The 72,089-nt window shown below is 45.7% G+C and overlaps 11 non-coding genes across 11 annotated transcripts; 5 read left to right on the top strand and 6 right to left on the bottom strand.

Moving 5' to 3' along the window:
• Positions 1-26,063: 26,063 nt before the first annotated feature.
• On the bottom strand, positions 26,064-26,136 carry TRNAT-CGU (transfer RNA threonine (anticodon CGU)). Its single transcript has one exon. It is a non-coding gene; the product is annotated as a tRNA-Thr (tRNA).
• Positions 26,137-26,973: 837 nt separating this feature from the next.
• TRNAT-CGU (transfer RNA threonine (anticodon CGU)) lies at positions 26,974-27,046 on the bottom strand. The gene has a single exon. It is a non-coding gene; the product is annotated as a tRNA-Thr (tRNA).
• An 836-nt stretch (positions 27,047-27,882) lies between these two features.
• On the bottom strand, positions 27,883-27,955 carry TRNAT-CGU (transfer RNA threonine (anticodon CGU)). Its single transcript has one exon. It is a non-coding gene; the product is annotated as a tRNA-Thr (tRNA).
• Positions 27,956-28,792: 837 nt separating this feature from the next.
• TRNAT-CGU (transfer RNA threonine (anticodon CGU)) lies at positions 28,793-28,865 on the bottom strand. The gene has a single exon. It is a non-coding gene; the product is annotated as a tRNA-Thr (tRNA).
• An 836-nt stretch (positions 28,866-29,701) lies between these two features.
• TRNAT-CGU (transfer RNA threonine (anticodon CGU)) lies at positions 29,702-29,774 on the bottom strand. The gene has a single exon. It is a non-coding gene; the product is annotated as a tRNA-Thr (tRNA).
• An 837-nt stretch (positions 29,775-30,611) lies between these two features.
• Positions 30,612-30,684, bottom strand: TRNAT-CGU (transfer RNA threonine (anticodon CGU)). The gene has a single exon. It is a non-coding gene; the product is annotated as a tRNA-Thr (tRNA).
• Positions 30,685-31,111: 427 nt separating this feature from the next.
• Positions 31,112-31,184, top strand: TRNAT-CGU (transfer RNA threonine (anticodon CGU)). The gene has a single exon. It is a non-coding gene; the product is annotated as a tRNA-Thr (tRNA).
• A 381-nt stretch (positions 31,185-31,565) lies between these two features.
• TRNAT-CGU (transfer RNA threonine (anticodon CGU)) lies at positions 31,566-31,638 on the top strand. Its single transcript has one exon. It is a non-coding gene; the product is annotated as a tRNA-Thr (tRNA).
• Positions 31,639-32,021: 383 nt separating this feature from the next.
• On the top strand, positions 32,022-32,094 carry TRNAT-CGU (transfer RNA threonine (anticodon CGU)). The gene has a single exon. It is a non-coding gene; the product is annotated as a tRNA-Thr (tRNA).
• Positions 32,095-32,476: 382 nt separating this feature from the next.
• Positions 32,477-32,549, top strand: TRNAT-CGU (transfer RNA threonine (anticodon CGU)). The gene has a single exon. It is a non-coding gene; the product is annotated as a tRNA-Thr (tRNA).
• A 382-nt stretch (positions 32,550-32,931) lies between these two features.
• On the top strand, positions 32,932-33,004 carry TRNAT-CGU (transfer RNA threonine (anticodon CGU)). The gene has a single exon. It is a non-coding gene; the product is annotated as a tRNA-Thr (tRNA).
• Positions 33,005-72,089: the final 39,085 nt, after the last annotated feature.

The following is a 72,089-nucleotide window of genomic DNA, read 5'->3' as shown; positions in this document are numbered from 1 at the left end:
GAAAGACAGCAGCCCATTCACCCGGATTATTACAGCCTCTGCCGTGTCCGGTGTGCCCTTTCGACCGCGTTGGAATCAATCTATATGGTCCCCTTCCTTACACTGCCGCCGGAAATCGATGGATCATTGTCGCCGTCGACCATCTGACGAGGTGTGGTGAAACAGCTCCACTACCTACGACTGGTGCACAGGACGTAGCCAATTTTGTTTTGCGACGCTTCGTACTGCGTCACGGTGCACCACGTGAGCTACTGAGTGATCAAGGGCGTGTCTTTTTATCCCAAGTTATAACACAACTCCTTCGGGCATGCCACACGGTGCACCGCACCTCTACAGCCTACCACCCGCAAACCAATGGTCTAACTGAGCGCTTCAACCGAACGCTGAGAGACATGCTCGCCATGTATATATATTCCGACCAATCGAACTGGGATGTCATTCTACCATTTGTGACCTATGCGTACAACACCGCGACGCAGTCAACCACGGACTTACCGCCTTTCTGTCTTCTATATGGGCGCGAGCCATGCTCCACACTTGACACCATTATGCCGTATCGTCCCAACGTCTCAGACTTGAACCCTCTTTCTGAAATTGTGCACCACGCTGAAGAGTTTTGTCAGTTGGCCTGATCATTCACCTCGGACAAGCAAGCACTCGGAAAAGACCGCCACGACGGCGACGAGCAAGTCGAGACTTTTTCCGTGGGCTCGCTCGTCTGGCTCCGACTGCCCTTCCTCTCCCCAGGTCTGTCCTCTAAGTTCGCCCCCAAGTTTCACAGTCCTTATCGCGTCGTCGAATATTGATCTCCTGTCACGTACGTGATCGAGCTGGTCACGCCATCTACAGACAGACGATACCTTAGTCGTGAGACAGTCCACGTGAGTCGTCTCAAGCTCTATCACGACCCACCCCTACTCTCGTCACTTTGACTTGCAAGGATGACTAGTCTTCGTCACCGGGGTATTGTAGAGAGGAAGAATATTATGTGCCGCAGTGGGTCATGCCTTTAGCGAGAGAAGCCGAGCGCGAGCTGTTCCCCCAAGCGCTGTGATTTCTGCGTCGGTTGCTGCCGCCCGCTTTCCGCATCAATATGCCGGCTGTGCAAGTACTACTAACGCCAATAAACTGTGTTTCAACGGGAACGACGAGTCCAGTGTACTTACTAGACCGCACTGTGTGGTACCTTCCAGAGGCAAAAAGCCTGTTGCAATGTACATTGTTTACTGGGGAAGTACTCGTTAAGTGTATGACTGTGAGGGATAAGGTTCGGGTAATCACGGCAACTTAAATAATCGTTGTCGAGACTGACGAAGACATTTGCAACTTGAGTTATAAGGCTTTAATGCCACAAAAAAAACGATAATGAAGCTTGGCGTGTTACATGGCAACAGCGAAGAACTGCCTTAGGTACGAGCACGACATACGTTCTCGAAAGACAAGGTCTGACGCTTAGCGTAGTCCCCCACTGCACTACACAAGTTTTGAAACACTTCACCGTGTGACGTCGAAGGCAGATGAGTCGATGCGTTGCGTTGCGTCTTACGCCGACATCAGCGATGACTCAGGCATGGTCGGAGCGGAGCGTGAGGCAGAGTCGATGTGTGGCAAGCACGTCCCGGACAGCCAATAGTAGGCCCAGGTCTGGAATACGCCCGGATCCGAGTACAACGGACCGGCGCCGGCTGCTGGATCACACGGTAGAAGGGAGCCAGGCTCGTGCGGACCACAGGCACAGGTAGGCTTCGGGACCACGACCCGACGAGCGCTTCAGCCTGCCACTGTTTCGTTCGGATCCTTCTTCTCGAACGCCCCGTCGTCCTCTTCCTCTTCTCTCTCCCCATGGCTTGGCTTGACTTTGACGACACGATTCCGCCTTTTCCTTGTCTCATCGTCATCTTCGTCGGCGTACGGCACAGCACAAACTCACAAACATCGCGCACCAGATGAACCTACCGCGCATATCATGACAAAAGTCCCCCCTTTCAAAAGTTTTTTTTTCAACAAAAAACTGTCCAAAGTGCGCGGGAGACAAGACTTACGACAAACAAATGTACAGAACTGTTGCACCAAGAGAATAGTCTGTATGTGAGAGTCCCTAGGCATATGGTACATTATTACATTAATGTTGTATAGCTAGCACCTACACCTGTAGCCTGCTCATATAATCAGCACCTACGTTCTCTGATCCTTTGATATGCTCAACGCGAAAGGTGTACTCTTGCAATGCGAGACTCCAGCGCAAGATCCGGCTGTTCAAATGCTTGGCTAGTGACTTCTGGTTGACGTTCTTCGTAGCGCTTGAGCATGTTTATGTGAAACATTTTCGTGGTGTGCCCAAGGTCCAACCAATAGTCGTGGTCATTCTTTTTTCCTGTAACCGGAAATGGCCCCTTCCAGTGCATAAGAAGCTTGTTTTCCCTGGTTGGGAGCAATATAAGAGCCCGGTCACCAACTTTGAGCTGTCGGGTTTTGGAGGTTCGGTCATAATACTTCTTTTGCGAGTGTTGAGCTCGGGAGAGATTCTCTTGAGCCAGCTTCAAGGTGCGTTCAAGACGTTCTCTCAGATCAAGCACGTATCCGTAAGTAGTCTTGATATCTTCCTCTAGGTCTTCCCCTGTCCAGAGTTCCTTCAGTATATCCAGGGGTCCTCGGACGTGCCGGCCGTAGATCAGTTCAAACGGCGAGAAGCCCATACTGGCCTGAGGTACTTCTCGATAGGCGAATAACAGAGGCGCAAGAAATCGGTCCCATGACTTCGGCTTCTCTTGGCACAACTTGCGCAACATCTGTTTCAAAGTGCCGTTGAACCTTTCGACCAAGCCATTGCATATCGGGTGGTAAGGCGTCGAGCCCAAATGTCGAATAGCAAGCAGAGCATTCACCTCTTCCATCAGGCCTGACGTGAAGCAGGATGCTTGATCACAGAAGATCTCCCGTGGAAATCCTATTCGAGAGAACATCTCTAGTAGTCCATCTGCTACTGTTGCCGAATCAATTGCGGGCAAAGCCACCGCGTCCGGGTACCGAGTGGCGAAATCCACAAGGGTAAGAATGTACCGATTACCCTTCTTTGAAATCGGCGTCAGAGGTCCAATGATATCAACGGCCACACGTTCGAATGGCGTGTCAATCAAAGGCATTCGTCCAAGAGGCGCCTTGCCTACTTTGCCTTTGGGATATGTCCTTTGGCATGCGTCGCATGATTTTACGAATCTTCGTACCTCCTCCTGTACACCGGGCCAATAAAACGACTCCAAAACTCGGTCCTTCGTCTTCTTGATACCCTGGTGACCAGATATCGGTGATTCATGTGCCAAGTGCAACACATGGACACGCAACGCCTTTGGAACCACCGCTTGTTGAACTGATTTACCCGGAGTCAAGTGGTAAACGTGGTACAAGATTCCTTTCTCGAACATAAATGAGTGGTATGTGGCTCCTTTGCCGCGGATGAGGGTGTCGACTTTCGCCCTACAAACATCCAGCGACCGGTCTTCCTCTTGTTTTTGGCGAAATGACTCCTGTGTCACCTCTAAGTTTCCAAATTTAGCAGTCGTGAGCTTCCGGCGATGTCCTTTGCTTGAAACACCAACCATGACTGTGCTATTCGTCCCGCATCCATCCTTGGATTTCTCTTCAGAATTCAATGCCTGATTAGTTTCCGACTTCAGGCTCACTGACTCCTTCCACGTTGAGTCGGGGTCATTAGCGTCACGGGCGCCGGGAACATTTCCTACGATGACATCGTAAAGTGGCGACGTCATGCATTTGACTATCGCATTTCCGGTGAAATAGGGCGATAGAATCCGTACTTCTGCTTCCGGTACCTCGATGCAACTACCATCGGCCAATAAAATAGTGGCGGTAGTACCCGTCAGCGCATCATCGGGAACGAGGGAACGTCGCACGACCAGGGTGTTGCTTCCAGTATCCCTCAAGACTGATACAGTATGTCCAAACACTTCTCCCTGTAACACCGGCAAGTTTCGTGTAGCTGTTGCGGTGCGCGTTCGGAGTGCACTAGCAACATATTCATCTTGTGATGAATCATAGGCACATCGGGGCGTCTCGGACTTCTGGTCAGTAGACACGATGCAAGATGTCATTTTCTTTGACCCGCCGTTGCTTGGGCATGCTCTTGCATCGTGGCCGGGCTTCCGACAGTGCCCACAGAAGACTCGTTGGGGTTTCGTGCGGCAATCAGATGCTCTGTGGCCGGGTCGATCACAGACGAAACATCTAAGAGGAGGCTGGGTATAAGTAAATCCTTCTTGCTCCTTGGGAATGTTGTTTGCAGACTTGGTACGAAATACCAACAAGTTTGTTTGCCGCTGGGCTTCCAAGAAGGTATCAGCTGCTTCTGCCATTTCTTTTACCGTCCTGCATTTCTTCTCCCTTAGAAAAAGTGCCAGGCGATCGTGGCAGTTATTCAGAAACTGCTCAGCTACAATGAGGTTGCGCACGGATGCAAAGTCCTCGTCCGTTTCCGACATTTCCAGCCATCTATCGAAGTAACTCTGTAATCTCGTGGCGTACTGTTTACCAGTTTCGCCGTCTTCAGGCTTGCTTTGCCGAAACTTTTCGCGATAGCCTTCGGCTGTGAAACAAAACCTCTGGAGCAAGGCCATTTTCGTACTCTGGTAATCCATTGAGTCTTCTGGCGACAGACGACCGAAGACTTTCAATGCTTCCCCACTGAGGCATAAACTAAGCGCTGTCGCCCACTTCTCCTCAGGCCACTCTTGACCAACTGCTACGCGTTCGAACCTCTTGAGATACGCATCGAGATCGTCACGCCCCTCGTCAAACACTGGAATCAGGTTGTGAGGATTGATCAAGCACGGGCGGCTTTGACTCCTCTCAGGTTCGCGGTCCCGCGCTGTTGGCTCTCGGCTACCTTCAACCTCAGCTAGTCGAATTCGCAGTTGAAGAATTCTCTCTTCTATCTCCAAACGTTTCTTCGCCGCCTGCCTTTCCGCGGAACGCTCTTCACGCGCTTGCACAGATTCCTCATGAGCCCGCTCTAACCGCGCGTCTACCCACGTCTTTAGCTCGGCTCCTTGAAGCCCCATGCGTTCCGCTAGCGTTATAAGCTCTTGCTCACTCATCTTCCCTACAGATTTCAACCCAGTGCAAACGGCTTCGTCCTGTCGCGGACGCCAATTGTGAGGGATAAGGTTCGTGTAATCACGGCAACTTAAATAATCGTTGTCGAGACTGACGAAGACATTTGCAACTTGAGTTATAAGGCTTTAATGCCACAAAAAAACGATAATGAAGCTTGGCGTGTTACATGGCAACAGCGAAGAACTGCCTTAGGTACGAGCACGACATACGTTCTCGAAAGACAAGGTCTGACGCTTAGCGTAGTCCCCCTCTGCACTACACAAGGTTTGAAACACTTCACCGTGTGACGTCGAAGGCAGATGAGTCGATGCGTTGCGTTGCGTCTTACGCCGACATCAGCGATGACTCAGGCATGGTCGGAGCGGAGCGTGAGGCAGAGTCGATGTGTGGCAAGCACGTCCCGGACAGCCAATAGTAGGCCCAGGTCTGGAATACGCCCGGATCCGAGTACAACGGACCGGCGCCGGCTGCTGGATCACACGGTAGAAGGGAGCCAGGCTCGTGCGGACCACAGGCACAGGTAGGCTTCGGGACCACGACCCGACGAGCGCTTCAGCCTGCCACTGTTTCGTTCGGATCCTTCTTCTCGAACGCCCCGTCGTCCTCTTCCTCTTCTCGCTCCCCATGGCTTGGCTTGACTTTGACGACACGATTCCGCCTTTTCCTTGTCTCATCGTCATCTTCGTCGGCGTACGGCACAGCACAAACTCACAAACATCGCGCACCAGATGAACCTACCGCGCATATCATGACAATGACCAACCCATTATAGAACGTAATTTTGGGCAACATCAAGGGCGCGGCATTGCCGGATACGTTACCTATGAATGAGTCAGAACCACACTATGACCGTTGCCTAGTGGAAACAAGGCATGCACCATGCACAGACTCTAGCCAAGGGAATGCTGTCAATGGTGAGCATAATGTATCTGGCAATTTGCACGCAACCTAAGCAAGATCAAATGCGCAGGAACCGTATGAACCATCGCATGAAGTCTTCAAAAAGTGGCCCCAATCTGAAGAAGTCCTCGTGGGAAAAGCAGGAGAAACAAAGAAAAGCATACTTCTTTACATGTGATGACTCTGCCTGCTTTACAAGTGGGAAGTGAGGCGCTTAAAAATGTCCACTGGATGACGAAACTTCGCGAAAGTGTTTCAAGGCTGTTGGCAAAAAAATTGTGTCGAATGATCAAGAAACAGCGTTTTTCATTCGATACCGAACCTTATTTCGCAAGCACAACTTGCCAGATGAAACATATTTGGAGCAACTTGTTGCACCACGACAGTTGCGTGAGGTAGTGCTGAAACTAGCCCATCAAGGCATCTTAGCCGGCCATCAAGGTATCACGAAGAGAGTAAGCAGGGTCACTGGAAACTTCTACTGGCCGGGTGACCAATCTTACACAAAACGCTTCGTGAACTATTGCGACATCTGGATGGATAGATAGATGGATGGATGGATGGATGGATGGATGGATGGATGGATGGATGGATGGATGGATGGATGGATGGATGGATGGATGGATGGATGGATGGATGGATGGATGGATGGATGGATGGATGGATGGATGGATGGATGGATGGATGGATGGATGGGTGGATGGATGGATGGATGGATGGATGGATGGATGGATGGATGGATGGATGGATGGATGGATGGATATGGCTGTACCCTTTAGATCGGGCGGTGGCTAGAGCCACCAAGCCGTTACACTTAATGAACCAAAAACTATATTTATTTTTTTAAATAGTGAGGTTGAGGATTCGTACTTTGCAGCGAAGGGTTCAATTTTCACTCGTGCCTTGACTGTAGCCCCCAATAAGATAACCTCCTTCTAGTTAATTCTAACCGCTTAAAGTCTATTTTGCCCTCACTGTTTCTATACCCCAGTGCTTTGAGAAACTCTGCGCCGTCAACCTGAACTACAGGGTGAAGCCCTTTACAGAACATTATCAAGTGTCCGGCAGTTTCTTCTTCCTCTCCACACGCACTGCATGCCGTGTCTACACCTTCGTATTTGGTCCGATATGTCTTTGTTCACAATACTCCCGTCCTGGCCTCAAACAGTAGAGAACTACCCCGAGTATTATCATAGATCCTTTCTTTGGCTATTTCCTGCTTAGAAGTTTGATAGATCTCTAGTGCGGACTTCTTAATCATGCCGATTCTCTACACATCGGTTTCAGCTTCCTTCACCTTCTTCTTAACCGATAATTCTTTTTGGTTTGGCCCCCTGCTGTTTTCCAAGTATTTACCAGTCAATTTTCTGGTTCGCTTCCGCCATTTTGTATCAACATTCTTCATGTCCAAGTAGCTGAATACCTTCCTAGCCCAACGCTCCTCCCCCATTTCTCTCAATCGCTTCTCAAATTTTATCTTGCTGCTAGTTTCCCTGCCCTCAAATGATGTCCATCCCATGTCACCTTGTACTCCCTGATTTGGTGTATACCCGTGAGCCCCTAAGGCAAGCCTACCTATTCCACGTTGCCTAATTTCTAATCTTGCTTGAACTTCTGATCTCATGCACAAGACCGCATTGCCGAACGTGAGACCAGGAACCATGACCCCTTTCCATATTCCTCTCGCAACATCATACCTATTGTAATTGCACAGTGCCCTGTTTTTCATTACTGCTGCATTCCTGTTACCTCTAGTGAACACGTATATTTCGTGTTCCCTTAGATACTCGGCCCCATTGCTTATCCATACGCCCAGATATTTGTATTTATCTGTTATCTGTAGCATGACCTCCTGTATTCTAAGCTCACTACCTTCATTATCATTAAAAATTATGATTGCTGATTTTTTCTTATTGAATCTGAAATCTAATCTATCTCCCTCAGTACCACAGATGTCCATCAATCTCTGCAAATCTTCCTTGTTGTCGGCCATTAGCACTATATCATCTGCGTACATCAATTCTGGTAGTGCCTGTTCAATGAGTTTTTCTTGTTTGACGAAAGAGAGGTTGACACCCAGTCCACTTCCCTCTAATTTGGCCTCTAATCCTTGTAGGTACATCATGAATAACAAGGGTGACAGAGGACACCCCTGCCTAAACCCCCGTTTCACCTCTGTGGGCTTAGATACCTGTTTTTCCCACTTTATAACTACCTTGTTACTTTTATAGATCTCCATTAAAAATAGTGACTACATCTTCCACGCCTAGTGTGTCCAGTATTCCCCACAGTTCCTCTCAAACCACGCTATCGTACGCTCCCTTGATATCCAAAAATGCTAGCCACAGGGGCCTCTGTTTCTTTTCTGCTATTTTGATGCACTGTGTCAGTGAGCACAGATTGTCTTCCAACCTCCTGTGTTTCCGAAACCCATTCAGCAGTTCCCCCAGCACACCCTCACCCTCTATTAATGCCTGCAGTCTCTCCTTTAAAATCTGCATCACCAGCCTGTAGACTACTGATGTCACTGTTATAAGACGGTAGTTGTTTATGTCAGCTTTGTCCCTCTTTCCTTTATAGATCATGCTCATCCTGCTAAGTTTCCATCCATCGGGAACTTCTCCATCGATTATTATTTTGCTCACTGCCTCTCTCAAAGCCTGCTTAGACTTCGAACCTAATGTCTTAATCAGAATAATTGGAATGCCATCTGGGCCTGTTGATGTATACTAGGAACCCTTTTCTCAGCCCTTTCCCACTCTTGTTGTGAAAATGGAGCCATTGCGCTACTTGACTCATCCTTGTCTATTGTGGTGCATAAAGCACTTCTGAGTTGAAATTTTTCTGTCACCCTTGTTCTTATATATTCAATAGCTTCGTCCCCTTCTAGCCTAGCACCTTGAGCTGTAGTCATAAACCTCTGCTCTACGCTCGTCTCAGTTCTTAGGGAATTGAGAAGGTTTCAAAATTTCGCAGCTGCCTTTCTATCTCCTTTATGTGCTTCTGCGAGCCACTGGGCTCCCTTTCTTTTAATCTTTTCATTGATCAGAAGGGATGCATCCCTTCTACAGCTTAGAAAGATTTCCCATTTTCTTTCAACATAATCTGTCGGTTCACCCCACTGCCTAGCATGTCTGTGTTTCCTAGAGGCTTCCTGACGTTTTGCTATGGCTCTCTTAACTTCCTTATCGCACCAACGTTTGGGTTTGTGTCTTTTCCGGGGTGACTTGTCACGTGCCTTAGCAAGCTCTAACTGAAACAGTCTAATTAGATTCGTGTATGTCCACACTGTTTTATTATCCTCAGTGATTACTTTCTCAATTTGTTTAGTGGCTATTTCAATTCACCTTTCTGAATAAAAATTTCCCTGTAGTTGCTCATCTTGTGTCCTTTCCACTTTCACTGCTCTTCCAAAACTGAGCTTGATACGTTTGTGATCACTACCCAGACTTCTGGAGCCACCTTCATCTATGGGCATTCCCCTGAGCTTATCATACATTTTATGTGACATCAGTGCGTAATATATTGTCAACTGTAGCCTTCCTACCTCCCAAGTTATTTGCCCTTCACACTTCTCGGTACTGTTGCAAATGATCAATGGCAGCCTTTCACACATATTCATGATCATTTTGCCTGTCGGGTCGGTATACCCATCTATGTCTTCTATGTGTGCATTCATATCTCCTAGTATAATTATCTCGTACTCTCCTCCTAACTCCTGAATATCATTTGATATACACTCTACCATTGCCTGGTTTTCCTCTCTGGCCTTTGCTCCCGTCCACAAGTACACGAAACCAAGGAGTGTCATTTGCCCTGCCACTTTTCCTTTTAGCAATAAATGTTCCTTGCACTCCTGCTTGACCCTTTGTCAGTCTGTACTTTTATGAATGAATGCCCCAATACCACCCCTTTTCTGCTGCCTTCTGTTCTGTTACAATATTCCCACGCGTAGTCCGCATTGTTAGGGGTTTGTTCCATGTCCCTGAGATGTGTTTCTACAAAACCATATACCATCGGCCTCTCCTCCCTTAGCTGTTCTTCTATCTCTTCCCACTTTAGCCTGTTCCTATCGCCCTGCATGTTAATATACCCTATGTCTGAATTGGCTCGGCGCTCGTGGATACGTTTATTTCTGCCCCGGACTCTACATATCTTAGATACTGGTGCCACTTTGGAATCGTATCTGTCCATACCACCTGTCAAAGAGTCTCCCTGGTTGTTTTCCTCGTTACTAGCTATCCTGCACTCCGAAGGGCCCGCTTGCTCCCCAAAAAAAGCTACTGCGCGTCCTGCAAGTCGCCAACCCACCTCATGACCTAACCGCCCATCAAAGTGAATTCTATCTTGTTGAAAACTACCCCGCCTATGCACCTCTCTGTTTATTTCTACCACCTCAAATACTTTCTCTCGATTCATCCACCATGTCTCTTGGTTTGCGTTGTTAACCGCTACGGATGGCACCACGCCACCTGGTGGGACGCGCTACCTTGGGCACCCCGCCTATCATCGAGACACCATGTACAAGAGTTGGCATTGATATTATCGGCCTATTGTCACCAACATCTGAAAAGGGCAATCGCTACGTGCTGATAGTGATAGACTTTGCGACGCGATACCCCGACGGGGTAGCACTTCCCTCCATTGAATTGAGGCAGGTTGCGGAAGGTCTCCTGAAAATATGCTCTCGCGTTGGCATACCTAAAGAGATCATAACTAAAGAGATCAAGGAATTCAGCCGACTGCTTTCATTCAAACAACTGCCTACTACGCCTTACCACCCGATGGCCAATGGTTTGATTGAACGTTCTAATGGGACATTACTACGCATGATAGGGCGCACGTGCCAAAAGCGCCCGAAAACCTGGGACCGTTACATTGGTCCGTTACTGTTTGCCTACCGAGAGTTCCCCCAATGTAGCGCTGGATTCTCTCTGTTTGAATTATTATACGGGAGATACGTGCGAGGGCCAATCTCTGTTCTCAAGGAGCTCTGGACGAACGCTCACCTCTATGACGTGACCAAGACGACATACACACATATTATGGAGCTGCGGCAACATTTAGAACGCACCTGTGCGCTCGCACACGAAAAAATTATGAAGGCGAAAAAGCTGCAGAAAGGGTACTACGACAAGAAAGCGAGACAGCACGAACTTGTCCCTGGTGACCAGGCGCTGGTGTTGATAGCAGCCGATGCTAACAAGCTGGTGCTTTCCAGGAAGGGCCCCTTCCCTGTTATCGAGAAACGCAGCGAACTGAATTACATCGCAAATCTGGGCCACAAGGTCATGCTCTTTCATATCAACATGATAAAGAAGTATGAGGAGTGCAAGCCACTAAGCCAACGAACGGTTGCAGGCGTTACCACGACGCTGCCAAGTGACACAGACGACGTTCAGTACGACGAAGTGCCCCACATCACACTAGAACAGACACAGGACTGGACGAATGTTACCATAGCATCAAAGCTCAACGCTGATGCACGAAAGCAAGCCACAGCGGTTCTTAAAGAATTCAGAGACGTTTTCTCAGATGTACCTGGGAAGACTGACTTTATTAAATGTGAGTGGAAGCTTGCATCAGAGGCTCTCACACAGGTACGACAGTACCCACTACCTTTTGCTGTCAAAGGTGCCGTCGAGGAAACATTCAAGGACATACTACAGTTAAGTGTCATTGAAAGGTCAACGTCAGCCTGCCACTCACCCATAGTGGTCGTGAAGAAGAAAGACGGCACCATGCGTTTGTGTATTGACTACCGGTAACTGAACAAGGTCATACTTCCGGATTGTGCGCCGATCCCTCACACAGATACGATGTTCGCTAAGCTTACGGAATGCAACTACTTCTCGCACTTTGATTTTACTAAAGGATACTGGCAGGCACCTTTGGCCAGTCAGTCGAAAGAGTTCACGGCCTTCTCATGTGAATCTGGCTTGTACCATCTCAACTTTATGCCTTTCGGCATCAAGACTGCGCTGGCAGTATCTAATCGGTTAATGCGAGTCGTCACCGATGAGATTCCCAACGTGCTATATTACTTTGACGATGTGCTCGTCGCTGCTGAAACTTGGGAAGAACACTTGGTAACCCTAAATAGATTGTTTGAACGCGTCAAAGCGGCTCGTCTCACTTTAAAACCGGCAAAATGTGAGGTCGGCTGTCCGAGTACCACTTTTTTGGGCTGCATTGTTGGGCAAGGTATGCTGCAAGCGAGTAATAGCATTACTGAAAAGATCCAAGCAGCTGTGCCGCCAAGCACCAAGAAGAAATTGAAAGCCTTTTTCGGCCTTTCAGGTTATTACCGTGACTTTTTGCCCGGTTACGGTGAGTTGACATTTTATCTCACGTACTTACAAAGAAAGGCACCCCAATAAGTCCTTATGGGGTGAAGAACATGAGTGCGTTTCGGCAAGTGCAGAATCTATTGCCCGCGCAGCCTGCACTGCAATCACCCGACTTGCATAGGTCATTTGTTCTGTGCACGGATGAGTCTTCGTGGAGCTTATGAGCAGTATTGCTCCAGGAACACCAAGGCCGTGTGCACCCAGTTTCCTACACGAGCCGTAAATTACTACCCCGCGAAGCAGCCTACTCCACAATTGAAATAGAAGGCCTTGACGTAGTCTGGGCTGTTTGCAAATACCACATTTTTCTCTATGGCAAGCCATTCACGTTGCAATGTGAACACCAGTGATTGACTTATATTCAGTCAGCTAGGAGCCTAAATAATGGAGTCCTGTGGTGGATTCTTCTTCTTATGAAATATCACTTTCACTTGGAACACATTCATGGTGTGGACAACGTTGGTGCCGTCTATATGAGTCGTGCGGCTTTTACCGAGCAGTGGCTTATTGCCGTTGTACACATATTTGTTATCGTGTTTCAATCATAGTGCAATTAGTTTTTTTTACAACTCTAGAAACTTAAAGTGTGTTGAACCTTTGTTATATTCGTGAACTGTGTGTTACGTGTGTGTTACGTGTGTACAACGTTCTGGAAGTTGGGGGAGTGTGGTAAGAGTGCTTCCCACAACCAAAATCGAAACTGGAAGTAAAAGCAACAGCGGAAAAAACAACCGATGACGACGAAGGTGTGCGCGGGGGCAGACGATCGTGAGCACGTGAGCGTCGGAACAGCGAAGGGCACAGAAAGAACGCGGCCAGCTGGCAAGAGCACTAGGCGTTGGGCCTCTAGGAACTAAACGGTCGAGCCGTTGTCACCAACCCAATCGGAACGAGCGTGGCGGGTTCCTGAGGCGAGTGGCGGTTCCGGGACGGGCCTGACATGCTGTTCCTGTGGCGGACGAGCGTGCGGGCCACAGCAAGCGGCTGATCCTGTCCAGACTCGGGTCCGGCACAACCAGTCACCGAGATCGTGGCAACGGTGCCACGTTGGCGCCGGTCCGGCACAACCGCCAATTGAAGGTGCGACCTCAGTGTTGCGTCGGCCACAGCGTGGGGCCGCCTGCTCCAGCACGAGCGGCTGATGGTCTGCTCGTGAGCTCCCGTGCACTTGACATCCTCCCCGAGGCGAGGTTGCATCGTCGACGCCATCGTCTTCAGCGGGAGCGTGAGTGCCACCCGGCGGAAATAGACTTTCCAGTAGTGAGGACGCGTGAGGTACTCGCGTACGCGTAAACCTAAGGACTGTATGACTGAATTATGAAGCCAGTGTGCTGTACAGATAGCTACAGTGTTGTGATCGTTTTGTGTGTGAAGTCTATAAATGTTTTTTCTTGTTCTTGTCTTTGGTTTCTGCGTCTGAGGGCCCGAGAACCACCACAAATAGTAAAAAACAAGAAAAAAAAGAATCTAGAAAAAATAAAAACTACGCAATACAGAAACAGAACATTGTTTGCATAACGTAGAGGTAATAAAAAAGCAGAGCTCATTAGAGAACAAACTAGGCTAGATGATATTTAGCTGACATTAAGAAAGGAAGGTGTACCTGGGCAGATAAAGCAATGTGAAGCAGAGACAAGTGACGAGTTAAAAAGATTGGGTGGCTACGAAAAGATGGGGAAAATAGCTGAGAAAGGTAGAGGATTAACTTGGATGATGAATTGAAAAATTTGCATGAAGAAGGCTGAATAAGGTTGCACAGGCTTGGACCAATTGTTGGTAACTGGGGAAGTCTTAGTGTAACATTGGACATAAAGGCTGATATACAAAAATAGCATGTGTTTTCGAGCAGGTGACCATCGCAAGTTGGTTTCAATAGCAATAGGTTAATCAAGTCACATCGCAATGTTACTGTTTACGTATTGTAGTTTTCTTACTAACTGCTTTTGGACAGGTTTGTAGCAACATAGAGACATATCTGGAACATTTAGCCGAACGATGTACTACAGTGCTCAACTCTCACGTTTATAACGACGGAGCATTATAGACATGAAATCCAAAAAAATCAAGAAATTGAACCTAAATCTGAGAACTGTACAGCCATGTCCACGACTGTGCAGAGCGCATGCGCAGCCAGCGTTGATCTGTGGCCCCTTGCGGCAGTTGCGGGCTCCGAATCTATGGCCCCAGGAGCAGGCGTGGGCTAATAGACATGCTAGGTTGATTTGAACGAAAGTGACATTGTTGAAAGGTGTGCCTGTTTAACCGAAAAAAGATGGTCCGTCGGGGGGCTTTCAGCATTTGGATTCTGGAATACAACGCATTTCGACTGGTAACACACGCGTGACCAGGCATGTTTTACTGTATCTGGCCAAGTATGATATGGTTGGCATTGCAAAACTTCTTCAGCGTCAGCCACTTCAGTTTCAAACTAACGCTCAGCGCATGAAGGAGGTCAAAAAATAAGCGCACCTGCCACCACAATTCGGGTTTTAAACTTTTTACTTACTTGTTAACACAACCAAATGAAGGCATCATTTCTCTAAAAAGCTATGTTCCAAAAGAAGTGAGTGCTCTTTTTTGGGAAGTGGCACCATAATTTGGTCATGGTAAGTAAGTACATGAAATCATAATTTGTGGCAGCAGGTGTGCTTTCTTAATCTGCTTTGTGCACTTTACTTCAGTTTACACCTGGAGTGGCTCGCCCTGAAGACGTTTCGCGATACGAAGCGTTCACAAACCCATATCACTGAGGCCGAATGAAACCTGAAGGTGAGGTATTCCCACTGGTTCCTATCTAAGAAGCCTGCTCACACGACCTGGAAGGCCTCGCTGAGCTTGTAAATGTTCACATTGCAGAAAATTTACGCAAAGTAGTCAACAAAGACCCGAAATTTAGCCATAAACCTTTTTTTTGCTGCCTCACTAATTACTGGCATTGCACCAACGAATTGCCGCAAAAGCCTTGGTTGCAGTCAGGGACCATTGCTTACAAGACAGTGTCTAAGCTCTAGCCACAATAGGGGAGAAACCTTTTTTTTCGTCAGGAGAATCCTATGATGGGTGTTGTCATTTGTCAAGTGCAAAAATGTGTGTCTGTTTGAAGTAGCTAAAAATAGTGGGTCCGTAGCAATGGATGTAGATTAGTGCAATTTCAAGGCAAGACAAGCAGTCTACATGAACTTCGTCAAGTTGAAGCTATCAAATCTTACGCCGTCCACAACGAACAAGAACAAATTATAGTAAACAAACTTTTACCCATCAAACAACTTGCATATTAAACAAATTAGAACATAAGCCTAATTTTGACTGTACAGAGAAAGCATTTAAGGTACAAGTTAAAGAAGTGCTAATGCAGAAAAACATACTTTTTGATGGATCCTAAAAAATACTGATGTTAGCAATGCTGGTAGTCGGGCGATGAAAATTTTGTACTGCTTGTATTTTAATAACTAAAAATTATAATGGTATGTATCACATGTCTCTAATGTTCTAGTCTGACTCCTTCCTGAGTGATTGTTATTTAAGTGTGTTATGTAGTAAGTATGTTACAAGATTTGTATAATCAGTCAGATTCAATGTTACATGATATTTTTGTCAGCTATTCTTTGCTCTGCTGCTTCTTTTGTTCATGAAGGTCTGGATGCCACGAAAGCTGATTTTTATTTTTTTTATGAATGAACTGTGTACAAGGGTGTTGGGCCCTCTGTCAGGCTATATGCCTTTAGCCCCAACATCCTTTTGTTTCTTGTGTCTTGTACAAGAAAACAATAAAACAAATTTTGAAAAAAAACGATTTTTCAAACGCAAGGCCCTGGCTCTGAGTAAGTGCTTGGAACTTGCACAACAAGCACAGTCTATTGCATACTGCAACTAGCAAAAACAACACCCTTTCTGTTCGTTTTTATGACCGAGACACATAAGCCAGGTGTTTCATTCAGGACGATTGTGAGTGATTGAGGTATCTGGCGGCATGTGATAAGTCCGTTTTAATGAAGCAGCTAGACTCGGTTGCCATGAAAGACCCTTTTTAAACTGAGAATTTCCCATGCATCATCCACTTTCTTCAAAGAATCTTTCGATAGGGTACTTGTTCTAAATTGATGTTGAGGAATTATTTTATTCCAACCTGCACGGTGAATTGTTTTCCTGAATAAGAAGTAGCAAAAACGACAGTGGTGTTGTTGCCTTCAGGAATGCCGCGGGCATAGCAGTATAAGCTTTTCTGGCCTTTTCAAGTTTTATGGTAAAGTTACCTTCATTAATTTTAAAATTAAATTTTATATTCAAAGAAAAGGCGTTTGCATAGCTTCTTTTGTCGCTCCTTTGTTGTGCGATTTCTTATGTTTGACAAGAACCGTTATTATGGTGCAACAACATTTTATTTAGAGGGAGGTTTTGAAAAATCTTCGATATGGTGACATTTTTTCATTATTTCAAAGCAGCTAACCACCGTCACATATTTGTCCACTGTCAACAATTCTTCAGCAAGCTTACGCAGACTGTGAAAAGGATTTGTGTATACAAATGTGTTGAAGGCTTGTGCCTTTTTGGAGTTTTTGGCTCGGTGCATTACCTCGCAAAGTCTTCATGGCTGTCGGCTTTCTTTGCTTAGGTGTACAAAATAATTGCTTCCATATGAGTTGACGCATTCCTAAATTGTGAAAAGGGCCATAGCTAAACAATATCTAGAGTAATCATGTATAATGTCGTGCTCACACGTTATGCAAAACACTTTTCGAAACCAATTGGATTGGTTGTTGGTTGTTTGTGGTTTCCTTCGCATGCTTCTTAATGCTGTAGCTGAGTCGCTCCACCAGAATATCAAGAGAGAACACCACAGTACTGGAGAAGAGCAAGAGCGCAGAACATCGAGACCTGACGAATATGCACTCAGCTGCACACTACCTAAAAATTGTTTCAAACAGAGATGATGTGCCAATTCTTTTTCTGTGCCATGAAAATAGTCTGAGCTTCTCCATGTTTATTAGTATATTATCTGTTAAAAGCATCCAAGGGGGGTACCACAAGAGGCACGCCAAGGAATACAGAAAATATGTCAACAGGGTTGTTTATAAATTTCCACTATCCTATGGCAAAAAGCTAACGTTGGTCTGGCAAGAATATACGTGAATGAGTACGCACAGAAACTTGCTGTTTAATAATAAAGATGGGGCACATTTGTTGATGCATTACAACTCTCAAACTTATTAGCTGTGCCTGAATAATATTCAGACTATCGGCAGAAGCAAGGACACAACTGCTCGAGAATGCGTTGATGCATTCTGTATAAAATCACCAGGTTCATTAGGTGTCAGTGATGCTTTATTGTCTTTCTAGTAGGAGAGAGCAAGTTTACAGATTGTGATTAGTTAGTATGCTCTCAATGTGAGCCTAGCTCACTCCACGCGTGTGTGCCTATAATTTTCGATGCAGGATATGATGGATAAACTGTCGAAAGTTTGAGCTCCCTTAAACCCCTTCTCTCAATATTTCATCATGCAAAACAACCCTGTCTGTGTGGCTTGCACAAGAATATGGACCAACTGGAATAACAAACAGTACTTCTAGCCTGACATTCGTGTCTAAGAAATTCGTAAGTACAAATTTAACATAGAGGAGGGACACCGTGTATAAGTGATGCAGACCAGGCAGACATGAGGCTATGACAAGTTACCAATACGCGATGACAAGGAGAATGAATACAGCGATTGTGCGAGCATTCCAAGCTAAAAAAAGGCTAGGAGTGACCAGTGCCTCCTATCGCATAAGGCAATAAAAATAACAAAAGCAACCACTGTCACCTCTGCCACCATCTGTAATGTAAGAACACTGCCAAAGGCCGCATCAATTGTCCTTTTGAACAGGCGTACAGCATGAAGCTCCATAAAAGTAAAGCTAGGGCACATAAACTCTTCACTGTGGTAGTGTCATAGCACATGCTCAAATCTATTGCGGCCAACTTAGAAGAAAATCGCTGCTTTTTTGCCAAGTCGCTTTAGCAAAAGCTGCTTTAGGTCGGGTTTAGGACAACGTTACATCCTATGGATATTTGCTGGTGAATATAAATTCTTCGTTAGACTAGCAACTTCGTAAGGTGGTTTCGATAGACAGAATTGATTACTAATTATTAGTAAACATTATACTGTGAGGAGCCATGAAAAACTTGTAAACAGGGGGTGGATGCTGGAGACGATGTTTTGGCAAGTACAGTTGTCTTTTACAAGGCTGAACAAAATTTCTTCAAATTTTGTTCAACGCAAGAAAAATTACATTATCATTGCGCCTATCCCAAGAAATGAAATTATTTATTGTATAGAGGATCCGAGAAATGTAACTTCATGCTATTTATTATTGCGCGCACACATCAACGTAGACCGACAGCTTGTAACGTGCACAGACTGCTAAGCTTGGACAAATGTGCTAATCTGATAAGGAAGTAAACGTAACATTCTTTTGCTTTAAAAAACAACGCACAGGAAAGCCAGTATTAAGAATAAAGTGGCATTGTACTTTTTCAAGAATGAAAATTTCTTCAATTTTCTCTGTGGTACTTCAATTAGCAAGACCGAACATGTTCACATATTTTAACAAGGGGCACGATTAATTGATTGATATGTAGGGTTTAACGTCCCAAAACCACTATATGATTATGAGAGACGCCGTAGTGGAGGGCTCCGGAAATTTAGACCACCTGGGGTTCTTTAACGTGCACCCAAATCTGAGCACACGGGCCTACAACATTTCCGCCTCCATCGGAAATGCAGCCGCCGCATCCGGGATTCGAACCCGCACCCTGCGGGTCAGCAGCAAGGGGCACGATTACGCGGTCAGAATACCACAAGGGACAAATCACTCTTGTACCTTGCGTAGTCGTGCACTGTGTTAAAATATGTTCAAGTACTGTCACCAACTGGCCTATGGCTTTCAGTCCTTCTATATACAAGCGTTTCTTTGCGGACGTTTCAATATAACACATCTAGTATCATTCAGCGAAGTCGATATAAAAGCATTGTTTTTCTGGTGCACTGCACGTTGCGTGATCACTGCGGAGATAATGGAATACCGCATGCCGCCAACGCGCTCGAGCTCGACCAGCGAAGCGGGATAGTTAGAGCGATGAAATGTGCAGTTATGACTACAACCCAAAGCTTTCTGCTAACTTATCGTGAACTTCACCGGTAGTTTCTGAATGGCGTCGTGGTTAAAAAATTTTGCGACGTTGCGAAAAATGTACGTGCGTTTTCTTCTCGATATTATTATTTCTATCGCACTGATGACACATCCATCATTCGAGTTTTATGAATTTCGCATGGCTAGAGTCTGAGCGTGGCTATGATGAAAACGCTACTTTTTTGCGATGTTAAATGCTTGTGCTCCGAAGTACCAACTCCATGTTCCTCACTGCGCAAGTAATGACGATGGTGTAACATCTTTGCAAACCATCGCTAAGGTTAACATTCGGTCCCGTGCAGTCGCGATGGCGCTAATCGCTAGCGGCTTACTACTGTGGTAAATCCTTCTGGTAGGTTTGGCCCATACTACCTCGAAGTCCCATTCAGTTCATACGAATAATATGGTTTGTACGGTCCTTGGTCACAGGGTAATTATACGCAAGGCAACGTTATTGCACGGTCAAGCAGCTGACACCACCCCCCTCCACACAGCGACAATAAAATGAGGTAGTGAGCATTTAGCAGTTCATGTTGTTTGGCACAATATACATTCATTTTACGATCAAGAGTTCATCTGGTGAATCTACGTTGGGGCGTACGTCCATGCGTCCTAACTTTTATTATGCGAATTCGCGGGCTGGCCATCCTGATCCTGAAGCCGTCTTGGAGCACACGGCTTGCACCTATAGCCCGTGAGCACTGCGAATAAATCAATCGGGAGTCACAAAGTGGCCCAGTTTTCCGCTTTGGCTATCTACCACAAAGCCACGCATCTATATTTTTTTTTCTTTCAGGTTATTTATTAAAGTGTGTAATAAACTGGGCAATAATGACACAAATAAAGCAAACAGTTTAGGACCGTAATACATAGCCTACAACTACTTCAAGCACTCACTTTATTCTAATGGCTATTCACATCAAGGACATTTATGACAACCTAAACTTCAGCTAATCAAAGTGGATGATTGAGCCAGTTGGTGATGAATGATCTGAGTGTACTACGCGGTAGAAAACACGGACGGGAAAAAGACAAGGGCAAGCGCACACCATCAACTGATGGTTTTCTCGTCCCATATTTTATATATATTTATGAAAAATAACGTCTATGCAATATATATATATATATATATATATATATATATATATATATATATATATATATATATATATATATATATTGAAATAACTTGCAGATAGCACATAAGAAAAGGATAGTATTTACTAACGTTTCGGCCGTGGCACGGCCTTCGTCAGAGTAAGTAGGTATGATACAATGCAGCCGCTTTCATAGGCTCACGTGATGAACCCTCGGTATAGCAGCTAGGACAATCAAAGTAAAAAAAATGGTAATCTGTCAGAACCTTGTGTTGACATGACTGACATGTGACGGGTGTATGAATATACAAGTCTCAAATTTCCTTGCGCATCGACACGCGGGGCACAGTATGGTTGGCAGGACATGCAAAAGAGCTCTGAAGTAAGGAAACGACGGTTGACTAATATACATTCTAATATACACTAAAATATTTTAGTAATCTAAGAAGTCGTGTTGTGATAGTGCGAGGCAGGTGAGCTTTCCTACGTTTTCATTGATACCTGAACGAATGGTGTTAAATTTATGGATCAAGAAGGATTCCCTCACTTCCCTATCGTGATTTGTCTTGAATCCGGACTGAATAATAGTGGCCCTAATTTTGTCGAAACCGTGGCCAGGCATAATGACGTGCTTCGACAGCGGTAGATTAGGGAGGCTTACGGCATGTGCACGGTGATTATTAAAACAAATTCTGAAACTTGTCTCTGTTTGACCTATGTACTGAGCTCCGCATGTTGAACACTCGAGAAGATAGATGACGTTTATACTATCACACGTGTAGTTTCCATTTATCTTTAAAGAAAAACTGGACGATGTACTTAAAACTGTTTTAGATGTCGTCATGTGCGCGCACACTTTGCAACGTGGTTTGTTGCAGGGATGACAGCCTTCATGATGTGAACACGTGGTTTTAGATGAGGTTAGTAAATCACGAAGGTTCCGCGACCGCCGGTAGACCACGCGTGGTTGTTCTGTAAAGATTCCTTTGAGCCGCTCGCTCTGTATTAATATGTTGAAATGTTTCTTTAAGATATGGTTCACATTTGGAGCTGAGGCCGCATGTGTCAAAATTAAATTAGTCCGCGAACAGTCTTTGGGTCTTTTGTTAGTACTCAGCAGGTCTGAACGGTCAAGCTCTTCGGCACGTTTGATGGCGTCTGTGATTATGCTGGCCGGATAACTCTGTTTTTCGAGCGCGCTCTGAAGTTGTTCGCAGTGGCGGGAAAATTCGCTGCTATCGGAGCATATTCTTTTAAAACGGACTGCTTGGCTGTAGGGAATACTAGTTTTCTTGTGTTTCACGTGACTACTGCTAAAGTGAAGATATTGCTGCCTATCCGTGGGTTTTCTGTAAAGATTAGTTATCAGCTTCCCGTTACGTAGAGTGACCATGACATCAAGGAAGTTTATGTTCACAGGTGAATATGAGTGCGAAAAAGAAATCGCCGGATGGGCGTTGTTAAGATGTTCTATGAAAGAAAGAAGTTGCGATTCACTATGGTGCCAGATTAAGAAAATGTCGTCAATGAACCGCTTATAGTAAAATGGCTTATATTCACAATTTGCAAGAAATTTGTTTTCAAGGAGTCCCATAAATATGTTTGCGTAGTTTGGTCCAATTTTTGTGCCTATAGATGTACCGCTAACTTGAACATAATGTGTCCCATCAAATTCGAAATTGTTAAGTTTAAGAATGAGCTTAAGCAATGTAGCTAACGTAGATGCAGAAACTGGTTTGTTGGCGTCGCAATCGTTGTACGCGCAGATAACTGCCCCGATGCCATCTCAGTGAGGGATATTAGTATATAGTGACGTGACATCTAACGTAACGAGAAACGAATTTTGAGGAACCTGTAGGTCAAAAATATCTGATAGAAAGTGATTGGTATCTTTAATGTAAGAAGAAAAGCTGGACGGAATGGTGTTGATGAGGCTGTCTACATAACAGGAAAGGTTCTCAGTCACTGTTCCAATACCAGAAATTATCGGTCTACCGGGATTATCTCTCTTATGAATTTTGGGAAGAAGGTAAAACCTGCCAGATATTGGGTTCAACGGTATTAGGGATTTCAGAGTGCCATAGCTCATTTCTTTATTATTGAAGAGCGCAGTCAAAGTATCACGAACAATATCTTTGAACTCGTTTGTTGGGTCATGATCTTGCCGCTTGTAATATGATGCATCACTGAGCTGCCTATGGCCTTCGCTGATATATTTGCTTCTGTCCATTACAACAATGGCGCCTCCTTTATCTGCAGGTTTTATAATTATGTCATTACGACTAGCGAGGGATTCAATTGCTCGTTGCTCTCTGTCAGTAAGGTTGCGGTGCAATGGTGTACGTTCTTTATGTGCCTGCATGACATCGCGTTGTACAGCTCTGATATAAAGGTCCAGACATTTGTCTCTTTGGGAGGGGGGTGTCCAATGCTTGTAAGATGGCAATGATGAGCTATCGGTATTGTGAGCCGAGCACCGATCATAAAAGTACTCACGGAGGCGCATGTTACGTTCGAAATTGTGAAGATCCTTCACCAACTGAAATTCACTATAGCCTCCTGTTGCAGGGCAAAAATTAAGTCCTCGAGATAGCGTCCAGCTTTTCTTCTTACATTAAAGATACCAATCACTTTCTATCAGATATTTTTGACCTACAGGTTCCTCAAAATTCGTTTCTCGTTACGTTAGATGTCGCGTCACTATATACTAATATCCCTCACTCAGATGGCATCGGGGCAGTTACCTGCGCGTACAACGATTGCGACGCCAACAAACCAGTTTCTGCATCTACGTTAGCTACATTGCTTAAGCTCATTCTTGAACTTAACAATTTCGAATTTGATGGGACACATTATGTTCAAGTTAACGGTACATCTATGGGCACAAGAATCGGACCAAACTACGCAAACATATTTATGAGACTCCTTGAAAACAAATTTCTTGCAAATTGTGAATATAAGCCATTTTACTATAAGCGATTCATTGACGACATTTTCTTAATCTGGCACCATAGTGAATCGCAACTTCTTTCTTTCATAGCACATCTTAACAACGCCCATCCGGCGATTTCTTTTTCGCACTCATATTCACCTGTGAACATAAACTTCCTTGATGTCATGGTCACTCTACGTAACGGGAAGCTGATAACTAATCTTTACAGAAAACCCACGGATAGGCAGCAATATCTTCACTTTAGCAGTAGTCACGTGAAACACAAGAAAACTAGTATTCCCTACAGCCAAGCAGTCCGTTTTAAAAGAATATGCTCCGATAGCAGCGAATTTTCCCGCCACTGCGAACAACTTCAGAGCGCGCTCGAAAAACAGAGTTATCCGGCCAGCATAATCACAGACGCCATCAAGCGTTCCGAAGAGCTTGACCGTTCAGACCTGCTGAGTACTAACAAAAGAACCAAAGACTGTTCGCGGACTAATCTAATTTTGACACATGCGGCCTCAGCTCCAAATGTGAGCCATATCTTAAAGAAACATTTCAACATATTAATACAGAGCGAGCGGCTAAAAGGAATCTTTACAGAACAACCACGCGTGGTCTACCGGCGGTCGCGGAACCTTCGTGATTTACTAACCTCATCTAAAACCACGTGTTCACATCATGAAGGCTGTCATCTCTGCAACGAACCACGTTGCAAAGTGTGCGCGCACATGACGACATCTAAAACAGTTTTAAGTACATCGTCCAGTTTTTCTTTAAAGATAAATGGAAACTACACGTGTGATAGTATAAACGTCATCTATCTTCTCGAGTGTTCAACATGCGGAGCTCCGTACATAGGTCAAACAGAGACAAGTTTCAGAATTCGTTTTAATAATCACCGTGCACATGCCGTAAGCCTCCCTAATCTACCGCCGTCGAAGCACGTCAGTATGCCTGGCCACGGTTTCGACAAAATTAGGGCCACTATTATTCAGTCCGGTTTCAAGACAAATCACGATAGGGAAGTGAGGGAATCCTTCTTGATCCATAAATTTAACACCATTCGTTCAGGTATCAATGAAAACGTAGGAAAGCTCACCTGCCTCGCACTATCACAACACGACTTCTTAGATTACTAAAATATTTTAGTGTATATTAGAATGTATATTAGTCAACCGTCGTTTCCTTACTTCAGAGCTCTTTTGCATGTCCTGCCAACCATACTGTGCCCCGCGTGTCGATGCGCAAGGAAATTTGAGACTTGTATATTCATGCACCCTTCACATGTCAGTCATGTCAACACAAGGTTCTGACAGATTACCATTTTTTTACTTTGATTGTCCTAGCTGCTATACCGAGAGTTCATCACGTGAGCCTATAAAAGCGGCTGCATTGTATCATATTTACTTACTCTGACGAAGGCCGTGCCACGGCCGAAACGTTAGTAAATACTATCCTTTTCTTATGTGCTATCTGCAAGTTATTTCAATATAGAAAATACCCGGACCTGTCGTGCCTTCCCTTCAAGTTCTATATATATATATATATATATATATATATAGGGGAAAGAAGTGTATACCTAAGGGCTCGTTTTTCCGTGTTCTAACACAATATTAATGAGATATAACAGACAGTAATGCCAAGGAGTGTACAGGGGAAGTTATTAGAACCAATGGAATGTAAATAAGAAGAAAAGTGGATGAATAATTAGCCAGCCGTGAGCAGGAATCGAACCTACGACCTTCGAATAACGCGTTCGATGTACTTCTCTTGGCACTCCCTTGGTACACTCCTTGGTATTACTGTCTGTTATGTCTCAATAATATATATATATATATAAATATATATATATATATTTATATATATTAGGGAAAGAAGTGTATACCTAAGGGCTCGTTTTTCCATGTTTTAACACAATTTTAATGAGATATAACAGACAGTAATGCCGAGGAATGTACAGGGGAAGTTATTAGAACCAGTGGAATGTAAATAGGAAGAAAGAAAAGTGGATGAAAAAATTACCAACTGTGAGCAGGAATCGAACCTACGACCTTCAAATTACGCGTTCGATGCTCTAACCACTGAGCTATCACAGCGGCCCTCCCTCCATCCACTTTTTTGGGTTTATCTGTGAATTTAGAAGTAGGAGTGACAGTCAGCGCCATCTATAAGCCAAATGGCGAGTGTGGAAACACTCTTATGCGCATGTTTGGCGTCACGTAGCACGTGAACTTATTTTGAGCGGGCAGCTGATTAATTGTCCCTCTTATACAACCTAAACACACCAAGTCTGCCAGTACGAGACCCTCGTTCAATGAAATAAGGGAAAGAAGTGTATACCTAAGGGCTCGTTTTTCCGTGTTTTAACACAATAGTAATGAGATATAACAGACAGTAATGCCAAGGAATGTACAGGGGAAGTTATTAGAACCAGTGGAATGTAAATAGGAAGAAAGAAAAGTGGATGAAAAAATTACCAACTGTGAGCAGGAATCGAACCTACGACCTTCGAATTACGCGTTCGATGCTCTAACCACTGAGCTATCACAGCGGCCCTCCCTCCATCCACTTTTTTGGGTTTATTTGTGAATTTAGAAGTAGGAGTGACAGTCAGCGCCATCTATAAGCCAAATGGCGAGTGTGGAAACACTCTTATGCGCATGTTTGGCGTCACGTAGCACGTGAACTTATTATGAGCGGGCAGCTGATTAATTGTCCCTCTTATACAACCTAAACACACCAAGTCTGCCAGTACGAGACCCTCGTTCAATGAAATAAGGGAAAAAAGTGTATACCTAAGGGCTCGTTTTTCCGTGTTTTAACACAATATTAATGAGATATAACAGACAGTAATGCCAAGGAATGTACAGGGGAAGTTATTAGAACCAGTGGAATGTAAATAGGAAGAAAGAAAAGTGGATGAAAAAATTACCAACTGTGAGCAGGAATCGAGCCTACGACCTTCGAATTATGCGTTCGATGCTCTAACCACTGAGCTATCACAGCGGCCCTCCCTCCATCCACTTTTTTGGGTTTATCTGTGAATTTAGAAGTAGGAGTGACAGTCAGCGCCATCTATAAGCCAAATGGCGAGTGTGGAAACACTCTTATGCGCATGTTTGGCGTCACGTAGCACGTGAACTTATTATGAGCGGGCAGCTGATTAATTGTCCCTCTCATACAACCTAAACACACCAAGTCTGCCAGTACGAGACCCTCGTTCAATGAAATAAGGGAAAGAGGTGTATACCTAAGGGCTCGTTTTTCCGTGTTTTAACACAATATTAATGAGATATAACAGACAGAAATGCCAAGGAATGTACAGGGGAAGTTATTAGAACCAGTGGAATGTAAATAGGAAGAAAGAAAGGTGGATGAAAAAATTACCAACTGTGAGCAGGAATCGAACCTACGACCTTCGAATTACGCGTTCGATGCTCTAACCACTGAGCTATCACAGCGGCCCTCCCTCCATCCACTTTTTGGGTTTATCTGTGAATTTAGAAGTAGGAGTGACAGTCAGCGCCATCTATAAGCCAAATGGCGAGTGTGGAAACACTCTTATGCGCATGTTTGGCGTCACGTAGCACGTGAACTTATTATGAGCGGGTAGCTGATTAATTGTCCCTCTTATACAACCTAAACACACCAAGTCTGTCAGTACGAGACCCTCGTTCAATGAAATAAGGGAAAGAAGTGTATACCTAAGGGCTCGTTTTTCCGTGTTTTAACACAATAATAATGAGATATAACAGACAGTAATGCCAAGGAATGTACAGGGGAAGTTATTAGAACCAGTGGAATGTAAATAGGAAGAAAGAAATGTGGATGAAAAAATTACCAACTGTGAGCAGGAATCGAACCTACAACCTTCGAATTACGCGTTCGATGCTCTAACCACTGAGCTATCACAGCGGCCCTCCCTCCATCCACTTTTTTGGGTTTATCTGTGAATTTCGAATTAGGAGTGACAGTCAGCGCCATCTATAAGCCAAATGGCGAGTGTGGAAACACTCTTATGCGCATGTTTGGCGTCACGTAGCACGTGAACTTATTATGAGCGGGCAGCTGATTAATTGTCCCTCTTATACAACCTAAACACACCAAGTCTGCCAGTACGAGACCCTCGTTCAATGAAATAAGGGAAAGAGGTGTATACCTAAGGGCTCGTTTTTCCGTGTTTTAACACAATATTAATGAGATATAACAGACAGTAATGCCAAGGAATGTACAGGGGAAGTTATTAGAACCAGTGGAATGTAAATAGGAAGAAAGAAAAGTGGATGAAAAAATTACCAACTGTGAGCAGGAATCGAACCTACGACCTTCGAATTACGCGTTCGATGCTCTAACCACTGAGCTATCACAGCGGCCCTCCCTCCATCCACTTTTTTGGGTTTATCTGTGAATTTAGAAGTAGGAGTGACAGTCAGCGCCATCTATAAGCCAAATGGCGAGCGTGGAAACACTCTTATGCGCATGTTTGGCGTCACGTAGCACGTGAACTTATTATGAGCGGGCAGCTGATTAATTGTCCCTCTTATACAACCTGAACACACCAAGTCTGCCAGTACGAGACCCTCGTTCAATGAAATAAGGGAAAGATGTGTATACCTAAGGGCTCGTTTTTCCGTGTTTTAACGCAATATTAATGAGATATAACAAACAGTAATGCCAAGGAATGTACAGGGAAAGTTATTAGAACCAGTGGAATGTAAATAGGAAGAAAGAAAAGTGGATGAAAAAATTACCAACTGTGAGCAGGAATCGAACCTTACACCTTCGAATTACGCGTTCGATGCTCTAACCACTGAGCTATCACAGCGGCCCTCCCTCTATCCACTTTTTTGGGTTTATCTGTGAATTTAGAAGTAGGAGTGACAGTCAGCGCCATCTATAAGCCAAATGGCGAGTATGGAAACACTCTTATGCGCATGCTTGGCGTCACGTAGCACGTGAACTTATTATGAGCGGGCAGCTGATTAATTGTCCCTCTTATACAACCTAAACACACCAAGTCTGCCAGTACGAGACCCTCGTTCAATGAAATAAGGGAAAGAAGTGTATACCTAAGGGCTCGTTTTTCCGTGTTTTAACACAATATTAATGAGATATAACAGACAGTAATGCCAAGGAATGTACAGGGGAAGGTATTAGAACCAGTGGAATGTAAATTGGAAGAAAGAAAAGTGGATGAAAAAATTGCCAACTGTGAGCAGGAATCGAACCTACGACCTTCGAATTACGCGTTCGATGCTCTAACCACTGAGCTATCACAGCGGCCCTCCCTCCATCCACTTTTTGGGTTTATCTGTGAATTTAGAAGTAGGAGTGACAGTCAGCGCCATCTATAAGCCAAATGGCGAGTGTGGAAACACTCTTATGCGCATGTTTGGCGTCACGTAGCACGTGAACTTATTGTGAGCGGGCAGCTGATTAATTGTCCCTCTTATACAACCTAAACACACCAAGTCTGTCAGTACGAGACCCTCGTTCAATGAAATAAGGGAAAGAAGTGTATACCTAAGGGCTCGTTTTTCCGTGTTTTAACACAATAATAATGAGATATAACAGACAGTAATGCCAAGGAATGTACAGGGGAAGTTATTAGAACCAGTGGAATGTAAATAGGAAGAAAGAAATGTGGATGAAAAAATTACCAACTGTGAGCAGGAATCGAACCTACAACCTTCGAATTACGCGTTCGATGCTCTAACCACTGAGCTATCACAGCGGCCCTCCCTCCATCCACTTTTTTGGGTTTATCTGTGAATTTCAAATTAGGAGTGACAGTCAGCGCCATCTATAAGCCAAATGGCGAGTGTGGAAACACTCTTATGCGCATGTTTGGCGTCACGTAGCACGTGAACTTATTATGAGCGGGCAGCTGATTAATTGTCCCTCTTATACAACCTAAACACACCAAGTCTGCCAGTACGAGACCCTCGTTCAATGAAATAAGGGAAAGAGGTGTATACCTAAGGGCTCGTTTTTCCGTGTTTTAACACAATATTAATGAGATATAACAGACAGTAATGCCAAGGAATGTACAGGGGAAGTTATTAGAACCAGTGGAATGTAAATAGGAAGAAAGAAAAGTGGATGAAAAAATTACCAACTGTGAGCAGGAATCGAACCTACGACCTTCGAATTACGCGTTCGATGCTCTAACCACTGAGCTATCACAGCGGCCCTCCCTCCATCCACTTTTTTGGGTTTATCTGTGAATTTAGAAGTAGGAGTGACAGTCAGCGCCATCTATAAGCCAAATGGCGAGCGTGGAAACACTCTTATGCGCATGTTTGGCGTCACGTAGCATGTGAACTTATTATGAGCGGGCAGCTGATTAATTGTCCCTCTTATACAACCTGAACACACCAAGTCTGCCAGTACGAGACCCTCGTTCAATGAAATAAGGGAAAGATGTGTATACCTAAGGGCTCGTTTTTCCGTGTTTTAACGCAATATTAATGAGATATAACAAACAGTAATGCCAAGGAATGTACAGGGGAAGTTATTAGAACCAGTGGAATGTAAATAGGAAGAAAGAAAAGTGGATGAAAAAATTACCAACTGTGAGCAGGAATCGAACCTTACACCTTCGAATTACGCGTTCGATGCTCTAACCACTGAGCTATCACAGCGGCCCTCCCTCTATCCACTTTTTTGGGTTTATCTGTGAATTTAGAAGTAGGAGTGACAGTCAGCGCCATCTATAAGCCAAATGGCGAGTATGGAAACACTCTTATGCGCATGCTTGGCGTCACGTAGCACGTGAACTTATTATGAGCGGGCAGCTGATTAATTGTCCCTCTTATACAACCTAAACACACCAAGTCTGCCAGTACGAGACCCTCGTTCAATGAAATAAGGGAAAGAAGTGTATACCTAAGGGCTCGTTTTTCCGTGTTTTAACACAATATTAATGAGATATAACAGACAGTAATGCCAAGGAATGTACAGGGGAAGGTATTAGAACCAGTGGAATGTAAATTGGAAGAAAGAAAAGTGGATGAAAAAATTACCAACTGTGAGCAGGAATCGAACCTACGACCTTCGAATTACGCGTTCGATGCTCTAACCACTGAGCTATCACAGCGGCCCTCCCTCCATCCACTTTTTTGGGTTTATCTGTGAATTTAGAAGTAGGAGTGACAGTCCTATTTCATTCTTCCTATTTACATTCCACTGGTTCTAATAACTTCCCCTGTACATTCCTTGGCATTACTGTCTGTTATATCTCATTAATATTGTGTTAAAACACGGAAAAACGAGCCCTTAGGTATACACTTCTTTCCCTTATTTCATTGAACGAGGGTCTCGTACTGGCAGACTTGGTGTGTTTAGGTTGTATAAGAGGGACAATTAATCAGCTGCCCGCTCATAATAAGTTCACGTGCTACGTGATGCCAAACATGCGCATAAGAGTGTTTCCACACTCGCCATTTGGCTTATAGATGGCGCTGACTGTCACTCCTACTTCTAAATTCACAGATAAACCCAAAAAAGTGGATGGAGGGAGGGCCGCTGTGATAGCTCAGTGGTTAGAGCATCGAACGCGTAATTCGAAGGTCGTAGGTTCGATTCCTGCTCACAGTTGGTAATTTTTTCATCCACTTTTCTTTCTTCCTATTTACATTCCACTGGTTCTAATAACTTCCCCTGTACATTCCTTGGCATTACTGTCAGTTATATCTCATTAATATTGTGTTAAAACACGGAAAAACGAGCCCTTAGGTATACACTTCTTCCCTTATTTCATTGAACGAGGGTCTCGTACTGGCAGACTTGTTGTGTTTAGGTTGTATAAGAGGGACAATAATTCAGCTGCCCGCTCATAATAAGTTCACGTGCTACGTGACGCCAAACATGCGCATAAGAGTGTTTCCACACTCGCCATTTGGCTTATAGATGGCGCTGACAGTCACTCCTACTTCTAAATTCACAGATAAACCCAAAAAAGTGGATGGAGGGAGGGCCGCTGTGATAGCTCAGTGGTTAGAGCATCGAACGCGTAATTCGAAGGTCGTAGGTTCGATTCCTGCTCACAGTTGGTAATTTTTTCATCCACTTTTCTTTCTTCCTATTTACATTCCACTGGTTCTAATAACTTCCCCTGTACATTCCTTGGCATTACTGTCTGTTATATCTCATAATTATTGTGTTAAAACACAGAAAAACGAGCCCTTAGGTATACACCTCTTTCCCTTATTTCATTGAGCGAGGGTCTCGTACTGGCAGACTTGGTGTGTTTAGGTTGTATAAGAGGGACAATTAATCAGCTGCCCGCTCATAATAAGTTCACGTGCTACGTGACGCCAAACATGCGCATAAGAGTGTTTCCACACTCGCCATTTGGCTTATAGATGGCGCTGACTGTCACTCCTACTTCTAAATTCACAGATAAAACCAAAAAAGTGGATGGAGGGATGGGCCGCTGTGATAGCTCAGTGGTTAGAGCATCGAACGCGTAATTCGAAGGTCGTAGGTTCGATTCCTGCTCACAGTTGGTAATTTTTTCATCCACTTTTCTTTCTTCCTATTTACATTCCACTGGTTCTAATAACTTCCTCTGTACATTCCTTGGCATTACTGTCTGTTATATCTCATTAATATTGTGTTAAAACATGGAAAAATGAGCCCTTAGGTATACACATCTTTCCCTTATTTCATTGAACGAGGGTCTCGTACTGGCAGACTTGGTGTGTTTAGGTTGTATAAGAGGGACGATTAATCAGCTGCCCGCTCATAATAAGTTCACGTGCTACGTGACGCCAAACATGCGCATAAGAGTGTTTCCACACTCGCCATTTGGCTTATAGATGGCGCTGACTGTCACTCCTACTTCTAAATTCACAGATAAACCCAAAAAAGTGGATGGAGGGAGGGCCGCTGTGATAGCTCAGTGGTTAGAGCATCGAACGCGTAATTCGAAGGTCGTAGGTTCGATTCCTGCTCACAGTTGGTAATTTTTTCATCCACTTTTCTTTCTTCCTATTTACATTCCACTGGTTCTAATAACTTCTTCTGTACACTCCTTGGCATTACTGTCTGTTATATCTCATTAATATTGTGTTAAAACACGGAAAAACGAGCCCTTAGGTATACACTTCTTTCCCTTATTTCATTGAAAGAGGGTCTCGTACTGGCAGACTTGGTGTGTTTAGTTTGTATAAGAGAGACAAATAATCAGCTGCCCGCTCATAATAAGTTCCCCTGCTACGTGACGCCAAACATGCGCATAAGAGTGTTTCCACACTCGCCATTTGGCTTATAGATGGCGCTGACTGTCACTCCTACTTCTAAATTCACAGATAAATCCAAAAAAGTGGATGGAGGGAGGGCCGCTGTGATAGCTCAGTGGTTAGAGCATCGAACGCGTAATTCGAAGGTCGTAGGTTCGATTCCTGCTCACAGTTGGTAATTTTTTCATCCACTTTTCTTTCTTCCTATTTACATTCCACTGGTTCTAATAACTTCCCCTGTACATTCCTTGGCATTACTGTCTGTTATATCTCATTAATATATATATATATATATATATGTAGCGTCTCAATGCGCCGCTCGTCAAGGAAGAAGAAGTTGGCATTTGGGCCACGCGGCGGGTGCAACGCGATAATAAAAAAAAATCAGTTCGAAATGAACGCTGTCAGGGCTGGGTCTTTCCCGTGTTAGCTCCGACAGTTGATGGTGACCCGATAAAGAACACACAGCCCCGATCATCCCGCATGGATCCCGCCGGCTCTACCACCAATCCTACCGGTCCTGACGCCCAAAAAAACGCCAGACCTAGCGGTGTTACAGTCGCTGCAATTCAACATGTCAACCTGCCACCATTTTGGCCCAACAGCCCCAGCACATGGTTTCTGCAGGTCGAGGCGCACTTCCGTCTACGGCAAATCACCAGCCAACAGACCAGGTACTGGAATCTGGTGTCCTGCTTACCTCCGGTCGTAGCCGACGACTTAGCTGATATTTTAGCGTCGCCGCACCCGAGCCATCCCTACGACACGTTGAAGGCAGCTATCATTTCCCGCAAGTCTGAGTCCGAACACAGCAGACTCCAACAGCTCATCAAGGCTACAGAGCTCGGTGACCGTCACCCATCACAGCTCCTGCGACGCATGCGCCAGCTCCTTGGCGGCCCCTCCGCCCCTCAAGAGGAGAAGCTGTTACGTGAGTTGTTCCTCCAGCGCTTACCACAGAGCAAGGTCCCGGTCCTCGTAGCTGCAGGAGATGTCCCACTAGACACACTCGCTGAAATGGCGGACCGAGTGGCGGACTACTCGCGGGCACATAGCCTCAACGCCGTTACCACACCGCCACCGGCCACCGCTGCAGACACGGCGCTCGCGAGCATCGAGAACCATTTGGACGCCCTTGTCAGGCGCCTTGATGACTTTGTACCTGCGTATCGTCGACTGTCATCCTAGTTCCAGATACACAGTCGCTCCTCGACGCCACCACGTTCTCCAGAACTTCGGCCACCCGACGCGCCGCGGGACGTTTCATCCTCAACCGTGTGCTGGTACCACCACCGATTCGGTGCCTCTGCTCGCAAATGCACTCGCCCATGCTCCTGGTCGGGAAATGCGACGACCGGCCACTGACGGCGGCAAGTGGTACTGGTCGAAAGTCATGCCGCCTTTTCTATGTTTCTGATAAGATCACTGGCGCTTGCTTCCTAGTCGACACAGGAGCCCAGGTTAGCGTCATCCCGGCCTCGTGTGCAGATCGCCGTCGCAACAAACAGACCTGCCCACTCCAAGCGATCAACAATTCCGCCATTCGCACATACGGCCAACGCTCTCTTACACTTGACCTTGGACTACGCCGTACGTTCCGCTGGATTTTCATCCTCGCTGACGTCTCGCGAGCTGTTCTTGGAGCTGACTTCCTCAGTTTTTTCAACCTTGCTGTGGACATGCATGCTCATAGCCTCATTGATCTCAACACCCGCCTCTTCATCAGCGGTGTACTCTGTACTTCCTCGCCAACGGGACTGCGAGGTCTCACACCTGCTTCGCCGTATGCAAAAATACTCGACGACTTTCCCAGCATCACAAAGCCACACACCAGAGATTCACCGGTGAAGCATTCCATCACTCACCACATTGTGACCACTGGACCTCCCGTTGTTACACGGCCCCGTCGACTATCTGGAGAACGCCTCGCCATCGCCCGCCGTGAGTTTGAGCACATGCTTGAACTCGGCATTGTGTGGCCTTCCTCCAGCAACTGGGCGTCGCCACTCCGCATGGTGCTGAAGAAAGATCCTGGCGACTAGATACCATGTGGGGATTACCGCGCTCTCAATGCCCACACCTTACCAGACCCCTATCCCCTTCCTCACAAACAGGATTTCACATCAAATTTGGCTGGGTGCACAATCTTCTCTAAGATTAACTTAATGAAGGCTTACCATCAGATTCCTGTAGAACACGCCGACATTCCGAAGACGGCCATCACCACCCCATTTGGTCTGTTTAAATATGTGAGGATGCCTTTTGGATTGCGCAACTCTGCACAGACCTTCCAGCTCACTATCAACGAGGTCACGCGAGGTCTCGATTTCGTATTTGCCTACCTTGATGACCTCCTTGTAGCAAGATCATCCGGCCCTGAGCATGAAGCCCACCTGCGCACCCTGTTCCACCGCCTGGATGATTACGTCTTCGTAATTAATCCCAATAAGTGCCTCTTCGGCGTCGCTACAATAGAGTTCCTAGGCCACCTTGTCACTCCAAAGGGTATCCAACACTCGGCAGCAAAGTGAAGGCTATTCAAGACTTTCTACCCCCGACTTCACTGAAGAGACTCCCAGAATTTCTGGGCCTACTAAACTTTCATCGCCGCTTTCTTCCAAAGTGCACCACATTCCTAAAGCCCTTGACCGGCCTATTGGCTAAAAAGAAAGGCCCGGCTGCGCCACTAGAGTGGCCCAAGGACGCTGCATCTGCCTTCGACGCTGCCAAGAAGGCTCTGGCAGACGCTACCATGTTCATACATCCCGTCCCTGATGCCCCAATTCGCCTCATCACCGATGCATCAAGCATGGCAGTTGGCGCTGTTCCCGAGCAGCACGTAACCGGTTGGCAGCCCCTTGGGTTTTTCTCGCAAAAACTGAAGCCACCAACGACAAAATACAGTACATTTGCCCGAGAACTCCTCGCGGTATACCTCGCCATCAAACATTTTCGTCATTTATTGGAGGGCCGGGACTTTTACGTCGTTACAGACCACAAGCCCCTGACGTGTGCCTTCCATCGCAATCACAGCAATTATACAGCTCGGGAGATCCTTCAACTATGCTTTATTTCCGAGTTCACTGTGGATCTCAGACACGTACATGGGCCAGAAAATGCTGCTGCTGATGCACTATCCCGCATCGATGCCTTGTCGACCCAGCCACCACTAGACATGGAAAAGCTAGCAGCTGCCCAAAGCAACAATCCTGAGCTGCATCGTCTTCACTCTTCATCCATGTTTCTATCGTTCACGGAGTGCTCGCTTCCATTTTCTACCTCATTAATAACGTGCGAAACGTCTACTGGTATCCCTCGGCCCTTCGTGCCTTCAGCTTTTCGTCGTGCAACTTTCGATCAATTGCACAACATGAGCCATCCAGGTATTCGTGCGACCCAGAAGCTAGTCACATCTCGTTTCCTTTGGCCAAGCATCAATGCTGATGTCCGACGCTGGGCGCAAACCTGCCTTGAGTGCCAGCGCGCTAAAGTTCACCGTCACACTGTCCCGGCAACATCCCCGTTTCGGCCTCCAGACGCAAGGTTTTCTCACGTCCATCTCGACATCGTCGGTCCTATTCCGTCATCGCAAGGAGCCTGTTACCTGCTGACATGTGTGGATCGCTTCACCCGATGGCCGGAAGCGCTTCCCATTTCCGACATTACAGCACCAACAGTTGCCAAGGCTTTCACAAACGGCTGGGTGTCGCGCTTTGGATGCCCTTCTGTCGTCACCACTGATTGCGGACGTCAGTTTCAATTGGCCCTTTTCACCGCACTTGCCAATATCCTGGGCATTCGACACATCCACACAACTGCCTACCATCCTTCCGCCAATGGCATGGTCGAACGGCTTCATCAACAACTGAAAGCTGCCCTCACTGCTCACCAGCCAAGGGAACGTTGGCTCGACCACCTCCCCTTTGTACTTCTGGGCATCCGATCAGCATTGAAAGTGGATCTCGGCTGCTCATCAGCCGTACTAGTCTATGGCGTTTCCCTGCGTCTTCCTGGAGAATTCTTCGAGCCACCATCGCTCGCCACCTTCCACTCACGATGCCTCCACGTACAATCGAGAGCTGCGCACCACGTTTCGGGACCTTGCTCCTGTGATTCCTGCCGAACGACACACACAGTCTGTCTTCTTCAGTCAGGATCTGCATGACTGCAGTCACGTCTTCGTTCGGCGTGGCCAAATACGGCCACCACTAACACCAGCCTATGATGGCCCCTTCCGCGTACTCCATCGTACACCTAAGACGTTAACGCTGGACATCAATGACCGTGAAGACGTCGTGGCTGCTGTTCGACTGAAACCTGCGTATATCACTGCTCTCGCGGCCGCGGGGTTTCAATCTAAAGTCTGGATGCCAACATCCAAGCATGTCCACTGGGCGACTCCTCTGGTGATTCCTACGGCTCTCGCTCTACGGGGGGAGCCCTGTTGCGTCTCAATGCATCGCTCGTCAAGGAAGAAGAAGTTGGCATTTGGGCCGCGCGGCGGGTGCAACGCGATAATAAAAAAATCAGTTCGAAAAATGAACGCTGTCAGGGCTGGACCTTTCCCGTGTTAGCTCCGACACACACACACACACACACATATATATATATATATATATATATATATATATATGACAACCATGAAAAATATAGAAGAAAGAAAGGAAGGAAAGTAGCATTTGAAAAAAACGTCGGACTTCGAAGCATGACGCCGAATATCAGATGAATTACACGCATGCGCCATTTGCCAGAAATTGAAGCTCCTTATCTAGGAGGGCAACCGATGGTTTGCTCACGCAGTTGTCAGGTTCTTGAGCCATTCTCTCTGCTTCAACAACCATGCGCGTGTGATCATTTTTGTGCCTGTACAATGCAACTGTATTTTCAAACAGCGCACGCCCCGACGCGGTGGCCTAGTGGCTAAGGTAGTCGGCTGCTGACCCGAAGATCGCGGGATCGAATCCCGGCGGCGGTGGCTGCATTTCCGATGGAAGCGGAAATTTTTTAGGCCTGTGTACTCAGATTTAGGCGCACATTAAAGACCCCCAGGCGGTCGAAATTTCCGGAGCTCTCCACTACGGCGTCTCTCATAATCATATGGTGGTTTTGAGACGTTAAACCCCAGATATCAACCAATTAAACAGCGCATGGCAACCACACCTGCAAACATGCTGAGCTAAGTAAGAAGCCCTCGTTTCCATTGCAAACGTTGCATTCATGTTCGTGCAGCTGCTCGTTGAGGCACCTCCCAGTCTGCCCAATGTAGCATGCACCACATGATAGCTGAATCATGTATGCTACATTCGTGACACATCGGACAAACTAGGATTCGTGCCTGACACAGACCACACTGGTACCCAATCTTGGTGAGGTGTCGGCCTCTCACCTTGTATTGTATAACACGATTGTAAAAACTCTCGCTCTTCTATTACATGCTGTTTTAGTTGTTGACTGTTTTTTTAGTAATATTGGGGCTCACATTGTCGTCATGACATTGTATTTTTTTCTTTAGAGCCATGCTTCTTCTTCGAAATGTAGTGAAAATATTTTCTATGCTTCACAAACGCACGCGCACTGTGTGCAGGCTTCACAATACAGCATGTAAAATCAAAGTAATACTGCTTTGCACTAGTGTACATTGCTGTTGGGTTTTAGGGCATGTAATTATCAGAACAACTTCGTGGTTTCAAGTTGGCCACCCATTACAATAGGCACACTCGTTACTGTGCCTATTTCCGTAAGACTACGTAGTGGATGCTTAGCAAGTTCACAAATATTTCACGCTCATAATTGCTCGAGGCTTCAAGCATGCTACCGACTACAAAAGATGCAGCCATATGCTGAAGCTCCACTGACACAAGCCGCTTTCAACGTTATCGATAGTAATTCACAACCTAATATTTCCAGTACTATCATACAATAAAAAAATTTGCAACATATCCACGGAGTGAATGATGCAGAGTAGGGCGAAGCATTCGTCCATGCATTCATTCTTCCGTCCGTGCATGCGTCTGTTCGTGCGTCCGTCCCTGCGTCCGTTCATGCATCCGCCCCTGCGTCCGTTCATGCGTCCATGCGTTCGTCCATCTATTCAACTCTTTAAGTACCACCATCTTCCATCTTTTCATCATATATTCCCCATATAAAAGCACCGCCATCCAGCGGACAATCCAAGGACTAAACGAGGGGTGGCACACGCACACTTTATTACGGCTTGCGCGTCGGGTCTACTTCCCACCTTTAACCACCTCGAGTTTATGGTATATACTAATTCACTGCATTCATGGCACTGCGGCCCAACGCTTGCTAAACCTTTCTAAAGCTAAGGAGGTTACACCCAGCGAGTATAACGTAGCAACCCTTTCTTGTCAGATAGTGCTCAATGCACATGCCAATGGCTGCTAATAGGGATCGCAGCGTGCGCGTTCACTAAAAGCCGAATGCTCCGGTCTCTCATTCCCCATTAACAGACGTTCGCATGTACATGGAGCATTATTTTTATTTTTCAACAACGCACACAAGGAATCTCTCACCGGCACCACATTGGAGGTCAAAATTTTATACTCGTTAGATACTACAACAGCTACGAGGGATGAACGGGCGCCGCTATAAGCAGCTTCACCCCTGAAAAACAAAATGCCCCATATTTTCACTTCCCACTTCTTGAGCAGAGGTACCTTGCACAGACTTTGTTCTGCGGTCGCATTTGGTACCTTTCTCACGTGGAGCATCCGCCTTTACGCATCGTGAGGTCATTGCAATCTGCCTTGTGTTCCTTCTTTTGGTCCGGTGGCACTGAGTTGGTTTCTCGTGCGGCGTTAGGACAGCAGCGTTCCCAGGGAGGTTTTGCTTTCCCTTTGGTATCAATACGATGGCGGCTATTGACCCTGCGCTTCCTGTTGCGCCTCGTACAAGGGGAGAAATCCCCAGCACGAACTCTGGCATATTATTTTCGAGGCACTCACCTTCGGTATTTAATGCCTAATGTGCACTTCAATGGGGGCTCACAATCAGTAGTACTTCCTTCGTATTATGCAACAGCTGTCGCGTTTTTTTCGTCATATCCAGTCGGCTTGCCCTGCGGTAGATGTATTAGACAATCCTATCGTTGACACAACAGCCGCTTTCTTGCTCCTCTTATTTCCTCCGGCACGCCGCACCCGTTCTAGTCGTGTGTCTTGAAGCACGCTGACGGCATCATTTTTGACTGGCCACCTCCGGGGTTTCATGTGGAGGCTGGGGTGGGGTGTTCTTCCTACCCTTGGCCCCCTCAAAAGGTGGAGAATGGTCCAGTCGTCAACGTGTTCGAACTGCTCCCTACGGGAAACAAAACAGCATTTTTTGAAACAATGCGTCGTTACACGTGTTTTCTGGAAGGCTGTGCATGGACGATTTCGTGGCCTCGAGGTAAACCGCTTTGTTTCTTCCGGACATTGTTCTCGAGGTCGTTTCGCCTGCCTTCTGATTGTTGCTAGTGCCCACTGTCTTTGGCGTAACCACTGTCAGGCTGTTGCAGCAGGTCGTCGCCACCATTCTCTCTTCCCGATTTTTGAGCAACTGTACAAAGAAATACTACCTGTTTTGTCGGAGGAACTCTTCTTTTTGGGTGAGGAGGAATTCCTTCGACACTGGTCCTGACCTTTTGTTCGTCTGCGAGAGTCGTGTAAAGCTTTTTTCAGACCTGCCTGGCATTCGTAGGTTATTCTTTGTTTAGTACTCGCACAAATACCTTGTAAATACCATGTATATACCTTATATACATATCCTTATATTTCATTTGTGTAATTTTCGATTACCATGTGTTGTGCATATGTAGACATATCTTTTTGCAACAATTCTTGTGTATCTGTGTATGTTGTATTCCGTGTACAAATGTAAACACATCTTTTTGTAACGAGTTTTGGTGTGTCTGTGGATGTTGTGTCCTGTCACGATGTTCTGTTGGATTGAGATAATGTTCACTGTCCGTGAGAATAAATTTCTGTAAACATAAAAGTATTTTGATCTCTCCACACTTGTAAAACATAACGTGCATTTTGTTGATGCTGTGACAAACGACAATGAAGAGTTTTGTCCGGTGCTTTTGCAATGGGTTGAAGCAGTCACCCACACACTTGTTTCGTTATTCGCATTGTGTAACACCTGGTTGTTGCTTTACAGTTCCAAACGTTTTATAACGCATGTTAACGCGATTTCTTAGTAAACTAAAAGCCTGCATATGGTTACTTTGCAATGGATTTTTGCACACCGGCGTAGCTCAGCGGTGTAACGCGGCTGCCGTGGACACTGGTTCAAACTCCATGCAATCCTGGATATTTTTCTAATTATTATATTTCTTTTATATCACACCATAGCGCATAGTGGTGATGAACAATGGGGCTGGCGACAACGGCAGACAACTACAGCACCCTTCTTATCATCTCATACCAGCTTTCGCTGTGAAATTCAGCCATTGGCCATCCACTATGGGCGTACAGCGCGATTGCTCAAGATAGAAGTTTATTGACTCTTTTTTTTTCAGCTACCACTACGCCTGCCTCCGCGGCTTAAGGCATTTGTGTGAGTACTGTTCACGTGTTTGGTTACGTACCAACGCATTGTACTCAGCGCAGATGCCTTGTGTCCAAAAAAAAATCGCAGCATATTGACGGAGTGAATCATGATGAGTGGGTGAAGCTCCGGAGGTACATCAGTAAACCGTGAATCCTCCGTACATCTTCCCCATTTGATCATCAAGTAAAGACAGCGAGCACGCGCTGCAACCGTTTTCCGAGCCCTCCGCTCCGCCGCCTTGTCTTTGTCGCTCATATTCGAAGCACACAGACTGCCGGCGAAAGAGAAAGCGTGCCAAGAGCGAACACATTTTAACGCAAGAGTGAACGTGGTCTCCTATCCCACGAGATCACGTATCAGAGTAGAGCGAGTGCAGCAGCATCATCTAGTGAGTGCTCTGAGTACCAGCGGTGGCTTCTACTATGCGGGACTTGCCTATGCTTTAAGAAGCTTCGTCCCTAAAAAAAAACATGACAGGCCTGAGCGAAAAGGGCAGCACCGCTACAGCGAAAGCTGAAAAATTGGCACTTGTAGCATTTTAACCCGGCTCCTAGTTTTTATCTGTGTGAATTCACTGTCGGAAAGCTCAGAATAGTGCACCGTCATGACTCCTCTTGAGCGGCCTACTGTCGCGGACAACGCTTAGTGACACTGTCCCGCTGCGCTGCTTATTCTTGCGCCCAAGGACGATGCAGTAATGCAGACAAACATTTATAAGCGGAACCGTTCTCAACGTGCGCTTTTAAATTCGAAGCATTCTTAGCGAACTTCAGCGAATTTGAGCGTATCTATCTATCTATCTATCTATCTATCTATCTATCTATTTATCTATCTATCTATCTATCTAGCCGCTTACGACTTCTAGCTCTCCTGCTGTTTCAATATAGGTATCGATACCAAACTTCGTATAGCATAACATGACTGTATGATGAGCATACGTGACTAGTCATAACATGAAAATCAGGACATCGATGTTATGAAAGTTATCATTTACATATCATGGTCTTGCTGCTCTTGCGGTGGTTTCGTTCACATGACATGTTGCAAAACTGGTATGGTATGACATGACTGCATGGCGAACACAAGCGGCACACCTAACATGAAAATCATGACATGCGTGTCATGTAACGACATTACTACATGCCACACTATGATGCGCTCGCGGCCGTTTCGAAAGCTTCGCATGCACCAAACTTGGTATTACGGGACGTGAATATGAGACGAAGGTATATCACTGGTGCAAACGTGATAACCATAGCATGCGTGCCATGTATTAACATGACAACATACCACACTGATGATGCCCTCGCGTTCGTTTCGCTAGCTCCACATGTAGGAAATTTGGTATCACTTGATGTCAAGAGACGAGAAAGGTGAATGCCACGTCCAAGCATGATAATCATGTTATGCGTGTCATGTAAAACATGATTATATGCTACGCTAATAGCATGCTCGTAACCGTTACACTAGTGCCATATATACGAAATTTGATATTGCATGACGTTAATGGACGACAAATGCAAATGACAGGTCGAAACATGATAATCGTGATATTCGTGTCATGTAGAGCTTGACTACGTGATACGCTCATAGCGTGCTAGCGGCTGTTTTGCTTGCTCCAGATATACCATATTTAGTATCAGATGACGTGAATAGATTACAAAGGCTGAAGGTAAATGACACGTAAAAATATGATATTTATGATATGAAAGTCATGTACGACATAATTTACCTCCGCTTCGTAACATTGAGCTTATTTTAAAATGACATATCAACCTTCCTCTTTCGTGCTTCGCATATCATCGATTCCCATTTTATGTGGGATCGGCTAATTTTTTTGCCCTTTAAGGTCTCATATTGGCGCCTTTCCACGCCTTCTTGGAACAACGCATGCACGGCTTGGCAGCCCAGCGCCATACGGCCTTGGCGTCAGAGTGCCCGTTCGTTAAATAACCTTGGTGCTCGAAATTTCTGCACCCTTCCACTACGGCATTTCTCATAATCATTAGGTGGCTTTCGCGGTGGTAAATCCCAACAGTAATATTATTAACCGTGCGGCTTAGTGCGTGGCTGGCATATATGCTCTTCTGTATAAGAACGCCAGCCGCGTGACATGTATAAAGTATACAACGGAGTCTTCATCATGGAAGCCAGCCGAAGGGCATAAATGCCAACCCTCTTTTTCTGCATCAGTTTTCTAAAAGGGCTTAACTGCACGGCCAGAGAGTCACGACACCTTGGCCCTCTTTTGGCAAAAGCTTTTGTCTGAGTGGACGAGCACATTTTAAATACTAATAGACAATGAAGCCACACTTGTCTATAGACAATTTATTGCAGCTATATCGCTAATTGAAATCTAGATGGCGCCACAACACCATGAACGACTCTTTACCATGGCCGTCTTTCTGCCGTGGCGTTCCGCAGCCCTGCTCAACAACAGTTTCCTGTCGTTTGCTCGCAGTCCCCGCAGCGTCTGAGCGCATGCGAGCAAAGTGAGGCTGACACTGTGGGGACGCGGAGCAGATGAGGCGACAAGAATCTTCAGCAGTGCTCATGAAGGTCACAGCTGAAAGACGGCTACGGTAGGAAAGTGAACATGGCGGCAACTATGGGTGCAGTTTTCTTCCGCCTCAATCTTATCATGTCGTCCTCCTACGCTATGTGGCCCATAAGTTCGCAGCGCATGCGTTTATTTGCTTTATATTTACGCCCTGAAGCTTCTAGAGCAATGTATTCATCGGTATTTTGCAGTGCTTTCAAGATTAATTCTCAAATTTTCCGAGACAAGGCTTAGCAGGCATGGCTAAATAAACACAGCTAATCTCCTTAATAAAGACAGTACATGCATGATCTCTTGTCCCCAACGTAGGAGGACACAAACTGGTAGCTGATTCCACCATTTACTTATTGCGGTGACGACAGCGGCTTAGCAGCAAAAGTGAGTGTGAATCGAAGCACGTAGCCGCGTCTGCACAGGTGCTGCCATGCATATGTTGGCTTTTAAACAGCGTACCCATGGGGTCGCTTCACTGGCCCACTGCGTTCCCTTGGGAAACTGGCTGAGAGAAAGCCAGTTTGCGGTTATGTAATCAAACACAACAGCGCGTGGGTGCCGTAGCATAAAATTGTCTACAGCGCCAAGCCAGCCATTTCATTGCTATTTTCTGCAGAAATATGCAAGCACGTATCACGTAATGATGCCTAACATATCCGTACTGCATGCTAGGTCCTTGAATAGGTCGGCGAACTTACTCAAGAGTCGACTCACTCGGACTCAATCAGACTCAGATCGTGCCGTGAGTGTAGTGAGCCTGGGTGAGTAATATTTCCGTGAGTGTGAATCTGAGTGAGTCCGGTTGAAAAACAATTTCGTGATTGTGAGTTCGAGTGAGTTTGGCTGAGGAAGAATTTTGCGAGTCTGAATCTGAGTGAACCCAAAACGCAACATGTATCTCTTGAGTGAGTCTGAGCAAGTTCCACTTTTTTTTGCCGACCTAACGTCCTATCTTTTCATCTTCTACATTACTATCAGCCTTTCCTGAATTCACGTTTCTACTCACGTCTACTCACATGTATTTCAAAGCAGCATCGTTCATACATAATTTCAAGAATTATTAGTCAGAGGCATGAATTACGTAGAGGATTCTTTTGACCTCTCCCTTCCCAACTCTTTCAAGGAAGTTATTGATAAATATAGGTTATGCTGCCATTTCTTTTAAGAAAAATGACCTAATTGGTTTGCAAGCTCTCATAACTCATTTTTGAAAATACAGATATGTCAAACCACGCCAAAAAGCACACCAATTGTGTTTGACATTTGTGTTAAAAAGCACTGACACCATGGTCGAAGGAGAAAATTCTAGAAACCTGTAAGTCGAGTCACTCGGACTCTGGTGGAGGCTTGACCCTGAGCCTCTGAGAGTACGGATGAGAAATGTTTTCGTGAATTGTAGTTGAAAAAGACCACTTGAGGAAAATTTTCATGAGTGTGAGTCTGGACGGTTGCGACTGAGGGAAATTTTCATGAGTCCGAGCCCCAGTGAGTCGAGTCCAAAGCTCTAAATATATTTCATGAGGGACTCTGAGTGAGCTTCACAAGTATTGACAACCTATGGGTTCTTGTGCACTAATTCAAGCGTGAACAAAAGCTATAGATAGTAGCTAACGTGAGATTGCAGCTACGAACAACAGAGTTCCAACTCACGCGTTCCGCCACTATCGACAAGTGTGCACCTGTACTCGATATTCACGTCTTCAAAGTTTTGTCAATTAAGGAGACAAACGGACGTTATGCGCTACCGAGGAGAAGGGTAACTAACACCGTATTCGCAATCTCCATAAACTGTTGCGACGCCAGGCGACATTCAGCAGCGTCCTCTCGAGGAGGATACATCGAAGAGAAGCGTCCTCTCCAGCAGATACACGACACCATGGCAGCACTACGCAGTGGCTCTTTTGTGTGGCAGGGCTAGGATCGTTAATGCGTTAGCGAGCAAGAAACAATGTGACCTTGCATGTTTTTTGTATCAGAAAACAAGCCAAATCTTCCGCGACACTATAAATTTAATTCGCTCTCACAAGACGCGAATTTCACGTGAAAATGCGGGGTAACACGTGGTTTCACTCATAGCCTGCAGCGTAAACATATCAGGTGCGCGAAATTTTCTGTGGCCACATAGGCAGCATAGATCGTATGTTAACGTCAGACGTTTTAGTTGAAACCAATCTTGTTTTACTGACATAGCATTCGTAGGCCTTTTTGAACGGCATGACTCCCGTAACATAGTACGCTGGAACTGACATGAGCCCGAGAATCGCTTTTCTACACCAAACATAGGACGGCAAGCCGTGCAGCGCTGGCCATTTGATATTGTTCAGTAATGTTAAAGAAAATTTTAAAAAACACGATCATATCAAGCATTGTACAACATTGTTGCACCTAATGGATTATGTAGAAGAAATATGTGCAACCCAAACAGGACTCACTTTATTGCCTCTATACCTTCATATCATTAGACGTCAAAGTAAGAGCGATAGGTAATATACACTTATATTATTCATGAAACTTATGGCCATTCTTTCTGAGACTTTTTTAGCTGATAAAGCCGCTCGTATTCAAAGCATTTCTCTTTCCTTTCGCTTCGTGCCAGTACAAATTTACGGAAGCAGGTAGTCAAAATCAGAAGTCAAACTCTCTTTTCCGGCACGCGCGATCATGTTTCATCATTCATGCAATCACGTTTCATTAGCCGATACGTCAATTGCTTTTTCCGCAATCTCATTACGGGACAGTAGATCCTAAAATGACAATACTATTATGTAACGCTATCAGAACGCTTACTGCCACACTGGTTACAACCGCTCAAAACATGCAATGTAAGACATGTACTAACCCCACTCCCGAACAAAAAGTTCGTAACTTAACCAATACAAAAGTGCTTCTGATATACAGTTCTCTGGGCAATACTTTCATCAAAAAGCAAAAGATTTCAACAAAAACAAATGATAATGGCACACGCAATTTACTTCGGTTTAGCGCAGGGGCCAGCAATATAATAATGCAAGTGGCAGCTAGCAGCAGAAACACCACACCAGGTGACAAACATGAATGCTATGATTAACATTTTTTTAGGGATCGTAGTTACAATTTCATGTGGAGCTTGATTATGTTCGTTGAACGTTGTACGTTGGACCGCTCCGCCCCGCCCGGGGCCGATCCTCTGGATGGGGGTGCGGCTGATCGAGGGTCGCGGGACGTTCTAGCGACATTTAACGAAGTCACTTCACATTATCGTTTGAGTCGTAGGGTCTTTCCTCCACCCCATTCGCATCTTACCAGAGGACAAGAAGTCACGCTCAGACTACTACAGACAGGGGTTTACCCCTGCCCAGCTAATGTATCTATTTATATGGATATATCTCCTGACTGCCCGGACTGTGGGTGTGTGTGTACATTTGAGCACATGATGTGGGACTGCCCCCACATACCCAAGGAACTCAAGGCGCAAATCATCCCAAGACAAGGGTTTTATTCCGCCATCAAAAGTACGGATCGTCACCGTCAGCTTCGGGCAATCCAAGGGGCCCACGATGCCGCAGGCAGGTACTCCCTGCCTGTTCCAACGTGGGAGCGGCCCGCAGGGGCGTCGGGGTAAAACCCGACTCTCCTCCCTCGGTGTACAATAAAGTTATCTATCTATCTATCTATCTTGATTATGTTCGTGCATATCTACAATCCTGGAGAGATATATTCCACTTGGTACTTCACAACCTAGGCCACAACAAACGTCATGTTAGTGCCTTCAAGTTTTCAAGCTACATGATAGAAAATCCTAACAGCTTGCCTTGGGCAGGATGTATTCTGTAAACAGTTTCAAAACAAGGCACTCAATATGACAAAGGAAAATTTCATTCGTGTTCTCTACATTTTTTTCGGCTTGACAGTTACACAACATGTATAACGAATCATCTTTTCGAACCACAATGACACGTTGCTTTTTTCCTGGGACATAACAGTGCACTTTTTCTGCAGAGAGCAAATTTCTGACGGCTAAAAAAATTCCCCCACCTTCCCGAAGGGATTCATGAGGAAACGCGACTCCATTTATTGCGCCGAGAGAGGGTACTGTTGCCGTCAGACATTCGTCTTCACCGACTTCTGCCACCGTCTTGAGAGGCGCCCCACCAGCGAACGGTTGAGAGCACGGTGTAGGAATCTATCTAACACCGTAGTCCACAGTGAGGAGCAAGCAGACAGGAGAGTGGGGTGCCAGCGTTCACGGCTCGGCATTCGCGTTTCACAGTGACGTCTCGAGCACACATTTCCGGATGTTCTTGAGGCGCCTAGCCAGCACACGGTCGAGCGTGAGGTGCGAGCGGACGGAAAAGTGAGGCGAAGCGAGGAGAGAGACCGAACGGCAACAGAAGGAGTGGTGAAGAACTGCACCTACTCTCTCCTATACTTCCTCGCAAGACATGTCCCGGTTACTAAGGGCCAGGATAAGCGCGCACACCTGCAGCTGTTGCTATGGGAGAGAGAGTGTGAGCGGAAAGCGGTGTCCACACACAAGCAGGTGCGTGGATACCGCCGCGAATAACGCTGGATGCTCGAGATAGCCTGACAAAGGAAATTATGGACCATCTCCCCGAAGGGAACCGCGATGGAATTGGAAGCAGCGTGAGTGCCCACGGCATCAACGCGGGTGCTAAAAGAACGGTTTGAAGCGAAACTAGGTGTTGTGTTTAATGGAGTAAATATTTGTTTGAAACCCAGAGACACGGGATACAAGACACGTTGAAGACACCTGCACTTGGCTTTCTTGTCTTGCGTCTTGTCGATGTTACCTACGTGCAGTCTGTGTTTTCGAACGCTATCGAGGTTCTTGACTCGTACCTCGTCGGTGTAGCTAGTCTTTAACTCCCAACGCTTGCGTTCGGCATCCCTGGCTCATGCCTCGTCGTTGACGTCGCCATGCGCAACCACGATCAGCTTTGCTAACCCTCGCAACTCCAGCCACAGCCGGTGAAGGTACGCTAATCAAAGTGGACGCGCACACTAGTGGGAACCATGCTGCGACGGCTTCTCGCCCGTCGACGCGATCGCGCGGCAAGCAGCGTCAGGCTGTCCACGTTAGCGCCGTGAGATTCTCGAGGCACGCGCACCCGCCGGCTCGCGGCTTCTTCTCGCCGACAGGTTGAGAGATGTGACTCGGGTGAGCTGATGCCCACGTGAGGAGTGGACTCGGGTGTTGCGAGCAGCGGAGAGGCTAAGGCGAAAGAACTGACACGTGGCGAGTGCGTGGCAGGTAAGCGAGAGAGACGTCATCGCGCCCTGCTAGGAGGGGGTGAGCTACTTGACACTGCTCCAACACCTGCGGCGAGGGGAGTGGTGTGGACGAAGGGACATTGTTACTCAGGCAAGTCAAAAAGTCACTTCGAATCTACAAGAAAATATGCATGATTTGTAGACGTAGGCCTGCACCACCTTCATTTTGTACCTTTTGTGCAGCTTAATTACAATACTCGTCACGCTCTCCCGGATGCTATAATATTCCTCTATGTTGCCAGCTATATTATTGTTTAGAAGGAACTCTGCCCCTAGTTTTTTTTTCTGTCATCGAATCCACAGTAGCATAAAATGTGTCCGATCTTCAGCTCTATATAATCCTCACGTGTGCTCCTATCTTCGCTGAGCCCTATTACATCCCATTTAACATTCTCTGATTCCTCGAATAGCACACCTGGACTAGCCTCACTAGATAGCATTTTGGCGTTGACTGTAGTCAAGTTCATATTTCAATGGCGGTTTATCCGCACCCAGAGATTCTTAGCACCCTCCGCAGCACCACAGGTCTGACCGCCACCTTGGAAAGTTACCTCGTAGCCGCTGGGGACTAAGGGGCAAAGTTTAATTGCAGTATACATGGGAGGTCATGTGCAATTTTATCAACCACTTAATACACCGACAGGTGGTGATCTTACCCAAAGCAGCAGCGTGGCTGATAGCATTCATCTAAACCAACAATAGTTCTGCAATGCCTTGAGAAACGCACTTGATTCGCCTGGGTGTAACTCCTCGTTCCCCGCTTAAGCTCGCCACGAGAAAAAAATGGCAGCGTATCCACAGAGTGAATGATGGACAGGAGGGCGCAACATCCGTCCATCCATTCGTTCTTGCTTCCATCCGTCCATGCGTCTGTTTTTGTGACCATTCGTGCGTCCATCCGCCCGTCCATGCGTGCGTCTGTTCGTGCGTCCGCACATCCATTTGTGCATCCATCCCTGCGCTCATCTATGCATCTGCCCCTGCATCCGTCCATGCATCCATCCGTCCATGCAGCCATCCATGCGTCCGTCCAAGCATCTGTCTGTGAGTCCCTTCGTCCATTTATTCAACACTCCAAGTACCACCATCTCGCATCTTTTCATCATATATTCTCCATATAGAAGCACCGCCATCCAGCGGACATTCCAAGGACTAATTGAGAGGTGGCACACGCACACTTTCTTACGGCTTGCGCTTCGTGCCTACTTCCCACCTTTAACCCCCTCGAGTTCATAGTACATAATAGTTCACTGTAATCATGGCACTGCGGCTCAACGCTCGCTAAACATTTCTAAAACGCAGGAGGTTACGCCCAGTGAGTAAACGTAGCAACCCTTTCTTGTCAGATAGTGCTCAATCTACATGCCGATGGCTCCTAATGGGGAATGAGAGACAGGATAATTCGGCTTTTACTTTCTTGCGGCTTGCGCTTCGTATCTACTTCCCACCTTTAACCACATCGAGTAGATTGTATATACTAGTTCACTGTATTCATGGCACTGCGGCTCGACGCTGGCTAAACATTTCTAAAAACCAGGAGGTTACGCCCAGTGAGTATAACGTAGCAACCCTTTCTTGTCAGATAGTGCTCAATCTAAATGCCGATGGCTGCTAATGGGGAATGAGAGACAGGAAAATTCGGTTTTTAGTTAACGCGCATGCTGTGCATTTTTATTGTTCAACAACGCACAGGATAAACCTCCCACCGGCACCACCTTGCAGGTCAAAACGTAATACTGGTTACACACTACGACTGCGACTACGACTACTACGAGGGACGAATGGGTGCCGCTTTAAGGAGCTTCGCCCCTAAAATCGTGATCGGCCAGGAGGGAAGGTACAACGCCCATTTCGTTTTCCGCCATGCGGTCATCCTGCTCCTTTCGCTTTTTAACCTCCGGGCTCTGCACAGCCTGTTGGAGTTTCTGGAGGCGACTGATTTCACTGCCCACCGTTTGGCACCAGAAATTGGCTGGACTCTTCCTCTCCTTTGGCGCCGTGCTTCCATTTGGCTTAAGGATTAAGTGTCATTTCAATAATAAGCACTACTCGTATCACTACTACTTACTATATTATTACTGAAAGACGCAAGACGACTTTACCAGGCAGAACTAGCAGAAGCGTTTATTTCGCAACAATTGCCTCGGCTCAGATCAGCAACAAACGATTTCAATCGCGATGATGATTGTTATGTACAAGTGAGAACAATGAAGTACGATAAATGTGCTTACGCTAATTCCCCCCCCCCCTCTTCGGAGCGGCCAGCCTGGCCGCAGTTTAAAGATTGGCAGAACGAGTAATGAAAGGCTTCATGCGTGACACGTGAACTATTTCCGTGCTGTGATGACGACGACGTATTCAAGCGGGGTCACGAGATAGTTCACTGGGGAAGTTTGTCGTAGAACGGTGTAAGGGCCAACGTACTGCTGAACATCTTTTTTGCACAGCCCTGACACTCGAGTCGGGGTCCGTAGTAAAACCTTATCTCCGGAATGAAAGGTCACGTCACGTCTTTTGCTGTCGCAATGACGTTTTCGTTTTTCTTAAGTGGCTTCAGTGTGGCGCCGAGTGATTTCACAGAATTGCGCGGCTCAAGTTGCGAACTCTTCTGCAAGAGAAGTACTGCAAGGATCTCGTGCAAAAAAGAATGCCGTGTCGGAGACTGAGGATGCAGATCATCCATACGCAAGGAAGAACGAACTGATGCGGCTAGATCTTTGTGTGTTTGTATTATATGCAAAGGTCACAAACGGTAAATTATTATCCCAGTTTTTTTATCCGGACGTAGATCCAGACGGGTCCACTGTAGAAGGGAACACCTGTGTGAGCAGCATGTTTAGAGTTCGCTATCTGACGGAATCGTAGCGACTTGGTTATGCATGAGACTGCTGGTGGTTAAAAGTTCCGATTCATTTTGACAGACTTGCATGAAGATTCTTTGTATCGACCAGACAATAGCCAGACACTCTTGTCCGTGATCGTGTAGTTCTTCGCTGTCGACAGAGCCCGACTGGCATATGCCACAACTTGCTCTTTAGAGGCGCAATCATGCTGCAAAAGTACAGCTCCGATACCTTGCGCGCTTGCGTCAGTGGGGATGATAGTAGGCGCTCTCTCGTTAAAGTGGTGAAGCACTGGTCGGGAAGTCAGGCGTTCTTTAAGGAATCTAAATGTGAATTCGCAGTCCTCGAACCAAGCGAAAAGGGCACCAGTGACTAAGAGCTTATTCAGAGGGCCGCTATTGTCGCTAACTTGCGTATAAAGGGACAAAAGTAGGACGCCAGGCCAAGAAAACTGTGCCACGTCTTTTGAGTGGAAAGGCGAGGAAACTTCAATACAGCGGCTATCTCGTCGGGATCTGGCCGGACTTTGTCTTTAGAGACGATGTGACCAAGGAATTTTATACTTTTGCTGGCAAGCATGCATTTTTTTGGTATTTTTCTCAAGCCCAGCGTTCTAAAGGCATTAAATACACTTCGTCTAATGGTTGAAAGTGTTGGATAAAGGTAGACGAAAACACAACAATATCGTCTAAACAACAAAGGCTAGTCTTGCATTTTAATTCGCAAAGAACAGTATCCATCATGCGCTACAGTATTCCCGGAGTGCTGCACCGGCCAAATGGCATTACATTAAATTTGTAGAGTCCATCCGGCGTAGCAAAGGTGTTTTTTCTTTATCAGCCTCATTCATGGGTATTTGTCAATACCCTCATTGTAAATCAAGGCTGGAAAAATAATTCACTTTTTGTGGTCTGTCCAAGGCGTCATCTCTTCGAGGCGTAGGATACACATACATGCGCGTGATTCTATTTAGCGCATCAATGCAGAAACAAACAGAACCATCTTTTTTTTCACTAAGACGACCGGAGAAGCCAGGGACTGGAAGATGGCCGTATTATCTTGCGCGATGGCATATTGTCCACAGTTATCCAATGAGCTTCTTTTCCGATTGCGAGACACGATAAGGCCGACGGCGTATAACATCAGAACCATCAGTTTTAATATGGTGTACAGCCGCGGAAGTCTGGATGAGCGTCATGGCACAGTTATCGAAGCAGGCCTTATGTTTAGCTAAAAGCGCCAATAACGCTACGAACTGGGCAGGTGTTAGATCTGAACCGATTATTGCACTGAGAGAAAAAGAACTCGCACCTGACATGGGCAATGACGATAAAATTGGGCAAAGTGCTGCGATGGAGGTCAGTGGAGAGGCCTCTATTGTTGCTACAGTCATCAGCATGGGTAACATCATTGCATCTGAAGTTGCGTTGCAAATGGGTGGAAGCGCGCCGCCATGGTACAACCGTAGAAGACAGGATGCGACGAGAATTCTACAATAAGTGCAGCGAAGAGCAGGGGCAACTAGGGCGCCATCATCGGCTAGTTGGCTAGATGCAACAGCTACCACGTGTTCATGACCAGAACGCAAAACACAGTATTCAGCGACAACCAAGTTGAAGACCAATGAAGGCTGAGATGACAGAGATGCTTCCGATGTATCCCAGATGTGAATGACGTGTTATTTACGTGATATGACTGCGAAGGCGGAAAGTAGGGAGTCCCAGCCCAGGATAAGTTCATGAACGCACGTGCGTAGCACAATCATTTCGATGTGGTGATGTGATGATGAAAACGCGATCGGTACACTGCCCGTCAGGTTGAATGAGCGCCTTGTTTGCGCCATGCAACGCAGGTCCAACATAAGGCGTTCTTATGTTACGGAGCCACGAGCACAAGTCACTACATATAACAGAAGAAGCGGCACCGGGATCAACAAGCGCTTGCACAGGAACACCTTCATTAGTCACTAAGAGGTTGGCCGGGGAAACAGGAGGTACCTTTGATGATTGACATGGCGCAGTTTTCCCTCCAAAAACTGCAATCCTTAGTTTTCCTAGTGTTGTTCAACAGTGCGGGAGAGGGGGCGAAGCGGTGATTCCGAGCGTCGGTAGGGTGATGGAGAGCGTCGTGTGGAGGAGTGGTAGTCCTGATGTAGACGTGGGGACGCTGAAGGAGACGGAGACCGGTACGGCGTGAAAGGGTAGGAGTCTAGACTATAATAATCGCACTGTCGGTAGCGGGTGCACTCAAACTCAGCGTAGCCTCGTCGTTCATCCTGCTGGTGGCAACGGTTGTAACGAGATGAGTCACCTGGATACCGCAGTAAAGACAAACTGGACAGGGCGAACACCGCTGAAGATAAAAGGGTGGAGCAGGTACTACACATTGCACAGAAGACCAATGGCCACAAGTAATGGCATCAGGCCCAGATGTGACCGCAGGAGGCGGAACTACAGCTATATCCGCATATGTGGGTGTCAGTGGTTGATCAAACGATGATGTGGTGTTGTCATGGAGGCCACATCAGTGTATTTGGGCAGCGAGCGTGCTGGTTGAGCGACTGGCGCTGTCAGTGTTGTCATGGCCGCTAGCTCCTGCTTCACAAGATTCCTCAAGTCGAACGGTGCGGATGGAGTTGAGACGGCAGTGAACCGATGCTGTTCCAGATGTTGAAGTTCCTCACGGATGATCGCGCGGATTAGCCCTTTCAAATCGGACGGAGGCATAAGGCGGAGATCACTGTCTTGTTGAAGGCGGAGCGACTGCAACTGATCAAGGCGTTGGCATGTCGAAATGATGTTTTCAACTGTAGTGGGATTGTTAACGCCCAAGGCGTTGTATTCAACCATGCTGATTCCTTTCAAGATGTGACGAACACGCTCGGCTTCAGTCATATCGCTGTTCGCATGGTGACAGAGGGCCAAAACATCCTCGATATACGAAGTGTATGTCTCGTGTGGATGTTGAAGCCGCGTTGCTAGTTTCTGTTATGCGGTTTCGAGGCGACTTGACGAGCATCCGAAGACCTGTGGCAGCTTCATTACAAAAGTCAATCAATCAAGGAAGTCAGTTTCGTGGTTGAAATACCACGTCTTGGCTATGCCGGTCAGATAGAATGGGAGATAGTTCAATTTTTCCGCTTCGATACACCGATTATCTGAACTCACATGGTTTTAAAGGTCGAGCCAGCCCTAGACCTCGTCACGGCGGAGACCTGCGAATATGAGTGGTTCGGGCTGAAGGCTGGTGACAGTGGACGAAGAGAGGGCAGCCGTAGGCATCGGTGCTAAAGGGTTAGGGCTAGGTGTTAGTTCCGTGGTCGGCATAGCTGTTGGGGTGGCCGGGCGCAATCGGCGACCGGATCGTAGCTCCACGTGGGACACAAACGTAGGGGGTCGTCGGGATCTTTACCCCAGCTCCCCCACCACACTGAAAGACGCAAGAAGACTTCACCAGACTGGACTAGCAGGAGTGTTTATTCCGCGATGATTGCCTCGGCTCGGAACAGCAACAAACGAGTCCAATCGCGATAATGATGGTTATGTACAAGTGAAAAGAATGAAGTGCGATAAATGTACTTACAATATAATATAATTATTCCTATTGGCGTTTATTAGGCTGAATCGCCTGATCAACGCTTTTAACGAAGACGACGATTCTCGTGATGATGATTACATACAGGTAAAGAATGTGAAGGTCAAAGGCTGTGAATATTGTTACGGAAGAGAACAGATGCCGTATCGTCAAGGCTGTGAATGAAATATATTTCAAACCAGCAGCATCTGCGTGACCGGTTTACCAGACACCAAGCGGAGACCACCCTTCGTCCTCTTCGTCAGCCACACACGCGCATCGTTCGACAAAATGTCAACATGCATGGAGCATAATCCCCGGCGGCAGAAGCGCGGTCTCCGCGCATCTAGATGTCAACGTCAGCGGGAGAGTGGATAGGCTTCAAGCGTGCCACATGTATGATATCGGTGGTCTGTGAGCAGTTGAAGGCGATGAGGCAGCAGGGACGATTTGTCTATCACCGAAGTAACCTGGTGAAGAATTCAATATGGATCCGTGTAGCGGGAAAGAAGTTTTCCGACAAGCCGACTTGACGGGTCGGGGACCACAGCAGCAACAATAAACCGGGTAAGAATGCACGTCGCGTTGCCGCTGATCGCACAAACGCCGCTGGTTCTCTTGAGAGGCCAGAAAGCGAGTGCGGGCGATTTCGCGTGCATGGGCAGCCCTAGCAATAGCATAAATGGTATATTCGCTGGTCGGTTATGCGGCAGACGGAATGTCTGTATTGCCGCGACAGGTTAGCCACGTTCAAGTAGCCCGCCGCCATCATCGTCGCAAGAGCACCAGCAAGACCCGGCTGGCATGCGCCACGCGTTCGTGCGCTTGGGCTACGAGGAAGAGGAAGATAGTTGAATCTGTGCCACTCGGCTACTCGGACTCGACGATCATAGTCATTAGACTCGTGGTCTAAAGTTCGCCCTAATAAAGATGCTTGTTTTTAGCCTGTCTGCCTCAGCATGGCTACATTTCTGGTGGAGGTGCTGGGTAATGTAGAACCTACGGGCAATGTAGGTTCTCGGCCAAACAACGGAAAAAATGGGGAGTAAGTGGCAGTGTCATCGCGAGAATTATAAGCAAAAGTCAGGTTGGCAAAGCAATGTAGAAGAACCGCCGAACGACGGCCGCCGAACGCTCCGCCGCCGAACGCTCCGCCATCAGCAAACGACTGCGAATTCGACAGTGCCGTGCTCAACCTGCTGGGGTGTTCTTGGCTGAGGATTGAGTGGTTTTAACTTTCTGTCTCAGAGTCCGATTCTATAGTTTATCTGTTTCTGAGTCTAACCACATCCCTAGTGCTCATGTCAACTACTTCTCCTGGCCAGGCGCGATCCGCCTGGTCAGCGTCCCTGCCTTCTAACGAATTACCGCTAGACTCCTTTTTCCGCAGTGGTATCGACAGCATTTCTGTAGCACTGGTACCTACGAATGGAGGCTTCATCAGACTTTCAAACCCTCAGGTGGTTCAAAAGGAACTTAAGTCAACTTCAAATCATTTCCAGACCATCACAGATGTGCGCCCATTTGGGCGAGGAGGTATCGTGTGTAGGTCGCCGGATCAGACCTGCGTGCAGGATCTTCTCAAATGCACCTCCTTTGCTGCTACCCCGGTGAGTGCTTTTATTCCGCCACACCTTGCATGTACCAAAGGCCTTGTACGGGGAGTCGACTCCAAGCTGAGTCCAGCTGAGACCCTAGACAGGCTCTCTGGAGCAGGCGTAATTTCAATTTACCGGTGTAATCGCCTAGTCGACAACCAGAGGGTACCAACCGAATCTGTTATCGCGACATTTGTGGGAACAAAATGCCCGTCAGAAATAAAATTATGGCCACTGATCTTCCGAGTAGAACCCCTCGCTTCTCGCCCAATTCAGTGCAAGAACTGCTGGAGATTCGGCCACAGTGCGGGAGGATGTAAATCTAACGTTCGTTGTAGCACCTGCGGAGAGAGTCATCCTTCAAGCAATTGTACTGCAACAGTGGAAAAGTGTTGTCTCTGTGGGGGCAGTCACTGCGCCGACAACTCTGACTGTTCCGCTCGTTCCCGGGAGGTTCAAATTCTAGAAGTTATTGACCGCCGCCGCTGTTCTCGAAGGGAAGCCATCGACATAGTTAGAGACAGGGCTTTTGGATACTCTGGTATTGCAGCGCGCTGCACTTCCAGTATGGACTCAACCCTATCGCAGGCTATTGAAACTGCTGTGGAAAAGGCAGTGAGTAAGGCAATAGATAAACTAATATCTAACCTTTCCGACTGCTTAGTGCAAATTCTTTCAAGCCAGATTGGACAAACAGTACAGACTAGTACAGAACCTGCAGTATTACACATTACCAGTGACGCCACACAGCTACGCAATGTAGTGATGGACGAACTTTCTGCATCTGCAGGCAAGGCTAAGCAGCCAGGAACACAGGTGCACTTGGACCAACATTCGCCTCGGCCGAGTACAAGTACTGATGCAGATATGGAACTCGATATACGTTCTAATAAACGTACCAGATCCCCTATTTTCACCGATCTCAAGTCCAAATCTAAACGGAATGAATCAGCTGTTTCGCGTGAAGATGCTAACAAGGGCGCGACAGGCGCCTCTGCGGTGCGCTCAACACCATAGGTCAGTTGAGGGTACTACAGTGGAACTGCCGTTCTATATTCTCAGCCTCAACCGACTTACATTACTTTTGCAATAATTTTAATCTTGATATTATAATTCTCCAAGAAACTTGGCTTACACCAGATAAAAATTTCCATCTTGCTGGTTTTCGTTCTTTTCGATTAGATCGCCCATCACGTGGTGGTGGTTTAATGATCCTTGTATCAAGTAAATTATGCCATAGGGCGAAAATTTCTTTCAGAATGTTAGACTTGGATTGTGAATTATTAGCATTAGACTTGTGTATCCCCGGATACCACCCTTTTTCAATCGTAAATTGTTACTTCCCCTCCGGTGTGCAAAGCACGCGTTATCTTGACAGCGTTTTGGTAGCATGTAGAAAGGAAATCGTACTCACAGGAGACTTTAATTCACACCATTTGTCTTGGGGTATAAGGACAGATTCTTGTGGTAGGCGACTGTGGGAATGGACTATTGATCACAACCTTTCCTGTCTGAATAAAGGTCATGTAACATTTGTCCGAAGCCAAACTAGCTCAGTATTGGATTTAACGTTTTGCTCCAAAGCAATCAAGATTTCGTCATGGGCTGTTCTGGATTCGGCAACTAACAGTGACCATCTTCCTGTAGTTTTTGACATTACTTCTCCAACAATAACTTTAGATCAGCCAAAACGCACATACATCAACCATAGCAAATTTCAAGCCTGCCTCCGTTCTGCCATTTCCAAGCTTGGAAATGCCAGTACTAAGGAGATTGCATCTACGATTGGTTCAATGCTGGAGGGATCTAGAAAAAATTCTGAATTTTCTATTCCATCCAATAAACGATCCTCCTCTCGTTGGTGGAACGATGAGTGTACGCGCGATTATAGAAGACGAAAAGCCGCTTGGAAAAAACTTCTTCTTAATCAGAGCCCAACAAACTGGAAAGACTATCAATTCCTTGCTGGCGTATTTAAGCGTACAGTGAAGCGCGCGAAAGAAGAATACGAGAGTAGACATTTTGATTATCTTTCTAAATCAAAAAATAAGCATGCTTTGTTCGCTTATCTTCGGACAAGAAAAGTACTACCAGAACCTTTAACGTTGCAGTCATGTGTCTTGACGCCAGTAGAAATGAAAACCTCTCTAGAAGACATAGCACAAGGCTTAGAACGCCGCTTCACTGCGAATTTTTCGGCTATTCAGTCCGTTCTGGTAAACTTGCATGAATTTCCAGAAGTTTCTTTAGCTGAATTGAATCAGACAGTATTATGCTTACCAAGGACGGCTCCCGGACCAGATGGGATTACGAACTCTATGTTGAAATGTTTACTCCAGGAATCGCCTAATCTTTTGCTAGAACTAGTGAATTATTCTTTAGGGAATGCATGGATACCTCCAGAATGGAAACTTGCCAAAATTGTATTGTTGCTAAAAAATGAAAATGATGCCTACACGTTGGATAACATAAGGCCGATCACACTGACATCAAACTTAGTGAAATCGGTTGAGAGAATCATCAATATACGAATTAATGAACTTATTAACATGAGGTCTATTCTAAGTCTCTGTCAAATTGGGTTCAGGGCTGGTTGTTCAATTTGGGATGCCCACGTTGACTTAGAAAGTAGGCTTCAATTAGCTCGGCTGCATAAACAATATGCTGCTTTAGTTACCTTAGACATCGCTAAAGCATATGATACCGTGGAGCACTGTATTTTGATAGATCGATTAGAATACCTTGATTTTCCATCATACATAGTAGCGTGGGTTCACAATTTTCTCGCAGACAGGAAATTTTATTGTTTTAAAGATGGGTTTTCATCATCTACTCATACCCACACGAGGGGAGTACCGCAAGGCTCGCTGCTTTCCCCAGTGCTATTTAATTTACTATTGAGCACCATCCCACGTAAACAGGATATAACAACTTATGTTTATGCAGACGATATCGCATTTTTTGCAATGGCAGATAACATTCAGACCTTATATGAACGGCTGCAGACTTACCTTAATATATTGGAGAGCTGGCTCGATGGCAATAGCTATTTACTTAATCCGAGTAAATGTGCCCTCCTTGTTTTCCCGCTGCAATACCCTGTGAACATCTCTCTGTCTTACCATCATGAGGATATACCACAGGTGCAATCTGTTAAATACCTTGGAGTAATTTATCACACATCGCTTAACTGGCAATCTCATATCGAATATATCGCCGGAAAAGGTGTGCGGGCCATTGGCATATTACGTAGGCTAAGCAACTACCGCACAGGTATGAGAAGAGACACACTATTAATGATATATCGCATGTATGTTCGTCCAATTTTGGAATTTGGTTGTGTGCTTTTTTCTGGAGTTCCAGCTTACAAGTTGCGGCCTCTAATTCTTCTGGAAAGAGAAGCTTTGCGCTTATGCCTTGGCCTTCCCAAAACAGTCGCCAACAATGTGTTGTATCTCGAATCGAGGGTCCCTCCGCTTTCTTGTAGAATTCGCCTTCTGACTGTTCAGACATTCTTAAGAATTTATGAATCACCATTACGACATTCAGAAACAGCCTTTATTTCCACCCCGGAATCATTTTTTGCTGCTAGATGGCCGCAATTTCACACGCCACAAATTATATTTGTGCAAAATTTACTGGAGCCTCTAAACTTACGTATATGCGACATCATGCCGAGTCGTTATAATTCAGCCCCTGTGGAAATTCAATTCGACGACATTTTTCCTAGTAATGCCAAATTACTTCCCCATAATATTTTGGATGGTTTTTCTACAAGATCACCTGCGCCGTATTACAACGAACGTTATTATTGCTACAGACGTATCGCAATACGACGAAAAGTCCGGGGTTGGTATTTTCAGCCCGATTTTAAATTGGATTTATTCCCTTCGACTACCAGATTTCATACCCGTTTTTGTGGCTGAGTTTCTGGCAGTAGTGCTCGCCTTACGCAAGCTAGATACAGAAATTACATCAGCTGTCATAATAACAGATTGCCTATCTCTCTGTGCAGCACTTTCTGTTGGTGCTGATAATCACGTAACAAGGGCGTTCCGTGTACTAGTACCTGTGCATTTGAGAAAAGTGCGATTAGTTTGGGTGCCTGGACATAAAGGTTTGTTTCTGAATGAAATAGCCGATTCCTTAGCTAAGTCGTCAATCAGCGAACCAATTCTACCGCTCTGTCCATCATCCGCTTATGTGACCGCTGCTCGATTCCGCAGACGTACGCTTATGCAAGTCTTTAAAGGTTCAGCACTAACAAACTCTACAGAATATCGCCATTTATTATTTCCCTGGCGAAGAGACTTTTGCCGCACTCGAAAACAAGAAGTAGCTATCACAAGGCTGCGTTGCCGGGTGCCAAATCTAAATTTCTATAAACACAGGTCTGCTCAGGCACCTTCGCCACTGTGCGCATTCTGTGATGAACTGGAAACAATAGATCATTTCTTTTTGACCTGCAGGCGGTTTAACACATTACGAAAAACCCTATTAGAAATACCTTTGCGTGGCATTGGTATGGACTTATCTGTGCCTGTCATTTTGTCTTTTGGAGCTTCCATTTCTGGTTTCTCTAATGGCACAGTATGCGCGGCCGTCCGGGACTATATTGATGAAACTAATAGGTTGACTAATTAACCAGTTTCATTATCTTAACATGTCCATATAATTATATACGTATAAAATCAGAATATTGGTCTACTCTAAGAATAAATTTGTTTATGTAAATATTTGTATGCATTACATTAAGCACCACACTTGCCTATAGGCTATCGGTAATCTTTCTGCTATACCTCCATCATTCTAAATCTGAACAGTAAATTTTAAAGCCACTCAATTCTTGGCCGATCCCCCACAGTGGGTATGCGCCACTAACAATAGGTGAACAACAACAACAACAACAAAGCGATGTCCCAGTCAAAGTGGTTGGAAGAAACATATTTCGCAAGCATGTTCGTAAGTGTTCGATTCAGACGCTCCATGAGTCCATTTGTCTGTGGGTGGTACGACGCAGTGAGGTTGTGCCTCGTTTCACACGACTGACGGATATCGGCTATGACTTCGGATAGAAAGGTGCGGCCATGGTCTGTAAGCAGCTGGCATGCAGCTCCATGTGGCAAGATCACGTTCTTGAGGAGGAAGTCGGCGACATCTGTGGCGCAGCTTGTTAAAAGTGCTCGTGTGATGGCGTAACGCTTGACGTAGTATGTGGCTACAGCTATCCACCTGTTCCCAGAAGAAGACAAGGTAAAATGGCCCAGGAGGTCTAAGCCAACGCGGAAGAAAGGTTCTGAAGAAATGTCAAGTGGTTGAAGGTGCCTACCGGGAAGCGTCGATGGTGTTTTGTGGCGCTGTCATTTATCACAAGCCACAACGTATCTTCTGACTGAGCGTGAAAGCCCTGGCCAAAAGAAGTGTCGGCGAATACGGTCGTAAGAGCGTGTCACACCAAGGTGACCGGCAGTTGGAAGGTGATGGAATTCGTGGAGAACTGCCGAGCGGAGGTGTTTGGGAATGACGAGCAGCTGGGTTGGTCCATCTGGGTAGAAGTTCTGGCTAAATAGGACACCATCGTGGAAGACGAATGAGCGATAGGACCTGTCGGGAAATGGTGATTTAAGATGTTCGATTATAGCACACAAGGATGTATCACGGCGCTGCTCGCCACCAATGTGGGTCAGTTGCGCAACGTGAAGACGCAAGTATCGGTGTCGCTGTCAGGAATGGTGCTCAATTCATCGGCCGGGTAGCAGGAGAGGCAGTATGCATCCTGATGTAGGCATCCCGGCTTGTACATGACTGTATAGGTATAGGTACGTAGTAGCTGGCGCTCCAGCTGAAGGCGGTGACGGGTTGTTATCATTGGAAGCCATGGCCGGAGGCTGGACGGTGCAGCCACTGCAAAGCTTCGTGGTGAGGACGGGGAACGTTCCACCTCCACCAAATATGTTACGGAAGAGAAGAGATGCTGTATCGATAAGGCTATGGATGGAATAAATTTCAAACCAGCAGCATTGGCATGACCGGTTTACCAGACACCAAGCGGAGACCACCCTTCGTCCTCTTCGTCAGCCACACACACGCATCGTTCCACAAAATGTCAACGTGCATGTAGCAATAATGTGCTTACACTATTAATACCACCACCACTACTACTACTACTACTACTACTACTACTACTACTACTACTACTACTACTACTTTTACTACTACCCAGGTCATGGCGTTCAGTAACTTTATTACGCCGTGAGGAGGCCACCTTAGCCGAAGTTTGGCGTGAAATATGTTAGGCACTACTGGCTGCCACACCAGTTTCTTTGATATCGCTTTCACCATTTATTACAGCTACCACACGCATCCGTGACCACGAGGGCAAGTTTAAATATTAATCAATCATTCGTCAGGGACGTTATCATCCGGATAAAGATGTATCACTAAGAGTCAACGTGGATGTACTTACGTGAAGTAGTGCTTTAGCTCTGAAACACCAACAAACATTGTATAGGCTCTTTTATATCAGTTCCAATTGAAAGTAAACAACTAACTACTACAGTAAGACATGTTTACCTTCTTGTTTCACCAATTTGTATGACAGCGAGATCAACCATATATTTTTTCTTCTATGATCAGCTCTGAAGGACACTAGTTCAATAGCTGATTTGAACTAAAAATATTCTTCCAGAAGCCTTATGCCCCGCCGTGGCAATGTAGGAGCTAAGGTACTTGGCTGCTGACCCGCAGGTCGTGGGATCGAATCCCGGCTGTGGCGGCTGCTATTTCGATGGAAGCGAAAATGCTGCAGGCCCGTGTGCTCATATTTGGGAGCACGTTAAAGAATCCCAGGTGGTCGAAATTTTCGGAGCCCTCTACTACGGCGTCTCTCGTAACCTTATGGTGGTTTTCGGACTATAAACCACACATACCAATCAATCCTTAAGCCTCATGCGCCATGAATAAGCTGAGCATTCTTTCCAGTTCAAGGACAGCACCTGCATGGTGTTGCGCTTACATCTTTCAGGAAGCGTGCAGCATTATATCTTGAGTTACGCTGCGACTGTCTATTGTGAAAGCAAGCCCGAATGGCTAGCCCGAGTGACTGTCCCAAATGGCTGTTTTGCTACGACCGTTATCGTGATTAATTCGTCTTGAGAAAGGTCTACCAACATACAGCATGGGTCAGCTACAGCAGCCGTACTATGAGCAATGCCCACACGGGCACTTTTGTTGTCGGCCGCACGAAATCAAATATTCGGCCATAAAACGCATTTTTGCCCGCGTGCTTCAGTTAGGTGGGATGGCACTGCAGCCCAAGAATGTTCATGTTCCACCTGCACTGCCCGTTAAATATAGGTTAATTATCTGCTACAATTCCCCAACCCCTCCCCCCGCCGACGTGATAGACGTGTTAAATAATAAACGAGTCTTTGGCGAAGTGCGGGCCTTTACGGAGCCTCGTTTGACCAAGAGAACAACTGAGCACACAAGCTGTCGCCAATGCTCGTGGTGCCTAGGAACAGGTTGGACCCGGGAGCGTGGAAATTCCTTCCATGCTTTTTATATTCCGGCCTCACCATGAAAGAGCCACATATTCGTTTTTTTTTTCATTTCTGCACCCTCCCACTCAGTCGTTTTATTTGAATTGGGTCCACGCTGAAGCTGGTGTTTGCGCAGCCGTCAGACAAGCGGCCGACCGGAGTCAACGGCTCTTTGATTACGCCTACTACCTTTCTTCCTTTTCGCTATTGGCTGCTGAGCCTTGTCCCAAATTTAAAATATTTCTTGCTGCCATTTCTGTCACTTTTTTAACCTTATCGTTTTTTTTCTAATTACGTCTCCACGGATGTTCTCCCACTCTCATCTTTCTGGGTGGCTCTCCGGTACTGAAACGTTGCCACTGTGTAACCGCATTCATCGAGGCACCAGCCTCAGGCTTCCAAGCTACTTCTATATATATCTAGAAGTTTTTTCAGAGCACTGCATTCTCATCATCACTAGTCATTCACCACAAAAGTTTAGGTCGCCGCCATTTCTATTTTTCTTTCTGACTTTTCTTTTTTTCTCTTCATCTTATTTTTTCATCTTCACGAAGCAGGTATGGAAAGTTGCACGAGAAAGTAGGATTGCTCATGCTTCTTTCCACTGCATGTGTGATTTCCTTTGGCTAAGCCATGCCTCCGCAGTATTGAACAAGCACCCAGTTCATAGACTCGACCTTATTTGTGAGATTCGAAGGATACTTTAGATTACTTAAAACAATCTAACTACAATCTCGCCCTCTCATTTTTTCGGGGCTTTCCCAACCTCCCTCTTAGATAAAGACAGCACCGACACAAACAGGTGAACTCTCAGCAAATAGAAAAAAAACTGAAAGAGAGAGAGAGGAAGGAAGAGAGTGGACGAAAAGAGGTCACAGAAACGGCATAGGGCCTACGGTTCTCATCACCTGTCTAAGATCGTCCAGGGATTTGCACTTGCTTCAATACTACGCTCTTCCTGAGAGTAACGACACTGTCATAAGGACATGGCGTTCACGTCTTTTGCCTTATTTGCGTTTCTTGCCACCGCATCTTCTTATCGTACTCTGGTGGCTACTGCTAAAGGTGGCAAAGTGGTGCTCAGTGATACTTATCCCTGCAAATCTGTATTCGACCCTGCAGTTCCTTTTGGTATGAGATTTTTCGAACGTAAGTACCTTTTTCCTTCAGTATTTCATGGCGGTATTGTAAGGCACTGTACGATAGGGTCACTACATCTCGCCTTCAAATGTGTACTCCATTTCATGAGAGCATGCAGTGTTGTGGAAGCTAGCACGGTATTTAAAACGGGTTGCGTTATTACCAGTAAATACTTTAAGATTTTTATAAGAAAATGCGTTACATTCTACTTTATTTGGAGTAATAACTTGGAAATTTTTACTGTAGGTGACCATTTACATGTCGTTTTAAAATTATTTGGTGTACTGAGGTTTCTTTCAGGTTTTTAATTTCGTGGAACCGGGCCTAGACAGAATGTTCTTTTCAGGCGGGGGGAGGAGGCACCGCTATTTGCAATGCGGGCTGGGCACTCAGGAGTAGAGGAGTGCCATCTTGTGCTCTTTTTTCGGGGATCGAATGCATAAACCTGAATCTATCTATCTATCTGTCTGTCTGCCTGTCTCTCTATCTATCTATCTATCTATCTATCTGTCTGTCTGTCTGTCTGTCTGTCTATCTATCTATCTATCTATCTATCTATCTGTCTGTCTATCTCTCTATCTATCTATCTATCTGTCTATCTATCTATCTGTCTATATGTCTGTCTGTCTGTCTGTCTATCTATCTATCTATCTGTCTGTCTGTCTGTCTGTCTGTCTGTCTGTCTGTATGTCTGTCTGTCTGTCTTTCTTTCTGTCTGTCTGTCTGTCTGTCTGTCTGTCTGTCTGTCTGTCTGTCTGTCTGTCTGTTTTACATTCAGTAAGCATGCACCACCCAGCCTAGCAGCAAACACTACAGGGCACTACGTTTATTTCATCGAAATAATGAACACGTTCTTAGGTGACACTTCAGAAAATTTTGTTCTCTGAATAGCTTGCGAAGGTTCGCGGTACTATGGCTTCGCCAATCTAAATGATAGTTGTGGCCAAACTCAGAGTGTGTAAGTCGATGAGAATTATGTCTGAGCTAATTTTTGAAAGCCTCCTTAACATTGTTTTCTACATTATTAGTTATTACAAGACAATTTTACTGCCTGATTCAGTGTTTCATTAGAAACTGCTCTTAGAAACTGCTGCGCGATTTTTCATGCATTACGTTTCCTTAGTAGTCTCAGTAGAAAAACGCTCACTTCAATTGTACTAAACTAACTGAACTTCGTATTTTAGCACCGCACGTTAGCTGCTAGAAGTTATTGATGTCACCGCGTAAATAAATGTTAGATATTACTCATTTCCGTTATGCAATGGAGGAATCACATTACTGGATTGATCCACACGTTTTTACTTATTTAATATTGACAGCCATTTACTACAACCAAACAATGTATTGCGCCGGAATGTACAACTATAGCACTCTCTAGTGTACTCTGCCGACACGAGTAATGCTATGGAAAAAAACCTCTAATTAGCAATATATTTGATTCTTCAATTGTGTAGGTTGGCCGCAAGAAGTCCGAGCAAAGCACATGTCCTGCCATAATATAACAGTGGAAGAAGCTCTGGAGGTGAGATTGTATCACTTACCAGAGCAATGCTCTTTCATTATAGGTGATGAGTAATTGATTATACATCACTATTCTAATTGTAGCAATACCTTTCCAATGTGTGATGTGGTGTGTCCCGAATTATTTGTAGTAAACAAGAACCTGTGAGTTTTTCTGAATATGTATGCTGTTTAAAACAGTAAACAGTTTACAACCACGTCCGAAAGAATATTAACGACTGCTGTTACTGAAGTTCGCAAAGAGCTTTTAATTTTTTACTAGCTGAAAAGCGACGCTCTAGTCTAGGTACGTTAGTTTTGGCTACTACCTTATAGGGCATTTTTCTTGGTGCCATTAGTTTTTGTACAACACGTAAAGCGCAGCTTTATCCGTTGTTATATATTACAACGATTACTTCGCCTTACCACACACTGGTGTTGATACCTTACTTTGTATAATTTTATAAATATTGTAGTTCTTTCAAAATTTGGCCTAAAACTTGTCACTTGTGGACCTCGAAACATTATCTGCATATAATATGACCTGATGATATGCCGCGTAATGGTCGTAAGCATAATTTTATATCTGCACGTGAGTGCAATGTTGCAGCAATATTTTTAGTTTTTTTATATTTTTGTGGTTCTGATTGGAAGCGTTGAATTAGGGGAAATTTTTTAAGAGTGCATTGTAAGGCTCAGCCTGTGTCGTCTCTATGAGCGTCCATTCTCCGAACAGTTGTCATTCGTTTCAAAGAGTTCGTACATATTGCGACAATACATTACTAAACGTAAGCTGTATAACAGTGCACTGTTATGCAGCTTAGTATAGGTAAAGAATTGCCACAGTCTGTTGCGGCCCCCGCCCACAAGAGAAAGAATTACGAAGGTTAGTTCAAGGGATTTTATTGTTTACTGTTCCTAAAATCACTTTTATTTCTTTGTACTATACCTTACATATGTGTCTAGCAGGCTTTCCTGGCAGGCTCCTGGAAATATCCTGGCAGGCTTTCCAAGTTTGGGGGGGTAGAATGTGGGCCTAGAATTTGGAATAATTCAAACGGCAGTCTGGCGACTCTGTACACGCAACGTAGACTTTAGTACAGAACCGACTTTACTCTAACCATGTCGCGCTCCAACTGCTCGAGCCGCGCGCGCCATTCGTTCGTCCATTTCATTGTCTTCTCCTCCAATGCGTGCCACAGAGCAGAGCTGCCGTTTCCTCTTCGCCCCGTCACGGGCCATGCAATCTGCATCATCACAATATTATTATAATAAGAATGTACATGGGCCGTAAAAAAGAAAAAAGCGTGAGCGCAGCTTTCAGTTAAAGGCAGTGCTGCGTGCACACCTCCACTCTCCATAACCAGTTACATTTCACTCGGCGCATCCGATATGCTGATATGTATCTTTACTGCATTGACAGAAATAAATATCGCTTCAGTGTGCTTTTTTTCATTCTTTTACTTTGTCTTTCTTCTCAGCCCAAGTGGCTTGACTGCCTGATATGCGCAGTAACTCCACCTCATGGTAGAAGACAATTATTAAAAATAAATGGAAGACCTTCGAGTTTGATAATATGTAGTTTAGTGTCAATCGGCTTCTTTTGCAAATGTCTAGCCTTTCACGCTTTCGACATGGCTGTTTGTAGCAGTGAAGCACTGATTTCACCGCACACAAAAACTTACGCACAGCGTGACCGGTCCTATGACGCGCACAAGGCGAAATGCATGACCGCCGTGCTGCCCTCTGTGGAGGCATCGATGCGCGAGAAGGAGGCCTGCCGCATCGTCGCGGAAGCCACAAACATGAGCAGCGCTGCGTTCTGGACCGTTACACAGGTGACGAGATGGCTCCACTTCTTTCTGTTCGTGTATAGTATGTGCAGGCGACCATCATTCTGCATTGAACTTTACATTAGTATATCACGCACCGCCATCACTTGCTCTACATCGCGCATTCAGTGCGGCTGTGACGTAAAACACGTTACACTGTTAAAAGGAACACACAATTTACCAAGCTGTTTGCGTCATAACTACATTAATATGTAGCTGTGATGTTTCCATCTCAACAACATGGTGTTTTCATCATAACTACTAAGTTCAGTCGCCATAACTACATGTTTGCATCATAACGCAGCAAAATGGAGAGTTCGGCTAGTTTGCTGCATGGTATTCAATGTGTAGTGTACGTGCATTGTACAGCTGGATCTACACGACTGAGAATAACCTTATGCATGTTCCATTCTTTACAATCCGGTGCAACTGCTCATGCGAGCGAAATATATATGTACACCGCCATCGCGCAAGTGCTCCCATTAGCAGTATAATCTTCTATGCACGTATACGTCACGCATACGTCGTGCAAATGGTGCTCGCCAAGGAAAGGCAGAACTTCGGCACTGAACAAAAAAAGGAATATTAGATGTTGCGTTTTCATTTCGGGACGTCTCTTTCAGCCTTTGTTGCCATGGTATTGAACATCTATAAATTATTTTTGAACAAAGAATTGCCAGTTTAGCCCCTGCTTTTTTATTTCTCCGCGAGAGAGGACGCTTACAAGGTGCGTTGAACTCTTTAAAGGATTCGGGAATTTTCGTTGTGAATCCAAAGTCATTTAGGCAGTTGAAACTACGCACACACAAGGCTCCTTGCGGACTCGAATTCGATAGTGATTCGGTGGATCTATCCTAAGTCTCATTGACGCTTGTGACTATCACCGGCTGCACGACCAAGTAAGTTGCAACACTAGTGGTTGCACATAGTCATTCCAGTCACAAAGCCACTGATTCGGCTCAATCGCTCACAACTCTATCTCTAGGTCGCGCGACTTCTGTCGCAAACCTCAGTAGTAATCGCATGCACACGAAGAAAAGTACAGTTTACGGTGAAATGACTATGCGAGCAGACGTTCATTCTATAATCACAGATATAAGCCGGACACATGTGCGAGCGTCGGTCGCCTCGAATCGCCTTTTGGTCACCAGTGGCAAATGATCGCGCCACTGTTGATAGTCCCAGGTGTGATTGATGCTTTACAGTGCTCTTTATATCACGTGAACACTCTTTTTTTCTTTTACCCAAACGCCGTAAAAACGCAGTAACCAGAACGCTCCACGCCTTGAGCTGAGCGCCTCGTGGGGGCTCACGAAACTTTGGGATGAGCCATGCGAAAAAATGTTTCCGCATTCTCTCAACTCAAACAAGCGATCAAAAAGAAAAGTGAAGGGAGAACTCATGCACTTCTTGGTCACTAGGGCTGTTTGTACCACACGCCAGTTTTTCGCCGGAACAATGTCAGTCTCATGAAAGTTTACGGGTTTCGGCTTATAAGCTCCAGATCGGGATGTTCAAGATTGGAGTCCAGAATTCGTAAGCTCGATAAAATTTAATGAATAGCGAAAAACATAGTCCCATTAGAGTTTTTCTCAGTGAGTTTTTCTTACATGCAAAATGCAAACGAAAATAGTTTTTAACTACCTTTTGCGTTTCGGGAATCATTTCTTTAGCGAAATCATGAGACTGCAGCCGTAAGCATATATTTATTCGCGGACCAGAAACGTTCAGTCCAAGGAACGTTGAAAAAAATTGATGAGTTGTGAAAAGGAACTCCATGCACAGTGCTTTGAAAAGCGAGCTGGCATAGTCATGCAGTTTTGAAAGTGGAGCGACCATTTCGCTAAGCAGTGTAAACTTGGAGAGAAGATCACAATGTGCATGTGCTCATTCTCTCTAGCTACAAAATCACCAAAAGGCTGAGGTCTGTCAAAACTGATAGTGGTATCCTATGAGTCGGAGAGAATTCTTTACTGCAGTATGAGATTGTTTGTCTTGTAATTATTTCATTTTGAAAAAAAGTAGTTTAACATAGGCTGCCAAAGCTCTTTAGGATTTCATGATTTTGATGTTGCTATCCCAAATTATATCATGTGTCCGAAACAAAAGTGGTGGCAAGGCAGCGTGGAAAACAAGTGACTTCGTCAGATTTTTGTTTCTTACGGTCGTCGTTTACACCCTATCATGTCATCAGTATAAGAGGCACATTGTTGATAACAGGCCTTATTCAAATACCTTGTTTCTTGGCAATGTTCTGAGGGCTGTTCATGTTTATAAACAGCGCGTAGTGGCATGTATGAAACACGTATTGCGTCTTTACTACAAGCGAGTGCTGTATTTTCCATTAGGGTGGGCAAGAGACGTCTGATAATATAGGTTACGTAACCCTTTTTCAGGTTCGAAGGTGCATAGCAGACAGTGTCATGTTTCCGGATGCCGATGAGGTAAGACTATGATTCAAATGAGAATGTGTAAATTGAGCTGCGGCTGCTTCGAAAAGTGGCCTTGTGGTACACAAATCCGATTACAAATACAGCGCGATGGTAAGTTGAACCATTCAGTGCGGTACTTTTTCAAACTAATATGTCGGAAACGCTAACCAAGCTCATTCGAACTCTACTGCTAGATGCTCAAAATCATCCCACATGACCATTTAATCATACAGGCGTCCTCGCAAATCAATATTGTGCCCACTTAAAACAGCAAATAGGAAATAAATGCGGATAATGGCAAGCAGATTGAAACGTGCTTCGCAATTTTCACGCACAAATGACGCACGAAACGTACTCACAGGTACAGATAAATACGAATAAGCGTCTCATTTGTTACTCCGCTGTGTCTGAAAAGCGCACCC

This window comes from Rhipicephalus microplus, unplaced genomic scaffold (genome assembly GCF_043290135.1).
Source record: "Rhipicephalus microplus isolate Deutch F79 unplaced genomic scaffold, USDA_Rmic scaffold_15, whole genome shotgun sequence".
NCBI lineage: Eukaryota > Metazoa > Arthropoda > Arachnida > Ixodida > Ixodidae > Rhipicephalus > Rhipicephalus microplus.
The sequence above is the reverse complement of the archived record's forward strand: the minus strand, read 5'-3'. Positions and strand labels throughout refer to the sequence as shown.